The 72,089-nt window shown below is 37.8% G+C and overlaps 2 protein-coding genes across 2 annotated transcripts; one reads left to right on the forward strand and one right to left on the reverse strand.

Annotated features, from left to right (window-relative positions):
• Positions 1–13,228: 13,228 nt before the first annotated feature.
• ANKRD50 (ankyrin repeat domain containing 50) lies at positions 13,229–44,481 on the reverse strand. The gene is made up of 5 exons (XM_055317027.1): positions 44,264–44,481; positions 41,753–42,698; positions 24,287–24,516; positions 18,108–21,658; positions 13,229–16,315 (listed from the first exon to the last, which is right to left on the reverse strand). The coding sequence occupies exons 2-4, from the start codon at positions 42,262–42,264 to the stop codon at positions 18,111–18,113; spliced, it is 4,290 nt and encodes a 1,429-aa protein (XP_055173002.1). The 5' UTR covers positions 42,265–42,698; positions 44,264–44,481; the 3' UTR covers positions 13,229–16,315; positions 18,108–18,110.
• LOC129504374 (peptidyl-prolyl cis-trans isomerase NIMA-interacting 4-like) lies at positions 31,330–31,773 on the forward strand. Its single transcript, XM_055317028.1, has one exon. It carries the CDS (start codon positions 31,359–31,361, stop codon positions 31,752–31,754), a length of 396 nt encoding a protein of 131 aa, XP_055173003.1. The 5' UTR covers positions 31,330–31,358; the 3' UTR covers positions 31,755–31,773.
• Positions 44,482–72,089: the final 27,608 nt, after the last annotated feature.

The following is a 72,089-nucleotide window of genomic DNA, read 5'->3' on the forward strand; positions in this document are numbered from 1 at the left end:
GAAATGGGAATACATTTACTTGGTAGATAAATAAGAGGTATCCAGTGAGAAAGTCTCCCTCTAGCTTGGCTCTGAGGGCCCAGTTGGCATCCTCTTCCTCCTACATGGAAACTGTTGTTTATACAGAACTTATCATCATCACCCTTTTGCTCAAGGTGTTGTGCATCAAGCTTTTCTCGCATGACACAATGTTGTGGGGATCTCTTAGTGTTAGTACACGGGGAACATTCTCGCTTTTATGGTTTTTTTTTTTAAGATTTTATTTATTTATTCATGAGAGACCCAGAGAAAGAGGCAGAGACATAGGCAGAGGGAGAAGCAGGCTCCCTGTGGGGAGCTCTATACAGGACTCAATCCCAGGACCCTGCGATCACCACCTGAGCCAAAGGCAGATACTCAACCACTGAGCCACCCAGGCGTCCCTTGCTCTTACTTTTTAGCCATACTGTTCCACTGCATAAATAGGCCAAATAATGTATTGAATTAGTCTCCCATCGATGGACATGTCTTTCAGATGTCTCACCATTTCAGTTTTTGTTTCTTAATTGTACTCTCATTTTTTGTTGGGCTATTGTCTCTTTCAATGAATTAACTTGTGCCGTCTTCATTTCAAACATGTACAGGCCTATCTGTAAGTAAACTATCAAAGTGGAATTTCTGGATCGAAGAGAAAATTAATTTGCAATTTCATTATGTAGTAGGTAAATTGCTTTCCACAGAAATCGTAGCAGCCTGTACTCCCTTCTGCAGTGTAGTAACATGCCTGTTTTCTCACAGAGTTTCAAAAAGGGGGTTTTGAATGATTGAATTTTGGGACTTTTGTCATTCTGATAGACCCCAAAAAATGTCATTTTCATGTTTTTCTTCCACTGTATGTTGCACCTGGTTATTGAGTGTATATGTGAAAACTGCTGAAAATACATGTTAATGGTGTACCTCACTGCTTTATTGAAATCTTTAATGGCTTATGGTAGTTTTTCAGTTGATTCACTTGGGTTTTTCTAAGTATATGATGACAATGTTTGCACATAGTGATAATAACATCCCCTGCTTCTTTACAAACTCAACTCTTTTTTCTTCTTTTTCTAATTATGTTGGCTATGACATTAGAACAATATTGAATAAGAATAGGGATAGTGAATTTTCATGATTTATTCTTGACTTTATTTATTTATTTATTTATTTATTTATTTATTTTTAAAGGCTTTATTTATTCATGAGAGACACAGGGAAAGAGAGGGAGAGACATAGGCAGAAGGAGATGCAGGCTCCCTGCGAAGAGCCTGTTGCAGGACTCGATCCAGGGACTCCAGGATCCTGCCCTGAGCCAAAGGCAGATGCTCAACCACTGAGCCACCCAGGTGTCCCTTATTCTTGACTTTGGAGGGCTATATCTCTTATTTCTTCAGTAAGCCTAAAAATGAATTTTATGCTGAGAAATATATTTTATCCTATTTCTATAGTGTTTTTGCCAAAAACCTATTGTAATTCATCAAATGTCTTTTCAGAATCCATGAAGGTTGTGTGTGTATATATAATTAAAAGAACTACTATATGAATAGCTTTCCCAATATTGAACCATGCTTGAGTTTCTGGTTGCCAATATTTATTTAGTTTTTTTTTTTAACTAAATATTTTATTTATTTATTCATGAGACACATAGAGAGAGGCAGAGATGTAGGCAGAGGGAGAAGCAGGTTTGATGCGGGACTCAATCCCAGGACCCCAGGATCATGACTTGAGCCAAAGACAGAGACACTCAATGCCTGAGTTATACAGATGCCCCCACTCAAGTTTTTTTTTTTTTTTTTTAATCAAAAATCATAAGTAGGGTGCCTGAGTGGCTCAGTCAGTTAAGTCCTGGATGGTCCTAGGATGGAGCCCCACATCAGGCTCCCTGCTCAATGAGAAGACTACTCTTCCTTCTCCCTCAGACCCTCCCCCAGTTTGTGCTGTGATCCCTCTCACACACTTCCTCTCTCAAATAAATAAATAAATAAATAATAAATAAATAAATAAAATCTTTTTTTAAAAATTAAAGAAAAGAAAAAGAAAATCATAAGTAAGATCAGTCTATGGGTCCATTATTTTCTTTTTCATGTAAGTTGGTACCAATTACCAACTCATTTTGCACTGCAGTGTGAAAATGTAAAATTGACTCTGCACACTGAAATCATGCAAAGAGATCTTAATAACCTTTGAAATTGAGTGCACATTTCTCAGCAGCATCCAGGGTTGTGCTGACAGTTTCACCAGATGACACTAACCAATTCACACCAACTCCTGAGACAACGAAACCAACATTTATTGGCAGTAAAATAAAGGTCAGTCTTCTCATAACAGCTGTATATGGTTTCAACCACAGTGGTTTCCTGTCTTTAGCACATTTTAAACGAAAAGATGTTAAAACAAGTTCGGTTTGTTTTTTATGTTTATCAAACTTGGCTAACATGGTTTGTACTATAACTTCGTGGAGACCCAATCTCACCCCATCTTTGGTGTTAAATCTTCTTCTCACATCCAGTTTTACTCTGGCATCATCCATTTTCATGTCTTTGCTGTGCTTAAGTCTTTGTTGGCCAATTTCCTCTTTTAATGATCCATCCTTGTAAGATGATACAAGGGTTTGTCATTGGGAGACCAAGAAACAACACAATTTCATGTTTTGCTGTCTGTGCATAAAGTGAGTGATGGATCCTCAGTGACCCATCACAATAGACTTTGAAAGAGGTAACATGATGGACACTGGTCATAATGCATATCTGTTATGTACATAGTGATTTGTGGACTGAAAGCCAGCAGTGAAGTGTTTGCTTTATGCAATTACTGTTGGTTAATACATCATGGTTACTGAAATTTGAACCCCGTTGTTGAGGAACTAGTGTTATTAAACTAAACTATAATAAGTTCATGCATTATGAAGACTGCATACAAAGTATTTGAATTTTTTTCACAATGTTTTAGAACAGTTTTAAAGACATGAAAGTTTTCAGCTCTTTGTCACATAGAATTCTGTGAGGTGATCTATTCTTGCTTCTTTTTTTTTTTCTACTCTAAGATAGCTATATTTCTTTTATAGAAATAAGATATTTAGATTTTAAAAAATCTTGTCTGGGGTCAGTAGTGGTAAGTTAGATTTTTTTTTTTAAGATTTACTTATTTAAAAAAAAAAAAGATTTACTTATTTATTCGAGAGAAAGAGAGAGAGAGGCAGAGAGACACAGGCAGAGAGAGAAGCAGGCTCCATGGAGTGAGCCTGATGTGGGACTCGATCCCCGGACCCGGGATCATGCCCTGAGTCAAAGGCAGATGCTCAACTGCTGAGCCACCCAGGTGTCCCTAAGTTAGATTTTGTAGGAAAATTATCCATTTCAGATTTTCAAATGTATCTAACATTAAATAGATCTCAATGTATGCATCAAATATAGGTTGGTTTCTTCAGGTTGGTCTTTTACCTTAAGAAAGTGTATTTTTGCTGCATTCTTTTGTTTTTTGAGTTCTGCTGCCACTGGGCCATCTTGCTGTCACCTTTCCCTGAAACTATATTTGCTGATCTTCATCCTGAGAAGCTTAGGAGATGCTCTTACTACGCACAGCAGACCCTATCCTTTTATTTGTATCTGTGAATGATGGTTGTCTTCTGATTTCACTGAAAATAAACATACAGGTTTTGTTAATGTTCACCTTGCTACTTTTGTATAAAATACAGAAAGACAAAAGGGAAATTGATGTCTTGCATTTCATATTTTACTAGAAGTAATCACTGGCTTTCCAACACAAAGTTAAACAATTTTATTATTTAACATATACATGTATCGCAAAAAAGTGGGACTTTCATAACTAAATGACTTGTGAATACCTTTGTCACTGTAGCTGCCAGGGGCTTGGTTTGTGGGAAAAGCGTGATTATAAAGGGAGAATTTGAGGGAGTTTTGGGAGGATGATGGAACAATTCTGTATCCTGATATTTATATATCCAGAGATCATATAAATTCATGTGTGTGATCCAATTTCATAGAACTATTTAAAAAATGAAAAACAAAAACATGGGGAGTACAAATAAGGTGTTTTTTTTTTTTTTAAGGATTTTATTTATTTATTTATTTTGGAGAGAGAGAGTACAATCCGGGGAGGGGCAAAGGGAGAGGAAGAGAGAGAATCTGAAGCAGACTCCTCGCTGATCTCAGAGCCTGATGCAGGGCTCAAGTTCCCAACCCTGGGATCATGACCTGAGCTTAAACCAAGAGACAGAGGCTTAACTGACTGAGCCACCCAGGTTCCCCTATTTTTATTTTTATAGAAACTCAGACCTTTTAGATATTCAGGTATGCTTAGATGTAGTAAGAAACTCAGTAATATTGTTTAGTCTATGCTCATTCAGGGTTCATATGTGTTTCATTATGTCATGGTTGTATTTCCATATAGCATGGTTACCTTCACTTGAAAACTTGGATAAAAATTTTCTCAAAATTGGAATATATGCTACTGTTTCCTGTACTGATCTTTGACGGGAAAACAGGCATCTTTGTTCAGTAGTGTGAGGTTAGAGAAAGAAATATGATCCACTGTTCTTCAAAATAATCAAACTTGGGATGCCTGGGTGGCTCAACAGTAGCACCTGCCTTTGGCTCAGGGTGTGATCCCAGATCCGGGGATCGAGTCCCACATCAGGCTCCATGCGAGGAGCCAGCTTCTCCCTTTGTCTGTGTCTCTTTCTCTCTCCCTGTGTCTCTCATTAATAAATAAAAAAAATATTTTTTAAAAAATGGTTAAAAATAAAAGAAATAATAAAACCTCACTGTGGATTCCCTTCAATGGGGGAGGAAGAATGTCAGAATAATCGAGACAAAAAGTGAAAGGTAAAATCTTAGAGGTTGATGTGGGAAACCTGGGAATGGGAAATCACTCAGCTTGGATGAAGAAGGTCTGGCACATGATTGAGATTAAGTTTTCTGAGTCATTCCGTTAAAGGAGGAGGTTGAACCAGAAGACCCAGGGCAGTGCTTCACGAGCACGGCTGGTGTCCAGAAGATACTGAGAAGCTGCTAAAGTGGCCAGCTGCATTTGGAAACCCACAGATCCAAGATAAATTTTACATCAAAAATTACTGCTTTAGGGCACCTGGGTGGCTCAGTGGTTGAGCATCTGCCTTTGGCTCAGGTCGTGATCCCAGGGTCCTGGGATCGAGTCCTGCATGGAGCTCCCCTCCCTGCAAGGAGCCTGTTTCTTCCTCTGCCTGTGTCTCTGCTTCTCTCTGTGTCTCTCATGATAAATAAATAAAATCTTACAAAAAAATTTACTGCTTTAAGTAGGACTATAACAATATCCATTGCAGAAAGAAGTGATATTCCTATCTAACAACCAATTGATTGAAAAAGTGAGTGTTCTTAAACCAGTCTACATATGCATTTTCAGACCTTAGAGAAATATTCTTATTTATAAGAGCATATTATCCCTTGGAAATTCTAGATCACCTACAATCTTTATTCTTATGCATTCCCTTATGAGCATATTTGACTGAAATATATTGTAAATAGTAGTTTTAGTGTCATGAAGTCAAAATTTTCTTTGAGTTATTCTGAAGTACTTCATTATCATAAAGGAATTCATTATTTGAGCTTTGAATAGGATCACTACAAAAAAAAGGGAGGAAATACTTCAGATAAAGCCTCTGTTTGACTTTATAACTGATAAAACATTTCTTTAATGTACGTTCTATTTTATATTCTCTCTAGCTTTTCATTACTTAATTTTCAAAAATGACTGACCAGTTTTTCTTTCTCTTAAAAATATATATATTTTTGATTGTTTATCACCTCCATGGGGTAATCACTTGAAGTTCTTACTCTTGTTTTGGTCTGTATTAGCATATACTTCGGTTAAAAAGAAAAAAAAAGTGTTTTTTTTTTTCTTTAATGCGAGTTAAAGACTGTTTTTTTTTTTTTTTTTCCTTGTAACTCTTGATTTTTACCCTAAGCCACTGATATGTTTTTAAGACAGAGATATTCCTGTGAACATTCCTGTGAGGCCCATTGCAGGAGAAACTATCACATGTAGGATAACTAAGGTCATGGCCCCCTCTTGACCCTCTTGTCCTGTCAAGGTTAAGGGTGTCGCTCTTGGCTCAGGTCCCACGCTTACATTGCATCACTGCCCTGGGAGAAGGGTGGGAGCCCACAGTGACTGTCCTGGGGTTCTTTTCTTCAGGAAGTCTATGTGTTTGGATAGGGAAGGTGCCTTTATGATAGAGAGGAATGTTTGATGGGGAAAATATTTCAAAGCAAGGTGGCCACAGTCTTCTTCTCCCTTAAGACCCTATGGAGGGCCAGACACTCCTCTGGGAACACCAAATAACAGCTTCTGGAGGGAAGCACAGGTACTCTGACATGAAGGCAACAGCATAAAGCTGATCTCTTGATTGAATCCCAAACAGCTTTGCCTGATTTCCTCGTGTTCCTGCATCTTCTTCATAAATACATTTATATAATTCTCCAAGTTCCACCAAGCAGATGGAGCCGCAAACTGGCAAAAGATCCATCCTGTTCTTGGTGTCGTAGGGCTGCCTGACACATACCAGAAGCAAACGACAGGGTTTGAGGATACTACCCAACACCAGCCCCAGCACTGCTGCCCTGTTCCCTCTGAACCTACACAACCCAAATCCCTCAGCTGTATGTCCCTAACCATATATTATTCTCTAGTCCCTTTGAACTCCAGTTTTAATGGTTTGGACATTGGGTTTTTCTTCTTCTTTGGTTTGAATCAGACTTTCATCTATCAGTGTCTCCTTGTTCCTCTCAGCTCATTCTCTCATCTTGTTAGTAGACAATTCTCCATGAATCCCTCATGTTTCTGCCCATCTTGTGACATCATTTGTCTGGAATGTCTTTTCAAGGATGTCTGTGTTGCAAATAGCCTTGGAATATATAGCATTTCCTTTCAGTGCAGAGGGAAGATTTCTTTGCTGTCTGAGATGAAAACGATGGCTCTCTCTGGGACGAGAGCAGCCCTTTTAGAAGATTGAGAGTCCTAGGCTCACAGTTTCTTGGTTGTGCATGTGATGTCCTTCTGGGCCTGCTTCTGCATCATTCCCATTGAGCTCAGGGATAAGGAGAACCAACTCAAACATGAAACCCATGAGGCCTGCTGTTGTTATGAATAATAAAGTTCTGTCTCTGATCTAAAAGTCTTGTGTCTTCTGCTGGTATATCTCTGAAACTGTGGCACGCTGACTTGTGACTTTATAAGTGGGATAATCACAGTTCTTGGTGTTGACATAAGCACTCAGTTGACATAAGCACTATGGCTAGCATTTTCTAGCTGAGGTTCCCTAGCATTTATTTTCCTTTCCTAACAGCACCCCGATGCCCTCTTGAGAGTTCTGTATTCCCTATTGGACAGTATCTCGGGAAAATGATTTCATGTTCTGTCCTCTCCTAGCTAAGAGATGGGAGCATGACCCAAGTTGACCTCACTGAAACTTAAACAGAATGACAGACACAATGAAAAACAATTGGTATTCATTTATCCCAGCAACCTAAACAAGTATTTCCTGCTATTTCTGAACATCCTTTTTTTAGAATCTATAGATAACCTGAACTCTGCCTGTGTCCAGCCCAGTTTCTTCATGTTTCCCATGAATTTTGTGAGTTCCTAAAATTCCCCAAATGAATTTCCTTTGGCTTGAGTTGGTTTTTGTTTCCTTCAACCAAAGACTTCTAAATAATCACCTCAGTCTAGCACTTTGCAAGTCATAATGTGTTTTATGTGTGTTGTGGATTGTGTTTTCACATAACATGATTATCCTTCACTATGTAGAGTTTTTGGGTTAGAAACAAGACAGTTTTAGACACATAAATTTAAAAAAAACTAAATTTCTAGATTCTGTAGATCTTTTCTCTGCCTGCAAAGCTATTTAAAAGCATTCATTCATTAATTTAACCAATATTAACTGATCACCTTCTTTATATTAAGAACTGCTAGGACTATGAACAAAAGGGCAAATGTATTTTTTCATACAGTTTCTAATCTCATTCTATTATACATCCTAGTTTTACTATTTCTTTAAAAAGAGACTTTTAAGGGACGCCTGGGTGGCCCAGTGGTTGAGTGTCTGCCTTTGACCCAGGGCGTGGTCCTGGAGTCCCGGGATCGAGTCCCACATTGGGCTTCCAGCATGGGGCCTGCTTCTCCCTCTGCCTGTCTCTCCCCTCTCTCTCTCTCTCTGTGTGTCTCTCATTAATAAATAAATAAAATCTTATAAATAAAAAAGAGACAGAGAGACAGTTAAAATATAAATGCTTTGTGGGCAAAAACCTTGTTTTTCTTCTTTATCACTTTTATTGGTGACTGCTTATTAAGTATTTAATAAATATTTACTGACTAAAAAAATAAGTCTCACTTCTAAAGGGAAGTTGCTGGCACTGAAATGTCTGCATTATTGGTCACAAACAATTGTCCAAAACAGAAGATTAAAAGCAGTAGAACCCAAAGGGATGAGAGGATAAATAAAGTTATCTTTGTATTTAAGTCTTAAGTTAGTAATAGTATGACAAAGTCTCGATGTCCAAAGGACACTAGAAGTCATTCTTTATTAATAAGAATTTAACTGGAAAGTATGATTACCTTTAAAGAGAACAAGTAATAAATGTAAGAAATGCAAATAATAAAATAAATGTAAATAAAATTTAATTTACAGTTAATCAAAGTATTTTTTTGCACAAATCAAATGAAATATAATTCAGAACTTTAAGGCAAAACCATTGTCTTCGTTAATTAATTCATACAATCTCATCTTCCTTTCCCTTTCAGAGCCTCTGTGTTTCTTTTAAGATCATATTTTCTTTTGTTTTCCATCCTGGCACATATTTTTAAAATTTTATTTCACCAGTTTTATTTCATTTTTAATAAGCTATTTTTTTCCCACATGCCCAACTGTTCCCATTGCAGCTTCTATTAAAATCTACATCAAATGAATTATTATGGATCTCAAATCAAATGCCTATTATTATTATACTGGAAGAACTTACGATGGCTTCTTAGGGAAAAGGTCGGGGAGTGATGCATCTGTGACATGGAGCAGAGCCGTCAGCTTACACTTAACCTTGTTGTGTCCCTGAAACCCTCTGGCTTTCCATGTTTGCTGCATAATTAAGGGACAAATGGATACATTTTCTCAATTTTAGTGACAGTTACTAAGTTCTCCTTAAAAGAATAAACTGAATTCAACTTAATTGTTTCCAGTTACAAAGAGGTCAGGTCAGGTTATCAGCTGAAAGCAATCAGAGTCTGTCACATGTTCTAATAAATGATAAATAATTGGCTTGTTTTTCTGTGATATTCAATACAAGCTAAGTGAGTAGAACAGATGGGAAAGCAGTGATGGGAAAATATATACTATTTTTTATCGAGTTTGATCACTCTTGGAGGTTGGGTAAGTTCAGTATGTTTTGTCCAGTGGACCAAAAATAGCAGAATTTAAATATTTCTCCCACAGCTGTCTCTGAATGAGAAGAAAGTGCCATGAGAAGAATAGTAAATGAACACTTACTATGTTCGAGACAATCCAAAAGATACAAAGATGAGTTAAGACTCAATGCCTGTCAAGAAAGATTACAGTGGGAGAAAAGGGGACAATGTTTAGCATAATGCATAAGAAGGAGCACAAAAGGCAAGTGTAAAAATATAAGAGTAATTAAAAAGCCCTTCCCTCTGGTTGGGAGATGGGGAGAAAAATGAACATGGGCAGAGAAATATAGGTCAGAAGGAGCATGGAGTGTTCTAGCAATAGCTAATATGTCTGTGGGGGTTGGGGAGCAGAGGGTTTGGTGTGTGGCCAGTGGGGTGGAGTGGTAGAGGACAGGGAAGCAGGGGCAGCGGGCAGGAGGGGCAAGAGCTAATCTGTGGGGGGCTCTTGGTGACAGGCATGAACCGTGCTGGCAGATAGTGAAGGTTTCTGGGTAGGAGTAAACCGTAATCAGAGTGACGTTCTAAAAAGATAACTGGTGGCTACCTGAAGGACAGACTTCACAGGAGACAGAGTAGAGGCTGGCTGGAGCCTGTGACAAGAAGAGGGCCACGCTTTCAGAGATAGATGTGTTCAGTCTGTGGGGCAGAGGAGGCCCAGCGCAGGGGAGAGGAGTCCTGGTGAAGAGCGGGTTCTGGGGGAGCAGATGAGGCCCCAACACGAATATGGTGGGAGTGAGAACTCATGGGTGACAACTAACCTTGTGAACAGGGAAGAGAGGCAAGGCAACTCTGTGATGGATTTGTAGCCCATGTTTTATTTAACAGGCGTTATTTAAGACTATGGAGCAGGGAGTGCAATCATCAATTTTTTTTTTTTTTGGAAAAAAAAAACCACTAGTATATACAAAGTTAAATTAACTTATCTTTTCCTGAAGGACCTCTCAGAGATTTTATTTTATTTTAAAGACTTTATTGATTTATTCATGAGAGACACACAGAGACAGAGGCAGAGACATAGGCAGAGGGAGAAGCAGGGTCCCCTCGGGGAGCCCGATGTGGGGCTGGATCCCATCCTGGAATCCAGGGATCACGCCCTGAGTGAGCCACTCAGGTGTCCTGCCTTCAGAGATTTTGATATGATGATGTGCATTATGATTGGCCAAGAGAGAAGAATAGCATGCAGCACTTAGAAAACCTAGTATAACATAAACATCTATTTTAGACCTAGCAACACCTTTTGGAAACAAAGTACAGTAATGTTACTTTGGAGTTTTAAACCTACCTGCCTAGGAGAGTGATGTGGAAAGTAGAAACCCTCTTAGGAATTCAGCTAGGATGGGTATTTGGTTTTCTTTTTTTCTTTCTTTTTTTTTTTTTTTAATTGGAGTTCAATTTGCCAACAGGATATTTGGTTTTCTAATCAAACCATTAACTATTTAAAATTTTAATCACAACACATTGTATTTTAGCTAAAAATATATAGCAGTGCATCATCCCTTGGTTAATTTCTTGAGGAAGGACCAAAGCCTTGTCTACCAAGAAGGGCTCCCTGATGGGATTTCCCTGTCCTCTCCCATGCATAAGCCCCACATATAGAGCATCATCTACAATATCCGATTTCAGTTTCTTGAAGGTAAAATGAAAAACCATTCACAAAGGAGTTATGAGGACTGGTGTTTAGGTGAGAAAGTTGATGGCTTTAGGTTTGGATATACTGAATTTACGGTGTTTTTAAATGTGTTTGCAGGTTTTTTTTTTTTAGCAGGTTATTTGGGAATGCATAGCTTGCCTTTCCCTATGAGAATTAATCACAATTATAGCATTTCTTTTTTTTTTTTTTGCATGTATACAAGTGTTTATGTTTGTTCTATCTTTACCTACTGAAAGCTACTAATGGAGTTAAATCACCATCAAATCTCATAGGATCACGTTTTCTTTTAACCTCTACCTTCACAATAATCATTATTCTCAGATGCAGGAGGTTTATAAATATATGTTTTAGCCAATATCTTGGTCAGGATGATGGTTAAATAGGTATGTTCAATTTGTAAAAAATGATAGGACAGTGCCTTAATATTTGTATATTTTCGATACGTTACAGTTCAGCATAACTTTACAAACAAAATGGGAATAACTCTTCAAAAATGTAAATCAATTCTTTTGGGACCTATCATTACATCACTTTTCACCATGAAGATGGAAAACATGCAAAAGCTGTAAGTAAAAGCTTCTTCTTTTTCTTTTTTTTTTTTTTTTAAGATTTATTTATTCATGATAGACACAGAGAGAGAGAGAGAGAGAGAGAGAGAGAGAGAGAGAGGCAGAGACACAGGAGGAGGGACAAGCAGGCCCATGCCGGGAGCCCGACGTGGGACTCGATCCTGGGACTCCAGGATCGTGCCCTGGGCCAAAGGCAGATGCGAAACCGCTGAGCCACCCAGGGATCCCCAGTAAAAGCTTCTTCTAAACATTGCAAATATATCCTTCTACGAATATGTTTCATAATTTAAGTTTTGTCAATGTGAAAATGACTGTACATTTGAGTAGTACTCTAAACATGCAGTAAATTTCAAATGACTCCATTTTAATATTGGATAGTTTTAATTTTACTGTACTAGTAAGATAGGTCAGCAGAAACCCTATCTTGAAAGTAAGATTAGTGGATATATTTGCTTAATGGCAATTTCCCCCCAAATCCAGGAATCTAAGCCTTAATAATATCTAACACTACTATTAGTTGGAATCCTCCCAACTACTAGGGCAAGAGTTAAAACCTTAGTCATTGCCAAGTTCTCACAGTGTATTTCTTTGGATTACCAGCTAGAAAATTCCATAGAAGTTTGTTAACCAGTCTTCTTCAAAATTCTCCTAAGTACCTCACCATTTGTGTTTAAGCATTGTTATTAAAGTTTGAGGGATGCTTGGGTGGCTCAGCAGTTGAGTATCCACCTTGGGCCCAGGGTGTGATCCTCGGATCCTGGGATAAAGTCCCACATCAGGCTCCCTGCAGGGAGCCTGCTTCTCTCTCTGCCTATGTCTCTACCTCTCTCTTTTTGTGTCTATCATGTATAAATAAATAAAATCTTTAAAAATAAAAAGAAAAAAAAGTTTGAGTCAGATTTTTATTAATCCATTTATAAAGAATATATGGTAATTACTGTAGAACTCTATAATTATCATAAAATCACCTAACACAGAATTCCTTGCTGGTTTTTGCAGAAACTTCTTTAGAGTAATATATTGTATATATTCACACAAATGTAGATACATGCATATGATGTTGTGTTGTGGTGGGAGAGGCAGATCATGAAGTGACCCAACTTTACTAAGAATACATAGAAATTTATTTAGAAAAGGACCATATTTGCAATTAACTCCAAAATATCAAATGTGAGATGTCCATAATATTCTAATGACCAAGCAGCATGCATGTACACAACTGATTATTGCAATTTCAGAGCCATGAAATCTGACATGGTGACAACAGTAATAACAGTTATTAGGGGAAAAAAAAAAACAAACCACTAAGTCCTTATAGTAACTTTTGGAAGACATAAAGTCAAGATCTTTTTGTTTTTCCACCTTCCTTTGTGAAGTTTTTATATCTCATTTTTTTTTTGGTAAAATGTTTCCAAATTTGTCTTCTCAGTATTTATTTAAAATAAGTCAAAAACTTAAAACTGATACTTGTTTTTTTTTTTTTTCTGCAAATGTCATGCATGTTCTGTTGGGTCAAGGATTAAAATTAAAACAAGATATCCTCTGTAGAGCAAATATATTTATTATGCACTTTCATATACATAGGGATTTTTGCTTAATATAATACAAGGAATAAAATAAAACTTTTACAATGTGAAATTCAATGTACATTTTAGGCTATTTACATACCCCAAACCAAGGAAAAAATAAAAAAAGAAAGCATTTGTCTGCAACTACATTTGCTGAGAAGTGTAAATGGAGAACATTAAGCAAAACAAACATTTGCATAGCCAAACAATATTGAGCAAATTATTTACTCCTGTTTTTAAAGTAGTGAATTATTTTTGGTAAGGATTCCAGTAGGGGTGCGGAATGAGGAAGAGAGACACAAGATACTGACTGTAGCAGTACATGGGGGTTCCAGTCAATTTTCCTTCCAAAGCCTTTCCAACATATATTCAGATCTTAGTTTTTCTTTACTGTATTTTTTTTTTTTAAATCACTTCCCTTATTACCAGCTCATGACTTTTAGGGAATGGGCACAGATGGAATGTTAAAAAAAGTTATAAGCACATGGCATTATAGGTGTGTACTGACATCAGGTGATTTACAAAATTTAAACATTTTGATTTTTAAAATAGCTAATTTAGACATTTTAAATTGAGGGGGCTATTTTTTTTACTCTTAATGAAGCAAAAGCCACATTCATTCGTGTTATTCAATCCCCCACAAAAACAAATAGGCAAAGCAGGGCATCTTCAGCACCCTTATCGTCCTTATCCTAACTAAAAGCCATTTCTTTCCTATTCCAAAACACAATACAAAAAAATCCAGAGGAGTACTTACTTGTGAAAATCATATTTTTCCAACATATTCTCTTCCTACCAACTGTTTCAAGTGTACATAATATGGATATGAAAACATCCAGCTCTTTGAAAAACATAAATCCCTTATGTAATGAGTCATATCTTTGCCCTTTGGCCACAAGGTGCATTTTTGTAAAAAACAATAAAATTAAATAAATACAATTCCAATAATTCAGTTATAGAAAAACTGGCAGCTTTCAGGGTTCTCTTTCTAAAGAAAAATACACCTAATAAGAAATTAGAGCTTCATCTTCTACAGTAATGTAAATGTACTGTATTTGAGATACGAGTAAGATTGGTTCTAATAATAGTATGTATTCATATTTATCAATAGAATCATTAACACTTTTAAGGCTACTTTGCAAGAGTCCTATTAAGTGTATTTAATAAATGTCCCATGGGGACAAAAATTCAATACTTGAAACATTCACATTCGAGTTATCAATATTGCCATGTCACCTTATTATCGATTGAACTTCTCCCTATTCCTGATTATGACTTACCAATGACACAAACAAAATGTGTTCTGCTGACTTTAAAAAGTAAATTAGAAAATAAAAACCTTACACGAAGATTCAAGTGAAACACTTATCACAACCAATTACACGTTTCTATTTCTGTGAACAATGCATCACATATGTGTCCTTCATAGATGAGGATGACATTACTGACCTCTGTTACGAAGACCTTTGTTACTCAAGATTTTGCTCTAGTAGCAGTGTTTTTATGCTGAATCTCCAAATTCTCTTTCCTCATTCCTCTTTCTTATCAACAAATGCACATGGGAAAATAGAATTTCTGGGCTTTCTAAAATTCACGGGGCTTATCCAAAAATCAAACCCACAACAATGGCTTCTCAACAATAAATTCTAACCTTTCCAGACATCACACAACCCACCTAAGTCAGCTCTGCTGGTTTAGAGTCCATTCAGGAGGCCCAGGCTGTGGGTCCCCTGCTCATTTGGGCCAGTCACCTTGGTTTTCCTTGGTCATAGACTTCACCTTTAACCCTACCATCCAGTTATCCTGTGAGCAACTGGCCAAAGAAGAAAACAGGAAAGAGTATGTGGACAGAAAAGTGCAAATCTATCACTATCATTTACCAAAACTCAATTAAAAAAAAATACACATGTGCTGTGACAGGCAGGTTAGTGGTGTCACCTGTGAAAGACCCACATATTACTTTCATTAGAAATATTCACCCAGCTACCACTAAAACTGCTTCAATTGATTTTGAGTGGGGGCTATTTTGGTCATTCAATGATTTACAAGATAGAAACAACTGAGAGAGAAGCCAGCATGAAATTTACACTGGTCAATTCTATTTAACTGGACAGGAGATAAGTGTGGTGGATGAATTGTTCAGGGATCAAAAATCTACCCTCAGGTGCATCTCCTTCTACGGACACTCGCCCTGAGGCACAGCCTTGTCCCTGAGAATTTCCATGCCTCAGAAATGATGGTCTGTCTTCTTGGAGGTGGACTGACTAGTGAGTGGAAGGTGAAATTGCATCCCAGTGAATGAAACAGAACTTTGTTCTGCCTATAGTCTGTTTTGTTCTTTATTTCTTTCTTTTTTCTTTCTTTCTCTCTCTTTCTTTTTTTCATCCTTAGCCAGAGATTAGGAGGATTCTACCAGGAAATTCAAATTTAAACTACTTAGAGCAGCTCCCTAAAACACTAGAATTATTTTTTAAAACTGTCAACAAACCATTTTTCACCTCAATGTGGCATTAAATAGAAACACATGTTCAACCAATGCTGAAGGTGTACTGAACATAAAATAGTTGCATGATTTATTTTATTGAGCAACATTTTTTAAGATACAAGAAACAAGCCATACACTACAACAATGCAAATGTGACTGAAACAATATGCTTACGTTTCGTTTGCCACTAAAAAGAAAAAAAAATAAATACAAAGAACACTGCCTTTTTGTATATAATTGATCATGGCACATGCACATTTATCAAATCTTAACTTAAATTTTTTTCTCAGCTTTTATCAGGGAACTGCAGTATATACCTGCATTTAAAAACAAAAGTGCTTATTCTTGTGTAGTGAATACAAAGCACACAAAATGAAATTTTTTAAGCACAGAGGGTTACATTGAGAAGGCAGCCTTACTATTTAGGCACATTACAGTAATTAAGGTAACTGTACTGCAGATATCACATTCTTCATTTTTTTTTTTTCAGCAAATCAACAGGCATTTTATGTTTTCATCCAGTAGCTGAAGAACCACTCCAATCACAATGTCTTCTGTTTCACAGAATAGGAAACTAATGTAAAAGTTAAAAAAAAAAATTAATTTCTACATTATACTTACTATATAACTACATGTAGTTTTAAGACCATATATAATTATAAGTACATATAATTATATATAATAGTATATATATATATACATATATATATACTATGTGAAGCATAAAGTAGACACATCAATTAGAGATTCATTATTCAATTTAGAAATCACTTTTAAAGATTCCACACAACGTTTACCCTAATTCATGTGTTTTATTGTTTAATATAGATTTATACTTTGCCTTTACAAAAGATATCATTAGAGTTAGAGAGTTGTACCATCAGAACTAAATATTTTTTTTTTTTTTTTAAATTTTTTATTTATTTATGATAGGCACACAGTGAGAGAGAGAGAGGCAGAGACACAGGCAGAGGGAGAAGCAGGCTCCATGCACCGGGAGCCCGACGTGGGATTCGATCCCGGGTCTCCAGGATCGCGCCCTGGGCCAAAGGCAGGCGCCAAACCACTGCGCCACCCAGGGATCCCAGAACTAAATATTTTTAAAATAAATCACATTGCAGAATGAACTACTTTATACAAATTATTTTTGAGTGGGATTTGACCAGTCATCCGTCGATTCATATTGAAGGGTATTTACTATTAGAAAGCACAGGAAGTTTATAATTTATAATAATGCTTCACCTAAAATACCCCTAAAATATAGCTCCAAAGACAAAGAAGGGAAAGGAGGAAATATCAGTTTGCTAAAGTAAAGAGTACAATTCTGTTAGAGGATGAAAAATGATTAAGCAAAGTGGGATAAATATACTTGCAGTATAAATTAGCAAAGATTCCTAATGAAACCTTGGGATTTATCTCAATGGAGAGAAATGTGCTTCTGAAAAAGTATCTATTATATAAAATTACGTATATACTTTCTCATTAACTTCCCCTATGTAAGTAGTGAAGCATCCATTGTAGTGGAAAGAAGTAAAAGGTTTTATTTAATAAATATGACTTTATTTTGATCTTTAAACATATAATTCTTATGTCTAAGTATACTAGGCCCTAAATACCTTCTTACCAATACACCCAATTTATCATCTGCCCTCACCTATTCTTGGTGTGTGCAAATTTTACTCGGAAGATTCTTAAGAGATCTGTCATCATAAAAGCTACTTTGTGCTACGTCTTTGACTTCTTCCAGGGTGAGAAAGAAGGAAACTGACTACCCATCTACTAAGCACTACATACACTATTTTATTCAAATAAAAATGTGAATATTACAGAAATGGTCCTCTCCCCTCAAAGAACTTTAAAGAGGGGAAATGACTGTCTAGAAAGAAATTCTTAATCAGAGATCCGTAAGTAGTATATTCGTTCATTCATTTATTCATTCACTCATCCAGTCGTCCATTCACTGACTCAATATATTTTCACTGAGAAAGGACTATAGGTCAAACAGTATTCCAAGTACATGGACTATGGCAGAGAACAGATAAAAATCCCTTCTTTCACAGAGTTTACATTTTAGTTGGGAAGAGACAAATAATAAACATAAAATACATAATAATAAATAAAATACATAAAGTATGCTAAATAGTAAGTTCTTTGGATAACAAAAAGCAGGAAAGGAAAAGAATGTTGGTGGTGGGACAATTCAAATTCACAAGGAAGCTAAAGGCAGGTTTTGCTGAGAAAGAGGATGGCATCTGAATAGAGATTAGGTGAGGGAATTAGCCATGTGACTAGGAGGGAAAAAGAGTATCCTCAGTAAAGGGAACCATACTTTGGATAGTTTATTCTTTAGGTTGATGAAAAGTTACCTTTTATAACGGTGTTTCCTTTTTATAGTTGAAGCTAGGGTCAGAACCCTCAATCTGAAGCTTCAGGGCTTGCTTAAGGCTTAATTCCGTCTCTGAGGAAGGATATCCTTCTAACACTTCCTGATGCCCTCTGTCTTGTATTGTCCTTGGGACTGAAACTCTACCAAGAAAAACCTGGTTGCTCTGAAGATGATAATTTGGATTTGTCATTATTCCATTTCTCTTCTTCTGCTCCCCACTTTGTTGATGAATAAGAAACTGCTGCTGAGATCGACCAATTTCTTGCTGAGTCGAAGGTACCATAATTTTGCACTGAGATTCTGCTGGCATTTGTTTAGGTGGTGCACTAGTCCCAGATTTGGCTGGAGGCCCTCTTTTATCAAACTGAGTCATTTCATATTCTAAAACCTTTGGCTGTGAAGAATTATTTTGTTTAGCTTTTTTCCCAGGTGCTCCAGATTTGCTGGAATTTTCTGATTTCCCTCCTTTATTTGTTTTCGTCGACTTCAAACTGGGTTTTACCTGACTCCACTCAAATTCACTACTCGGTGAATTATGGCTCTGTCCCAAGGATTGTGTTGTGGAGGACGGAGAAACAATGGACTGTCGACTTCTACTGCGCGGCAATGAATGCTGCTGAATTTGTTCTGTAAAGGACAGGCTATGAAAGCTGTCGATTGGTACTGTTTGAGCTGTTGCTGTAGAGGAAGTAGTTCTCAAAGATGAATTTTTTGAGCTTTTCAGGGAATTATTTGACAATGACGACTTCTGACGATCGACTGTAGAATCTGGAGATTCTGAAGGAGAACTGAATGCGTGAGCTGGCCCATTGGGTAAACCACGCAGTGAAGGCTGCATGTCCCCTCCACCAGTACTGCCAGAGCTATTTGATTTGATGGTTAACGACTGCATTTTTGAAGATACTGATTGCAGAGGTTTTTGCTCCATTGTATGAACGGGAGAGGGGGAACAGCCATTCAAACTAGACGCACCGTATTTTTCTAATAATTTGATTATTTGAGAATGTCCGTTTTTGGCTGCAACACGCATAGCAGTGCGTCCGAATTGATCAGCATGGTTTGGATCAGCACCGTGCTCTAATAAAACCTGCACAACATCAATGTGCCCTTCCTGGGCTGCAATACAGAGTGCAGTCGCACCCTGATTACAAGTGTGGTCAACTATGGCACCATGCTCGATCAGAAGCTGGACCACTTTTACATGGCCCTGCCAAGCTGCAGACTGCAAAGCAGATCTCTTTTCGTTGTCCGCAGCATTGATGTCAGCATGGTAGGTTATCAGAACCTGCACCATTTCCAAATGGCCTTGCCAGCAGGAAACATGAAGTGCTGTCCTTCCTTCGGCATCACTTGCTTCTACATTTGCACCATTTTCTAGAAAATACTCAGCCATTGTAAGTTGGTTTTCTAGGGCCAAAATATAAAGCGTAGGCCTCCCATCAGCATCCTTGTAGTTAACGTCGGCTCCATGGCTAAAAAGTAATTCAACAATGTCCCTATGCCCTTCTAATGCAGCAACCCGCAGTGCATTTCTTCCATCGTAACCTCTTTGATCAATGTTGGATTTATTTTCCAATAATATTTGAACACAATCATAATGACCCTCTTGTGAAGCTAATATGAAAGGTATTCGTCCATCATTATCAATCTCATTTGTTCTAGCACCTTGTTCAATAAGTGCTTCACATATTAATCTGTGACCTTCAAAAGCTGCCATATGCAAAGGTGTCCACCCGGCATCATCTCTGTGATTTTCATCTAACCCTCTATCCAATAGAGTACGTACTACCTCAACATTTCCTTGGGCTGAAGCTATGCTGAGGACTGTCCTACCTTCACTATCGATGCTATCCACGGCTGCACCCCAAAACAAAAGCGTGTTTACAACTGAGGCATGGCCCATAGAAGCTGCCGCTAAAAGGGGTGTACGACCATTGTTATCTGTGTGGTCCACATCTGCTCCCCCTTCTAGAAGCAAGTCAACCACATCAACATGTCCTTCATAGGCAGCTACCAGCAGTGGAGTCATGCCATCTTTATCACAATGATCTACTTCAGCACCTCGATCAATTAAAAGACTAACAACCGATGCATGTCCTTTACTTGCAGGCACACAGAGTGCAGCTACAGAGAGTGCAGTCCTGCCATCAACATCCTCATGATTCACTTCTGCTCCGTGGTCCAGCAGGTGTTCCACAATTTCTCTATGTCCCATGTATGCTGCTGCTATCAAGGCAGTTCTACCTTCATTATCAGCTTTGTTGACTTCAGCACCATGTTGTAGCAAATTCAGTACAATATCCTCATGTCCTCCCCAAGCTGCTGCTCTCAAAGCTGTTCGGCTATCAGCATCTGCACAATCCACTTTTACGCCAGCATAAAGTAGTGCAGAAACTACCTCAGTATGGCCACCCCAAGCAGCAGATCTTAATGCTGTCCAACCATCTTGATCAGTATGATTAATATTTGCACCACACCCAATCAAACAATTAACCACCTTGGTATGTCCTTGTCTAGCAGCTAGGGTAAGTGGTGTATGTCCATGCGCATCTTCTATCTCTAAATCTGCTCCCCTGGAGACCAGTAAATTCACTACATCAAGATTGCCACTGTATGCAGCATTAGCCAATAATGTTCTTCCATTTGAATCACACTGATTTACTGAAGCTCCATTATCTAATAATGTCCGAATGGAATCCTCTCGTTCTAAGGCTTGTCGGACTATGCACGATGTGCGATCGTCTTCACTGTTGACGTGAGCACCAGCTTTAACCAACAGCTGTAGCACTTCTTGTTCCTTGGGAATTAGAGTAGACAGGGAATCTCTGACAGGTGTACCATTCCATATCATCCAGAGAGCTAACTCAGCTGTCTCCAACTGTAAGTTTGAGTTAATTAAATGCAATGCAAATTCTTGTGCTTCCAATGGTGTTAAATTCTTGGCTTGACAGGTATAACTCATGGCCAACATTCTGTGTCCCTCTGCTGCATTACATAAATACTTCTGAGTGCAGTGTTTCACATCCAGAAGCCACTCTGCAAAACTATAGTGAAACAGTATTTTAGTATTTCCTAGTCCATCAACAAGAAGTTTGGAGAGGACATCTAACTTACGTTGGAAGTCTTCCAAGGTTAATGACATATTTTTAGTCCATACTGCATGATATAATTCCGTGATGGTCAATGGCCGGCAGGCTGCAAGAATCACATTCAAAATGGGCTGAACTTTTGCAAACTGTTTCCTTACGAAAAGTCGCTGACACAGCCAGAGATATAGACCATTTAGAGTTCCTGGGATGTCACGAATCTCTCTTAACATAATAAAATTTTCTACAACTCCATCTAGAACTCGTTCTAGATAAAGAAAGCATCCGCTGCTTTTAATGTGCAGTTGATTTAACATCTCTGCGGTTTCTTTTGTGAGGTGTTGTCGCAAAGCTTCTTCTTGATCTAAACGATGAAGGATGTACTGCTGAACATCCTTAACAATGTATGCCTTCCGAAGGTCATCTAAGCTTATTTTTCGAAAACCTAGAGAGACAAAAAAGTGATGTCATCAGTTGAAAGTGATTACAGAAGTTGCCATATATTTGAAGAGGATGTCCTCAATATATAATAAACTAATAAGCAAATAAATCAACAACAAATCAATTAATATTAATAAACATCTGTGAGCATGTATATACATATATATATTTTAAAGATTTTATTTATTTATTCATGAGAGACACAGAGAGAAGGCAGAGACATAGGCAGAGGGAGATGCAGGCTCCTTGCAGGGAGCCCAATGTGGGACTCGATCCCGGAACTCCGGGATCACGTCCTGAGCCGAAGGCAGATGCTCAACCGCTGAGCCACCCAGGCGTCCATATATATATAGATAGAGAGATTTTAAGGATTATTTTAAAGATTAATTTTAGAGAGAGAAAATGAGAGAGCCCTCATGCATGAGTGGGGGAAGGGGCAGAAGGAGAGAATCCCTGATTCAAGCAGACTCCCTGATGAGCACAGATCCTACCCCAGGGCTTTGACCTCATGACCCATGAGATCATGACCGGAACTGAAACCAAGAGTCAGCCACTTAACCTGACTGAGCCGCCCAGGTACCACAATATCTATGAATATATAAATCAGTTTTCCTTTCCTCCTGTAAAAACGCATTAGTGGCAGATAAACTATTTCATTTTCTGATGTACAAATGGAAATATTTCTTATCCTATTAGTGGCTCAGGGCGCCTCTCCACTCTTATGACAACAGATAGTAATCTTAACACTAAAAAGTCATACATACATACTCATGAAAGCATCTTGGTAAGATTTTCTGTACCCCCAAATGACTAAGGACAAAAAGTTGCCAGAAATAACAACACTTGCTTATTTTTGCAAGCTGATCTTTTTCACATGAAAAATTTATGTATTTCCATCCACATAACTGAATGTACACTAGCCAGCCTTAATTATGGGACATTCAAACAGAGTATCACCTGTCACTACCTTTATATTACTACTATAAATACACTTTCATAAAGAATACAAAGTGCTTACAGTTTAAAAAACAAAGCTCTTCCAAATCTAAATGCTTAGTAATATTAATAATTCATATGTTCATCATTAATGATAGTTATCTATTCGGTAAAACAGAACTGAGAATACCTGTTAATAATTTGAGTATCTTGAGTGAAAGCTACTGAAAATATAACTGCTTTTTAAAAGTTGCAACTCCTAATCATTATATATGTGATTCTCTTTTATTATGAATATGCACAATTTAATACATTGCCATCGAAGCACTTTAACAAATTTTTATAAGGCTGAAAAGTGCTCAAAATTTTTAGAGGAATAAAAAACTGATTTACTGAAATGCTGGACCATTTCCCTGTTGAACCACTTTGTATTCTTACTGGAAATATTTCCCAGGGTATGAAACTTCTCAATGCTACTGATAATAGAATGATACAGTGATACGATGTGTTCCAACCTTTATAACCTGATGCTCACTGAAATTATTTGTTATCCTCAAGAATCTGGGAGGGGAGGGTCTAGGAAAATAAAACCTAAAAGTACAACAATAAGAAAGTCAAATAAATTCTGGCATACTGATATATTAATAAACTATGTAGCCATTAAAATAGTTATTAAAAAGACAATATAGTGACAGTAAAAGGCTTACAAATGTCAAAAAGCAGGAAATCAAATTGATATAAGGAGGATCTCAATTAGGCAGGATAACATACACAGCATTTAACACATAATGTTAAGGAGTGGTTACTTATTACTTTATCCCTGAAGGATGTTAATATTTGACTATGTTGTCATTTAAAACATTTTCCATATGGAGGATGTATTATTTAATAACCAGATAAAACAAATATGAAAATCTTCAAAAATACTAGAGGATTAATTTCTTTGTGCACAAAACAGTTTCAAATAGGCTATTTCCTTCAGTCCCATAACAAGTCCAATGCTGTTACCCCACAGTTATACCCTCATAGGCCGATTCTGATTAAGGGCCAAAGTAATTTTCATTAAATTAACTCTCACCTGAAGCCATTAATAACAATGCTGCTGGTAAGTGCAGTGAATACATCAGGAAGAGAATCTCATTCCAAAAATGTTAAATTCTCAGATATGAGTGGATGAAACTTATTTAGACCCAGTAAAAATCTTAATGTTCCTTCTCTCTGGTGATACATCTGCAAATTTTAATTCTGAATACACTCATTTCAATTCAAAACCCATATATTTCAACTTAAAACAGCGAAAAGCAGAAAGAAATATGTAGGACATAAGCAAGGAGAACTGAGAAAAATCTAGGAAAAAAGTTAAATAAATGGAATATACTATGTTCGAGGATGGAAAGAAAGCGCTTTGTATATTTCAAATTTCTCCTATATTAAAAGTTTTAACCAAATTTAATATTTTTTATTTCATTAACAGAATTCTTAAAAGTATGCTATTAAAGCCAATCTGGAGGAATAGAAGTAAAACTATAAAATTTAGAATAAAATATTGGTGACAAAGAGGGCTAGGAAGTAACTGTACAAAAAAAAAAAATTAAATATTAAACCAATGTGGGATTCCCCCAAAATGCCAACAGATGGTTCAGAAGACAGATAATTTAGAAATATGTCAGTAACACATCAACAAACATACACTTACCGGTAAACATTTTAGTAACAGCCTTACTCTGTTTTCGGGCAGAACACAGAAGCAATAGCCATGGTGGAAAGAACTCATGGTGACCAGCTAAAAGTTCTGCAACAGTTCCAGATAAGCTGGTAGACGTCTGTTCACCTTCAGTAATGTTACACCCTTCATCAACAGAATCAACAAGTAGATATAGGCTTTGCTGAGGAGGCTTCATTCCCAAAAGAGGGAGAAGAACACATCTGTAAAACACACCCGTATGAACATTTTGAGTATTATTGGCTATGATGTTTAGTTTATCACTCAAACATTAGTAACATAGGTTATAAATATGTTTTAAGAATAAACTAAATTTTAGAATACAAATATTGTACAAGCTTTAGTTCCTCACTTTATGAATACTCATCCTAAATAGTTCACATTTTCAGTAACACTTTCCACCTTAAAGTATGTGAGAGAGTGTGTGTGTATCAGTAATTCAGCATAAAAATAAGGAGGACAGTAGGAATATCAGGAAACTAGCTTTCAATGTTCCCTTCCTGATTTTTTCAGTCACCAGTAAAAAGCTTGAATTGCTTATAACCAAGTTAAAATGTGTTGCAAAGGATAAAGAAAAAAAGAAAACAACTTTGGGGACTGCTTTAATAAAAAGAAAGTATCGGGCAGCCCGGGTGGCTCAGCAGTTGAGTGCTGCCTTCAGGCCAGGGCATGATCCTGGAGACCGGGGGTCGAGTCCCACGTCGGGCTCCCTGCATGGAACCTGCTTCTCCCTCTGCCTGTGTCTCTGCCTCTCTCTTTCTCTCTCTCTCTCTCTCTCTCTCTCTCTCTGTGTGTGTGTGTGTGTCTCTCATGAACAAATAAATAAAATCTTTAAAAAAAAAAAAAAGAAAGAAAGAAAATATCAAGTATCCTACAGAATTTAGAAATGTTTTATCATTATTTCTCTTGCAAAATGAATGCAGGCTATACTGGCGTGTCACACACAAATTTTACTTGAAAAGATAGTACAAAGATAAATTACTATAATCTAGATCCCATTTGGGACCATTTGGTGTATGTTCAAATTTCAATGTAAAGGACAACTTATTAGGTTTAATTCAACAAACAAAGCATTTCCTACTCATAATTTATACTGCAAATCAATGTGACATTTTCATAACTGAAACAATGCTCATTCATTTTCAACAAATATTTACTTAAGCATGTCATGTACTGAATAAGGCACTGAAAGGGACATAATCCATTTAGTTATGAATACCAAATATTTATAGATAATCCTTCCTACAACTCTCTTAAACTTGAAATCTAATTTATCAGTATGTCCTATCAATATTTCTTTACAAAAATCTCTCAAACCCACCTCAGTCTGTAACATTAACCCCCTACTCCACACCACCATCATCTCTCTCTCACCTGGACTATCAAAATCTCCTGTATGTTCTGTATGTTACTTGTCTCCAGCCACTCCCCAGAGTTCCTACTGCAGCCAGAGCAACTTTTTACAATACTACTCCAGCCACACTAGCCTTCTTTCAATGACTTTTATTATATACAATCACATGAGGACCTTTTCATTTACAGTTTTCTCTACCTGAAATGTGCTTTTTTCTCTTTATGTACTTAATTCATCCTTAATCTTCAACTGTAAACCTGAGAGTCACTTTCCCAAGACTGAATCCCTATAATACACTTTCACAGTGTTAAATATACCTTTCATAACACTATCCAATTTGCAATGTTAGACTTACTAATTCAATGTCATTAATCCTTGTTTCTTCCTTTACACTGTAAGCATCAAGAAAACAGGGACTATGTCAGTTTTGCCCATGATAGTGTACCCCAAGACTTAGCATAGTGCTGTGCCCATAATAGATCCTAAATAAAGACTTGACATTGTTGCAGTCTAGAATGGAAAACAGGAAACTTCAAAGCAGTGTTCCCAGTGCTATGGTAAACAGCAGTAACATTACTAATGTGGTAAATAAGAAATGACCAACCCAAGGGAAGTAGAGAGGAAAGGCAGAGGATGTCAGGAAATATCCAAATATTAGGTGCTCAAGATGAATTAAGTTTTGAAGAACCAATTATAACTTTCCAGGAATTGTAATAAATTTACAATAAATTTACAATAAAATACAATGAAGGGGAAGCCAGGCAACCCTGACAGAAGGAATATGATAAATTTGGGAAAATTTACTTTCCTGTATCTTATGTATATATTTCCTGTATTAGGAGAACAAAGAAGGTTGATGAAAAACCAATACTATAGTTAATATGTATATTATAGTATTTAACATATTATATAGTAAGTACTATCATCACTGCCAGTTGAGAAATAACACAGTACTGTGAGAGTACACAGAAGGCCAACCTAACTTACATTTGATAGGGACAGGGAGGGGAGAGAGCTTGGGAAGCCAAAAAAAAAAAGGAGCTTCATAAGGAGAAAGAGCTAGGGTAGGGATAACACACAGAACCCCCATTTCCTCCCCCAAAAATCTAGTTGAGGCAACCTCACCTGCAAAGTCTTGAAAAGAGAAAGACCATTGAACAAAGTATGGGAGAGAAGAGTTAGGACAATGCCTAAATACTGGATTTTATAAACTTTATTATGAAATTTGGAGTATGACCTAAGGGTATTAGGGTATTAATGAGCCACTGAAGTATTTTAAGCAGGAAATTGATATGTTTATATCTGTGTTTATAAAGATAACTGGCTATATTTGAAGAAGAGTCTGAAGCAGGGTTAAGTCTACAAGGGAAGAGTGACATGGAAGGCCACTGCTTATAAAAAAGGGGAGGGCACCACTGCTAACTTTCATTCACTGTTCTATATGCTTTAAGTAGTTTACATATCCATTAACTCATCAGATTCTCACATTAACTCTTTAAGATGGTACTATTATAATACCCATTTCCAGATGAGGAAATCAAAACAACATGAGGATAAATCATTTGTCCTAAGTTAAAGGAAGGGATTCAAGTCTAAGGACTGACTCCAGAAACTACACAAGGTGCCAATTCATCCGGTTTGCCTGGGACTTTCTAAGTTTTAAGCACGGAGTCTAGAAACTAGCTGCCCTTCCTCCCCCCACGCCCCCACCTCCTGGGCAAACCAGGTGGTCAGTCACCCTAATCTATACTCTTAACCATTAGGGTCTACTAATTATAGCGCATATTGTAAGGATTTGAGGGAAATCTGGCAGGTGAAATTGATGGGATATGATTATTTCATGCTTTTGCTCACTCTAGGTTGTTGGCTCTTTTCCTAGTTTCTTATAATAGCAACTGAAATAATTGTTTCATACTTTTCTTCTAATATGATCCTTTAATACTGTGTATTCCTTTCTAAGTATTTTCAATATCATCTAGCTCAAAATAATTTCCCTTTGATTCCTTCTTTCAATTATAGGTTATTTAGAAGTGAGCTCTATAGCTTTCAAATATTTGGGGATTTCCCAGGGTTTTTTATGTTGTTGTGTTATTATCATCATTTATTTCAACTGTGATCAGATAACATACTTTGTATAACAGGCATGCCCTTAAATTTATTAAGATTTGTTTTGTGGCCCAGAATATATCTATCTTAGTAAAAGTTGTATGGGCACTTGAAAAGAATGTGTACTCCGCTTGTTGGGTAGACTGTTCCACAAATGTCAATTAGGTCAATTTGGTGATAGTATTATTCAATTGTTCTTACTGATCTGCTGTTTATTTGCTCTATCAATTTACTGAAAGGAGAGGTTAAAAGATCAGAATGTAAATGCAGATTTATCCATTTCTTCTTGCAATTGTATTAATTTTTGATATTTTGAAGTTGTGTTATTAGGAATAAACAGTTAGGATTGTTACATCCTTTAGGAATTGATCACTGTATCATTATGAAATGCTCCCCTCTTATGCCTGGTAATATTCTTTTCTTCAAAGTTTACATCCCTTGATATTAATGTAAGCTTTTCCTTTTGTAGGGTTGGCAGGGTATATACTTCCTCATTCTTTTTCATGTAGACTATATGTGTCTTTCTATACAAAGTATACTGTAGGCAACATATAATTAGATCTTACATGTTTTATGCAATCGAACTGCCATTTAGTTAGGATATTTACAATTTATATTTAATATGATTACTGATATACTTCAGTTTAAGTCTACCATGTTTCTGTATCACTTTGCAATATAAAGGTACATCTGTTAAATATATTACTTAGGATTACAGTTGCTAGGTTAATGGTCATACCTGTGTATACTTTGGTAGTAACTGACAAAATATTCTCCTCAAAAATTACATATATATTCACAAAGCTATGTAAGAGTGTCTGTTTAATTTTTCCACAGATGCATAGAAAATGGCATCATTATAGTCTTAGTTTACATTTGCCTATCATGAGGCCAATCACATTCACATATGCCTAGGAGTCATAGTTTTTTGTTTTTTTTTTTTTTCTTTAAATTGTGTCTTCATATTCCTTTACCCATTTTACAAAAGACTGTCAATTTTTCTTTTAGGGATGCCTTAGTATTAAAGAAGTACATTTGTTGCTAATTTTCCCCCACTATTTGTTATTTTTCTTTTTGGTTTTTAAAGGTATTTTTTAACATGCAGTTTCTTTCTTTGTTTTTATGTAGATAATATAACAGAGCTTTTTTTTTAATGATTCCTGAGTTTTATGTCACTTTTCTGAGGGTACTTCCCAACTTTATGCTTAAAAAACATTTCCTCATGTCTTCTTCAAAAGCTTTGAATATTTTATTTTTACTTTTTAATCAAATTAATTTTGACATAAAGATGTGACCTAGGGTTCCAATTTATTTTTCCATATGGCTCCACAGATATTCCAAAACTATTTATGAAATTATCTTTCTCCTATTGATTTGAAATATCTCCCTTTTCACAGAGTAAGTCCTAATATATATTTTGGATATATTTCATTTCATTCTGTTGTCTTACCATCTCTTTTCCAAGCACTTTAATTTCTGCTTCATGTAATAGTTTAACTCCAGCAATTGCTTATTAATTACATTTTCAATTAAGGCTATATGATGTTTGGCCATGCATTTCTTTTGTTCCATGGCAACATTTTTCCGGTGAGAGTTTTCTGTGCTCGGTTTCTCAGATTCCTTCCTCTTTTGTTCCTGAGATATATTTTTAAATATCTGTGACAGCTCTTCTTCAGTAAGATAAGTTCCCTCTGGACCAGCAATTGCAGGTTAGTGTATCCAGTGTCCAGGCTTGTAAGAATTCTCCTTATGACTCAGAGTTACAGGCATGAAAAAGGCCTTTGAGCTTCTACTTCTCCCCAGCCAATTAAGACCAGAAGCTGTGGGGATACACACATGAGGCATGGTTTCTCACCACAAACCTCTCCTGAACTACCCCCAAATGTCTGACTCACTCTTCTCTGCCCTCTTTGTTCTTCCTTTCTGCCTCACTGGGTCCAGGGGAGCTTTTAGTACCTAAGTCTTTAACCTGTCTCCATGGTTCCAAATAAGAGCTTTTATACTCTTGATGATATTCAGGGTTTGGACTTATTTTAAAGAATAAATGTTCTGCTAGTTTTGTCTGCATCTCAATTTGATGTTAACTTCCATATTATATTGAGGTTTGGGCTTATAGCTCTTTTATCGTTTTACTTTCTTGCTTTTGTACTATTTTCCATGTCTTACTCAATCATATTACAACCAGAAGCCAGTTTATGGCTTTAAAAATGTTAAGCTATTTTTTCTAGTCTTGACCTCACCTAAATCTCAAAAGTAAAAATCCCCCAAACTATCTATCCCTGTGGATACCCCATATGCATCTCAAATTTAAATGTTTAAAGAAGTATCCTCTCAATTTTTCCTCCCAAATACATTCTTCTCCACCTGCCTTCTCCATATCACTTAATGTATCTTATCATCCCCTAATTTCTTTTTTTAAGATTTTATTTATTTGAAAGGGGGGGGAGAGAGAGAGAGAGCACTTGTGCAGACAAATATGGGGGTGGGCGGGAGAAACAGGCTCCCTGCTGGGCAGAGAGCCCAACACAGGGCTCCATCTCAGGACCTTGGAATCATGACCAAAGCCAAAGGCAGATGCTTAACTGACTGAGCTACCCAGGTGCCCGATCATCCCCTAGTTTCTTAAGTCAAAAATCATAGGTTTCATTCCTGAGTTCTCCCTTTTGCTCCAGCCACAATGCTCTCCTTTCAGTTCTAACATCAAACATGTCTTTTACTCCTGAAGGACACCTTCCCTAATCACCATATCTTAAGAAGACTTTGTCATCACTTCCTACTGCTACTCTAAACACTGCATCTCGACTGTCTTCTTTGTAGTAGTTATATTCTCAAATTAATTTATTGCATTATTTGTGTAAGTTGTAAGGCTAAGTGAAGCTCTTTCCACCTCCGTATCCCCTCCTCTAGGATTTGGCTTTCTTCTCCTACCACACTAAGCTACTCTTCTTCATATCTTCTCAACGTTTCAATTTTGAAATATATCAATATCCAGATCTTGGATCTTCTCTTTACCTATTTATATTCACTTTTTACATAAGTTTATTAATGCCCTTAAGTACCATCTATATGCCACTGAAAACCAAATTTATATACACAGCCAGGAACTTTTTTTCTGAATCTAGACTTGTGAATCTAACTACTTACTCAACTTCTCTGCTTAGATATCTAATGTTGAATATATATTAAAACCCAACTTCAGACCTCTAAACCTCATCTTGTGTTTCCCTTAGTCTTCTCCATTTCAGTAAAGGGCAATTCTTCCAGTTTCTCAGAACCATTCTTCCAGTTTCTCAGAACCATAATTTTACTTCTCTTTGTTCTCTTCATACTCCACATCCAATGTGCTTTCAGATCAATCTTAAAAATAATCAAAACACAGTAATTCTCACTACCTCCACCACTCTACCCAAGTCCAAGCACCACTGCCTCTTACTTCCATTACTGCACTAATCAGGTACTTACTGCCTTGCTTCCACCTTCACCAAACTAGTTCTCAACTAAGTAGCCAACATGATACTTTAAATCTTAAGCTAGGACTTTGTGCGGCAAAGGAAGCAATTGAGGGTTCGGTCGCAGTTTTCGGAGATGCCGCCCAAGGGAAAGGGCGGTTCCAGGAAAGGGGGGAAAGGGGGAGCCGCCTCCGGGAGTGACAGTTCTGACAAGAAGGCCCAGGGTCCCAAAGGTGGTGGTAATACAATAAAGGTTAGACACATTCTGTGTGAAAAACATGGGAAAATCATGGAAGCCATGGAAAAGTTAAAGTCTGGAATGAGATTCAATGAAGTGGCCACACAGTATAGTGAAGATAAAGCCAGGCAAGGGGGCGACTTGGGTTGGATGACCAGAGGTTCCATGGTGGGACCATTTCAAGAAGCAGCATTTGCCTTGCCTGTAAGTGGGCCAGATAAGCCTGTGTTTACCGACCCTCCAATTAGGACAAAATTTGGATATCATATTATTATGGTTGAAGGGAGAAAATAAAATGGTATGAAAGACTGAAAAAAAATAAAATAAAATCTTAAGCTAGATGTTACTATGCTGTTTAAAAGACCTGATGTCTTCCAAACTACTAATAGTGAAAATAAATGTACATGTTGTACTTACAACAGCCTCGAAGTCCACACATTGTATGGATTCTATTTCTCTACTTGACTCCTTTTTTTTTTTTTTTAATTTATTCATGAGAGACACAGAAAGATAAAGAGAGAGGCACAGGCAGAGGGAGAAGCAGGCTCCATGCAGGGAGCCCGATGTGGGACTCGATCCCAGGTTTCCAGGATCAGACCCTGGGCTGAAGGCAGTGCTGAACCGCTGAGCCACCGGGCTGCCCCCCAAATTCCTAATGTTTTAAATTAAAATATATTATTCCTCAGTCAAGAAATAGTTACTGAGTCTCTACTATATTCTATGCCCTGGAGATATAAAGGGAACAAGACAGGTAAATAGTCTGCTCATTCCAGTAGGTAGGCATAAAGTCAAAGTAAACAAATGGCACAAGATAATTTCAGATCATGATAGACACTGAAAACTAAGGAATGAAGAAAACAAAAGTGTGATGATCTGATTTAAGAAACTGACTGGGTAGGAGACTTCTTAAAGATGTGATGTAAAGGAAAGGCTCTCTGAGGAGGTAATATTAAAGCGGGCATCTAAGTGATATCAGAGCAAGTAAGTAGTCACATAAAACTACTGGCTGGAATTTGACCTATTTCAGAACATAACAAGGGTAATGATGTGGATACAGAGCAACGAATAAGGATGAAAGTGGTACAAGCTGAGGTCAAACGCTAGGCAAGACTGGATCATGTAAGTTTATATTTTACTCTAAAGGTAGTGAGAAGCCATTGGCAGATTTTAAGCAGGTAATGAATATGATCTGATACTCCAACTGGTTTGTGAAGGTAAGAGGGACAACAACACCAACAGGAAGACCATATTGGGAGGCCAGTGCAGGAGTCTATGCAAGAAAGAACAGAAGTAGTAGAAATGGGGCTGCATAGAGGTGAAGACATTTGTTTTATCACTGAAATAAAACAAAAATAGTTAATGGATTGAATGTAGGGGATAAGTCAAATTGAGGAATCAATGATTTCTAAATTTTTGATGAAAATTATGGATTTTGTACGTGAAGTATTATTTCCTTAGCTTTTTTACTGTTAGCTATTTTTACAATAGTGGTATAGTATTGGTTCCACACCTCTAGCATTCTCCTTGAACCGAGAAGCTAGCCACAACATGTCCTTCTCATGGTGATAGTACAATCAAAGAGGATAAACCCAACTACTCATGCACATTTTAAGCCTCTGTTTGAATCATGTCTACTGACATCGCACTGGCCAAAGCAAATCACATGGTTGAACAAACGGAAAAAGTCAGAGAAGTATATTTCTCCTCTGGTAGAAGGACCTGCAATATCATATAGGAAAGACCAAGAGTACATGGAGAGATGAAGAACAAAAACAAATCAATCTATCACAGTTTCTATGTATTCAAATCATGAGTCATAATTGTAAAAGGTCTGTAACTTCTGGAAAGCTCCAAATCTTTCTTCTAGATAACCGCAAGATATAATTAGTTCTCCTAATTAATACTTATTTATTAAGCAATTATATGAGCACTTAAAATTCTATTTTATTACCAATGGCTATATTTAACTATGCATGTACACAGTAAGAAAACAATAACAGTAGAATATTTCTCAGATTAGAATAACAAGAAAGACAAAAAAACTGACTGAAAAAAAGTAAGACAATTATATATAGTATGGTCAAAGACATAATGAGAACAACGGTAGGGTAAATAGGCAACCAATCAGAATATACTTAAAAATGTATTTTTTAAAATGTTAGCTCTATGCCCAACATGGGACTTGAACTCACAACCTTGGAAATCAAGAGTCAAATGCTTTACTGATCGAGCCAGTCAGATACCCCTTAGGGATATTTTTAAGGGCAGAAAAGCATTTACTTCATAAATTCAAGCCTCTACCATATGGAAACCATTTTATTTCATAACATTTTTTAAAAACTGCAAACATGCTAAAAACAAAGTAAAAACAAAACAGAACCACCTAAGAAGAAAATAATCTACAACATATATAATAAAAAATCCATACCTTTATTATACGTACATGAAGTTCTCACTAAACACTGAGAAAAGTAAGAATATTCTTACTTTTCACATCTCCTACTAGCTTTAACACTCCTACATGCTTAAAATGTTTCTTGAAACAACAAATGACCTTATGTGCTCTGATGAGGCTTCTGAAACAGGATACTACTTTAGATGGAACAGAATGAAATTATCAAGAGCTATAAAGATATGCAGAGAAATCTGAATTTGTTGTATAGGTTATCACAGTCTCAGAAGAATGACCCAAAGAAAGCACTGTTTTACTATGGTTAATTGGCAAACTATGAACAAAATGAATTGGGATATAGAGGCTAAAATTAAGTAGATCAACTAGGAGTAGATGAATAAATACTCTAGATTAGAGTAAAAGATTCAAGAAACATTCTAAGAAAAAGATTAAATGCCTTACAATAAACTAATAGGAAAAGGAAAAACACCTCTAGAAACAAGCTCAGGGCAGTGCTTCTTAAACTTCAATGTGTACAAGATTCACTTAGGAAATGGGTTTAAAGGCATATTCAGATTCAACAGACCTGAGATTCTGCATTTCTACTAACCTCCAAGTGATGCTAATAATGTTGATCTTAAGATCACACTTTTAAGTAGAGAGAGTCTAGGAAATAAGAATTAAGAAACAACTTAGATAAAAAAGTCAGTTTTCCCAGAATTTCTGATAATGATCAAGTTTCATATTATATGCTTTCCATGTATCCTTCCATCTTGGCACCTGTTAAAGTTGCGTTTTTACATTTATTTTTGTGATTATTTGTTCCCAGTATTTCCCCACACACACTTAACCCGGTGAGTGTCCTGTTTGGGTCACAACTTTAGCCCTGACACTGAGTGTATTTCAGGCACCCAGCAGGTGCAGAATATTCATTTCAGAAATAAAGGAATGAGCCAATGAATAGAAATGTTAAGAGAGATGATGATTTGAAAAACACAGAAAGGGCAGCCCTGGTGGCTCAGCGGTTTAGCGTCACCTTCAGCCTGGGGTGTGATCCTGCATGGGGCCTGCTTCTCCCTCTGCCTGTGTCTCTGCCTCTATCTCTCTCTCTGTGTCTCTCGTGAATAAACAAATAAAATCTTAAAAAAAAAAAAAAAGAAAAACACAGAAAGTGAAAAGATACATGTTGATCAGAGTGAGGATAAAAGCTGATGATACAGATTTCATTGCTATCATATTAGACATGAGCATTGGTAGCCATGTAAATAAAATTACTGAAGTGTGTTTAAAGAGAGAAGGAAGACCTAAGTATGCTTTGTTGAACAAATACTTAGAACCTAGAGGGTTCTCTAGGGAGGGTAACCAAAGAATAGTCATGGGATTTGGAAAGGAAGAAATTGAAATAATGAAACAAATTCTAAGGCTAAGATAGAGTGAGCAATGAGTTCAAAATCTACTATGCATAAATATCTTTCTGTGATTATGGATACATAGAAGTCTGACTTCAATAAGTTAAAAAATGAGGTGAAAGTAGTATTTGCATACAAAAATTCAAGATATGAAGATTTAGTGGGAAATTTGAAAAAATCTATTTTTTTTTCAGAGGAATAGGTAACATGTTTCTGTATGAAAATGCCAGTAGGAGCCAGGCTGGATTTATAGACAAATGAAGTGGTCTTGGAATAGAGTAATAGAGTTGGGGAAACTCAATCAAATGAGGGCATGTAGGCCCCATCTAAAGACAGCAGCTAACTCAGTTCCACCAGATTACTGATTCAAAAGAATGAGAACCTAATATTGTCAAAATTTCCGTTTCTTTCCAAGAACAAATAAAAATCTGGATGTGTGTGTGTATGGAATTTCCTGAATTGGGTAAAAAATATTCTATTTGTAGGGCATAACTTTTACTCTCTCTGGTCTAAAAAAAAAAAAAAAAAATTCTGAGCTAAGAAGTAAATGAAAGAATGACCAAGCAGAACTAAAAACGTGGCTGAAATCAAACAGCATAAATATGGACCAATAGGTTATGTCATTTTTCTTTTCTTTTCTTTTTTTTTTTTTTTTTTAGGTTATGTCATTACAGCAGAAGTGACTAAAGGTTAAGGAATCATTCGTAAAAATGATAAGGTGTACCAGGAATGGGAATCAATGGAAGGCTCTTAGATATAATGTATAAAAGAGAAAGAATCCATCAGGGGTAGAAAGAAGAGGTTTTAGGAAGGGAACATGGGTGGGTTTGAATAAATGGAAGTCCATCTTAAAGTAAAAATAACATGGTTAAAAGTTGGAAACAACAGACAATTCAATGAAAAATGACTATCTTAGACTAAAAAGAAATATAGAATTTTGATTATGAAAATATTCATTTATTTAAAATATGAACAGTAAAGATACTTTACAAGATCTTTTAATCTGATAATCGCTAGGAATAGATAATGACAATTATTTTAAATAGTATTAGTTATACAAGACAGATCATGGAAAGGGAATATTTTGCCTTGAAAATACCCCAAAACCAAAAGTAAGAGGGAAGCACACATTCCAGTCTCATTCTGTTCTTGTCCCTTTGTTGAGTATGCCAAAAATACTTGGAGCCAGTTAAGGCAGAAGATAGACATCTGACCACTTAAAACTATCAGGACTAATGCCATATTCATACATGCTAAAGAGCAGACACAGCAGGTTAATAAATTAATAATCACTATACCAGACTGGTCTGCATGGAAAACTGACCTAAATGATATAACAGTTCAATTCTTTCTTTTGCAAGAGCTTCAGCTGTCCTTCAATTAGGTTCAAACATATTCTAGATAGGTAAGTAGCATTATTCACTCATTCAAATGATAATCATTTATCACTTACTATATGCAAAGTGCTGTTCAAAGCACTATGGTAAACATAAAAAATTAATCAGTCATGAATAATGTCATGAAGAAGCATATGCCTAATAGAGGAGATAACAGAAGATGCATGCATAAAGAAGCTAAAAATCTAAAGAGATACAAGTGAAAAATTATAAATGTTCAAGAAGGAAATAAAAAGATTAGAAGATTTAACCATTTGAGGATTCCCATCTGACATAAACAAATGTCATTTGGTCTTCAATTCCTTTCTAACAAGCATTTCACTACTAACACATTTTTTTTCTGCTAAACTCTCAAAGTTAGAGTCAGTCATCCTAATTCCTCATCACAATTTTATTTCATTTGCACATAGCACAGAACAAAATTCTTTTACTCCGGAAAATTGATACAACACATAGAAAACTCATACCCGGTCCTGTAGATTGTTAATTAGAAATAAAAATTACAGAATGAGATCTATCAGGAAAAAAAATTTGTATTTCCTAGCACCACATCCATCTAAATTGCCAAGAACACCCTTGGGTTCAAGGACCATGACAGGAAGGTTCAGAAAGGAGTTTCTGGTTGAATGAAATAACCACATTCATTCATTTCTGCCTCTAAACCAGTCACAAGATCTGAAACTACCACACTCCTTCTCACATTCCCTAACTTAGATATCTTGATACTTCTGTCAAAAATAACTGAGATTTGTTTTACAGTTTTATGACTGCCAGGGAACTGTAACACTAAATCTAGAAAATACACAAAATATACAAAGTTTTCCAAAAAGAGCCTGAAAAGGCAAAACTGGCAAAGGGAAAAAGGCAAAGAAAAAAAGAAAAAGAAATCAGTCTCTAATTCTCAAATAAAAATGTAATTGTCATTAACTTAGTTTCATCAACAGAAATGAGAAAAAAAAATCTAAATATAGCAACAATAGCTTTGTTAATTCTTAATACCTTAACCAATTAAAAGAGAAACAGGGAAAAGGGAAAGAAAATAAATTAAGGGGTCTTCATCCATCATTCCCTTTAGCAGATCATATAACTCTTTGCAACTAGTGTTAAAACATTCAAGTGTATCATGAACACTCGAACAAGTATTTACCCCAAATATTATTTCCCTTTATACAAATAAATTTTATTGTAAGAACTTAAGCTCCATGAAGGCAGGGCAAATGTCTGTTCTATTCACTGATTTATGTACAGCTGAATTCGACCTAACACACAGAAGGTTCTCAAGAAGTATCTCCAGCTGAACTGTGCTTAAAACACAAAAGACTCAAATATTTGCTATAAAAATCAGTGAATATCAGAAGAAATTTTTGACAACTAAATCTAAAAATCAAGATACTATATTATGACAGAAAGGAAAGAAAGCAGCATTTAACTAGAGTAAAATAACGTTCTTTTTTTTTTTTTAAGATTTTATTTATTTACTCAGGAGAGACACAAATAGAGAGGCAGAGACACAGAGGAGAGCAGGCTCCATGCAGGGAGCCTGATGTGGGACTCGATCCCGGGACTCCAGGACCATGCCCTGGGCCAAAGGCCGGCGCAAACCGCTGCGCCACTCAGGGATCCCCCATCTTATTTTTATTATCACATAGGAAAAAGGATTTCAATAGACCAGTAATTAACAAGTTACCATGTAGGTGTATGACTTCATGTAAGAAGTTTTTTTTTGTGGTATTACATATTCTATCTAGTATTATTGAAGATAAAAACTAGGGAAAATTTTAGGAAGTAAATTGAAGAAAGTGTATAAAAATGTATTCAATAATAAATCGCTTCTCTGCAATTCCCCCAACTTTGTGAATCTGTGAAGAACTAAGATTTTTATCAATTTTCTATTACTATTAAATTGTTTCATACGTGAATATATTAAACTATCAATATTATTAAGTGTTAGATGTTTAAAAAGTAACAGTACAAAACTGGTTTTTATTTTTTTCTTTTAAAGATTATATTTATTTATTAGAGACACAGAATGGGGGGGGGGGCAGAGACACAGGCAGAGGGAGAACAGGCTCCATGCAGGGAGCCTGACATGGGACTCGATCCCGGGTCTCCAGGATCACACACCATGGGCTGAAGGCGGCGCTAAACCACTAAGCCACCGGGGCTACCCTTAATTTTTTTCAAAAGCATATTATAATATGCTTTGATCTCTGTCTCGCTTAAAATATTATAACTTCTTGAAAACAGTGATTGTTTACCTGTTAAATTACATTTCTCCCTGCCTAAATAAAATCAATTCCTATTAAAATGCTCTAAAGGACTTATTTAACCAATCACCAATAAACTTAAAATAAAATCTTGACTCTGTCCAAAAAGATCATCCAATGCAAAAATATTTCTCTTTAACTATGAACTGCATTGTCATATTTGCAATTGACTACGGTTATATTAGAGCTTCAGTCTTAAAGGAAATGTACTCTATAAATCACCATAAACAGTTGTTACAATACCAGAGTCATCTAATTTATTTGATTAATTACTTTAATGATGAAGAAAGAAAGCGACCCAGGTTTTTGAAAAATCTAGGAAGAGATTAAGAGCACCAAAATGGTCCAAATAAAAGGCTATGCTTCCTCTATCAAAATACAGATTAGGAATACAAAGTGATTAGTTCCTTCTGTCAATCAGAAAATCAGGACTGGTGTGGTTTTTACATATAGCTCTAATTGCTTATTTCCCTTCAATTAGTTAAAAGTCACACAGGGAAAAAAATAGGGGGACCATCTGAGTAGAAGGACCTTTTTCAGAAAAATCTATGCTACCATACAGAATGATATGCTCAAAATCAAAATAAAGCAAAAATATAGAGTTATCAGACATGATTTAAAAATTTTTAAAGACATTAGAAATTTCCATATGAATTCTAAGAGAATAAACTGTATAAACTGTATAACTGCTTAATTTAGTTGGACTAATAAATTCAACTTAGCTAAGTTCTTTGAAACACTAATATGTTAAATCCACATAACTTACAAGAAATCACATTATAAAAAATGAAAATTCAGCTCTTCAACTAGTGTTAGGATCATCAGAGATAGTAGAAAGTCCATAGGAAAAGAGCTGTTGATATACAGAGATTTTAAGTATCTTACAGAGTTTTATATATTAAGGACTACACTACTGGTTCCATTCACAGTGATTCCATTTTTAAAACTGTCCACTGAACCTGGTATTTCATATTTGTGCACCAGTATCACCTATCAGATTTACTTGTTACTTAAAAATGATCTAATAGTTTTAACCCTGATGTTGGTGGCTAACAGGAAAAGATAACAGATTTGCCCTGAGTTTTATTGAACTATAATTATACATTAAAAACTGCAATAATATCACACCTCACCTCTCAAAGATACCTCCCTTTGGGTGACTTTAATATACCTGTCATGTTTGAATTCATATACCACTATCCATAAAGATCATTCCAGATTACTACTACACATCACTTATATGAGTAATCTGAAACCTACACTCCAAATCACAACTGTGACACACACCCCTGTCCTCCACAAACTTCCAATCTACTCTCCCCCTGGAGTCCTTCAAAGAGTTTCTATGACTACAAACCTGTGCACATACACACATGCTTCAAATCCTAGCTCTGCCACTGACTAGCCTGTAACCTTAAACAAGCTACTTAAGCTTCCTGTGCCTTGGCTTCCTCATTCATGAAGTGGGAGTAATCACAGCACCTATCTCACAGGACTGCTATGAAAATTATGTAACAATATTTGTAAATCATTTAGAACAATGACACAGTGTTTGCTATATTATTAGTATTTTCAATTATCACTTAAAATTAATAGATTTAAAAAAATAAAAAAAATTAATAGATTTATAATGCCATTACATTTGAGGACATCATAAAAACAGGAATCACTCCTTTCATAGCGATTCAAATCCTGTTTCAATGACTCTAAGGGACACACAGAGAAACAGACGGACATATGGTCACACACAGACAGACAGACACACACACACACACACACACACACACACACACACACACACAGGTATGCCTATCTCCACCACACAGTATACCTGCCGCTTTAGGGAACAAACTTTTGCCTGCTAAGAACTATTTACCGTGCAGGGATAAAAGTCTATGGAAAATGGGTAATGCAAGTAGCAGGGAGGCAATAGCAAGCACAAAAATAACAATTTGCCTGCTTCTTTTGCAATGAGCAGAGACGGGTGATATGCAAAGAATTATTCTCAAGGAATCACATTTTCTTGAATACACTTTGGATCTACAACAACTCTAAAAAGCAACTTGCTCACTTCTTAGACCAGTTGATTTACCTATGGGAAAATGCTTAATTGAGGTTAGGGAAAAGTTGTTTTTCACATTGACCACTAAAAATACTAAAATTATGCCAGATTTTCATTATTTTATAAATATCACATATTTAAAAGTACCACTTAACTTTTTGTTTACTTGATAGGGGAATAAATCCCAAAAACACAGATTTTCTGCAGATTCTCAATGGTCAATGATCTCTTTCAAAGAGAACTTGTCTTAGAGAAATAATGATACTATAAGCAAAAAAGATAATAGATTCTATGCTGAAAGTTCCTTTAAATTCAGCATGATATTCAGTTCGCTCTCCCCGAAAACGTAGCCCACTTTCAGGCAGCTAAATGGTTTTCTCTACCAAAGGAAAATATATCCCTCACCAGTTATAGATAACAGTAGAAAAGTAAATAAATAATTATCATAAGTTTAAAAAAATTAAATTTCAACAGTGCTTCACATTCTGTTATTAAACAAGTAACATAAAAGACATACTTTTAATCCATATCCCATGCAACACAAAGCTTAAATTCTGTTTCTTTCAATAGTCAAAGTGGACATGTGTATTTCAACTACAGATTACCCCCAAATACACAGAGGTAGTACAGGTACCCCAGAAAATTAAAAAAATAAATAAATAAACAACTAAAAAAACAAAAAAAAAAAGAGAGAGAGAGAGAGAGAATCTAGAAAACGTGAATTTTTGCTTAGAAACCACAACATCAGGGCATTCTTATTGTTACCTTTTAAATGCTTCAGCTGGGTTCCTTTCACATTCTCCAGGCTGTAAGAGGCTTTGGACTGCTGGATCCCTTAGTTTATCCTCATATCCTTGGAGTAGTCCACTGCGGCAGATCTGGGCAACTAGACCTCTAATAAACCCTCCAACACACAAAGTATCAGAGTCTTGGGCTTTGCAGAAATGAAAGGCCAAAGCCTGTCGATGTAAACCTCTCTGCAAGCTTGTAGGTGAACTTGGCCACAACAGCTCAGTGCATAGGGCTGTCTTGCCACTGCCAGGCCCTCCTACCAACAACACACCCCAGGCAGCTCCTTTTCCAGAGACAACACTAGCATTATTCCCAGAATTCATTACAAGGGATGGTGTGTTGACAGCACTATTGCAGCAGTTAGTTTTCTCCTGGAGGCAATGCTGAAGCTTGTGGAAAACCCACTCCCTACAGTAAAACTGCTTCCCCTGCAGTAAACTCGTTTGAGCCATTTTGCAGACTTTCTCTTCCCAAGGATTAGTCATAATAGGTTCCTTATCTTCAACATCTGCTAGATCCTGGATACATCAACACGGGTCTTTACATCCATTAGGACATAACTTGCATATTAAGTTGACTTTGAATGATACATAACGAGTTACAGTAAAACTCAATAGCCACAGATGCCACTTGCCAACTGAATGTGCATGACTTTATTTGGCTCTTTACTCTTGATTATCAGCAGAGAATATATTAGTTTAACTGTTGAACTGGTAGAAAATTGCCTGGTTCCAAAGCATGGCAATACTTTCCCTAAATCTTGATGGGTCACATAACTCCATGGTTATGTCTGGAGTTTATGTGATTGTGGATGTTTCAAGTGTACAGATGAGACAATACATCTGGAAAACTAAAGAGAATGCCCAATCTTTCAATTTGTACAAAATGCTTCTCCAGATTCGAAGTGTTAACTCTGTATCTGAAAATTAGATGCAGAAAATATGTCCGTTATAGTAAATGCCATCAAATAGTAGATTACGCGTATACAGCAGATAGGTAGCTCTATATTTCTTGTGGAAGGACAGTGGCTCAAACTATTAGACCTTGCCAGTTTCAGGCCTCTGGGCAACTGCCAGCGAGGAAACTGTTTCAGATTATGGCCTTTTATGTGGCAGAAATGACAGGCCTTCATAATCCAAAGCACTCCTCAAATGCACTTTTCAAGAGGGTAGATTCTTAACGAACCTGTTCACAGGTTTCCTAGGTTCAAGATGCCTGGGAAAATCAACATTTCCACAAGTAACCAAAATAAGTCTTAGGGCAAAATATCATAATGTTAAGAGCTTATTTACTTAGAAGCTTACAAAGGATACAATCTGCCACTTAAAATAATCCCAAAGATCCATATATTTCCAAAAAAAAAAAAAAAAAAACAAACCATGTACTTAATCTTTGGCACTTTCAAAAAGTTGGACAATTATCCCCCCCCCCCCCAGAATCAGAATTACGTTTTCCTTCCTCTACGGTTATGCTTCCCAAACAGCTTACATTTCAATCGTTACCCTAGATTTTTGTTGTTGTTGTTGTTGTTTGTAAACTTACTGTAGGAAGAACAAAAAAAAGGGGGGGGGGCTCTATGCACACACAGTAACATCCTTAACTCTTGGCCCAAAAGGTCCTTCCGACTAGCTTGGTGGAACAGCGCCCGTGAAAGGAAGCTCCGTTACACTGCACAGTCCAGCCAGTCCCGGACTCTGTCTACTCGCCTAAGTCCCACTTCTTTTGTTGATAGTTCGCAAAATCTAGGGGATCGTTACCCCGACTGCGGCTGGAGGGGAATGGGGAAGGGAGGGAGGGAGGGGAAAAAAAAAGAATTCTTTTTTTTTTTTTTAGGGGAGGCTGGGGATGATCTTCCATGAATGACACCTCTAGCTACGAGGGTGACGCGAGTCCGTCCGTCCTTCCCCCGCGCTGAGGACGAAGGGTTCGGATGGGCGCGAGGGACGCAAGCTACGGCAGGGGCCCGAGAAAAGGCTGCCGCGGGGGAGCGGGGCGCTTCAGGGCTGGGGGGCGGGAGGGGGGTGCCGACAGCTCCGGCCTCTGCTTCCAGCTGACGGACAAAAGGAACTCCGGGATTCCCAGGGACGGGAACCACCTCGGATGGCGCGGCCGCCAGGAGCCGCAGGGGGGCCACCTCGGGAGGCCACGCACCTCTTCCCTTCAGAGCGCTGGGAACGCCCCAACACCCCGCCCCGCCCCGAGATTTTGGGGTGTGTCTCGGGGGGGAGGGGTGCCCGACGTCCTCGCGGATCCCAGTGGCGGGGTCGCCGCCCCGAGGGTCCCCAGCCCCGCGCCGCCCCCGCCCGACCCCCCGGGGCAGATCCAGGGGGAGAAGTGGGGTCTGCGGCCCAAGGGCTGCAAAGGCGCGGGCGGGGGAGTCAGGTTCGAGCCCAGCCACAGCCCGAGCCCCCGAGCCCCCGAGCCCCCGAGCCCCCGAGCCGAGGAGGGGCCTGGCTCGTGCCGCCGCTGCCGCCCCTCGGTTACCTCGGCCGCCGCCGCCGCCGAGCCCCGGACACTTGCTCCTCCGAGAATCCGCGGCCGCCAGCGCTCCCCGGGCTCCAGCTGCAGCCGCGTCCTCCGCCCGGCCCGGGGCTCGCTCTCGGCTCCAGATCCCCCGCTTGGCCCCCGGCGACGGCCAGTCCCAGCTGCCCCGGCAGCCTCGGTCGAGCTCCTCCCAGCCCCCACCGGCCAACCGCCGCCGCCGCCGCCGCCGCCGCCGCCGCCAGGGCAATGACTGTCTCAGGCAGCCCGGGACGCGGCCGGCTCCGCCCCGCCCAGGCCCCGCCCAGGCCCCGCCCCGCCCCGGCCACGCCCACCCGCGGCCCCGCCCCCGCGCAGGCCCCGCCCCGCCCCCGCCGCCCGCGCGGCCTTTCTTCGCCCGCCGGCTCCTCCCCGCCGCGCCGCCGCCGCCGCCGCCGCCGCCTGTGCCCGGGCGTGTGCGGGCGCCCGGACCCCGCTGCCGGCGTCGCAGGACAACCCTTCTCGGGGGTGGCCTTGGGGCCCCGCCTCTCGGGGGGCGGGGAAGGGGCGGGGGCTGCGTTCTCACGTCCCCGAGCTCACGCGAGTCGCCGCTCCCACCCACCGCGCACCGCTCGGCCCCGAGCCTTCCTTTGTCTTCCAGGCCGGAGGGGCTCGCGGGCTCGGCTCGGGGCGGGGGGCGCCCTGGCCGCCCCCGGGTGGGAGCGAGCTGGGGGGCTTGCCCCTGGCTGCTCCTCACACCCCTTGTTCCAAAGGCCGCCTCCCCGCCCCGACCGCCCGGCTCCCGTGCAATCCCTTAGATTCCCGGGGTGCCTTTTCCTTTCTCAGTCCGGGACGCAAGGGAGCCGGGCAAGGACCAAGGACCAAGGACCGGGAGGGCTGTTGTGCGACTGAAAAGTATAGCCGGGGTGCAGGGCGGCTCCCCCGCTTCTGGAGGGACGCGGCCGCCGCCGGGTGGAGGTGGCAGGAGTCGGGGTCCGCTGTCGGGCTCCCCCCCCCCCCGGGACGGGCGCCGCGGCGGGGGGAGTCCACGGTCGCGGTCAGCCCGGCTGGGGCAGTCCCCGGGGGGCCGCTCGGGCCGGTTGCTCGCGCTCGCGGGGACCCCGCCGCCTTAGATGCCGCCTCTCTGCTGGGAACGTGGGTGTGCGGCAGCCGACCGAGCAGAAAACGCGCTGTCTTCACTGTTTTATTATTGACGCTGAAGCCGCGAGCTCTCCTTCTCCCATTCTCCGTTAATTCGAATACTTATTTCCCGAATACTAACCCAGCCTGCCATCTGTTTCTTCTTTCTTTCTTTTTTTTTTTTTTTCCCCCTGGAATTTCAAAGTGCAGCTATCCCAGTTAACTAGAAAGACGTATGACCAGATAGATTGCGCTTCGGCTTAGCCGTGCGCTCTGTTTATTCCTGGCTAGGAATACCCATTTGCAGCTTGCTGATCTTAGCATTTGTTTATTCTTATTTAAGATTCATTTATTCATGATAGAGAGAGAGAGAGAGAGGCAGAAACAGGGAGAAGCAGGCTGAGCCTAACGCAGGACTCGATCCCGGGACTCCAGGGTCGCGCGTCCTGGGCCAAAGGCAGGCGCCAAACCGCTGAGCCACCCAGGGATCCCCTGCTCTTACTATCTATCATCTATCTATCTATCTATCTATCTATCTATCTATCTATCTATCTTTATTTTAAATTTATTTTTTATTTTTATTTATTTTTTTTCTGATCTTACTATTTAATTCATTGTGTGTGTGTGTGTGTGTGTGTGTGTGTGAATCCCGAGGTTCTGTTCCAAAGCACAAGCAAAAAAGGCAGAAGATCTAAATTCTCCAGAATTCGAGAGCTGAAACTTGATTTAAAAAAAAAAAAAATACAATTTTGATTTGCATTTGCTTAATAAGCCATTTTAATTACCGCTTAGCTTGTTCGCCACGAAGCTTTATAGCCTTCGACTCCTTCAATTTCATGGCTGTAATATATGTTTAGAGAAAAAAAATCATAAATATGTGCATCGTACTAGCATTTCCATCAAACTACTTGCTAATATAATAATTGAAATAATTTCTGCCCCGTACAGAGAGAAGTTACGGAAACTTGGTTTAGTGGGCCCATTTTTCTTTTTTAAGATTTTATTTATTTACTCATGAGAGACATAGAGAGAGAGGCAGAGACACAGGCAGAGGGAAAAACAGGCTCCATCATACAGGGAGCCCAATGTAAGACTCGATCCTTGGACTCTAGGATCACACCCTGGGCTAAATAAAGGCAGGCGCTAAACTGCTGAGCCACCCAGGGATTCCCATATATATATATATATATATATATATATTTATGATAACTATCGCAGAACACTACTTGAAATGCGTCAGCAATAACTGAGCTGTAATTAATTTTCAGATTGTTTGGAATTTTTTGGCTTTAAAGTTTATTTCACATTTCACTTTTATGGCTTTTTTGCTTTCCCGAATAGAAACATTTCTGAAGAGGAGGGACTATGCCCTACACAGCTTTGCATTCCCAACACTTTGCAAGGTTCCCTGCTTGTAAAGCCCGTCTGTTCTTTCCTTCCATAATTACTTACTTGAAGCTTCCAACGTACCTGGCATTGTGCTGAGCTTAGTGATGGGTCATACACGACTGTGGCTGGATGAAGACAGTTTCTTAAAATCTGGGGAACTGTTGCAGGGCAAAGGAAACAGGATTATTTTAGCCTACTTTTCTTTTGAAATATCCATCCAAAAATGATGTTTTTTGTTTTTTCCACCTCCTCTAAACCATATTGCTGCCTTTAAATCTCTCTCACCAAAAGCTGAGATCTCCATTGTTGGGGAGGAAAAAAAAAAAAATATATATATATATATATATACACATATATATTAGACATGTGCACATGTATATATCTAACATGTATGTGTGTGTTCATGTGTTTACACTTAGTGGGCCTATTTACCGATCTAACCAGGACATTTTTTGAGAACAAAAAAGAGAAACAATTAAAATTGTTTAATTCTTAGATATATTTATTTATTGAATGGAAGTTTGATTATATTTGGTGGAGATATCGAATAGTTCTATTGAAATATTATTTTCCAATAATATAAGTTACATATATAAACACATAAATATATATTTATACACTAAATTTTATGGCTTTTTTATCAATTACATGAATGCTAAAAATGGCATAAGCAGCAAACTCAGTACATAGTCACATAGATTAATCAATTTCTTAGTGTATTTTTTTTCTAGCACTACATACTGGTATTTTTCCAGAGAATGCACTTTTTTAAAATGTAGTTTTCCTTATTTTTAATCTGTTCATAAAAATTGCCTCAAATCTTTCTCAGATTTGAATAAATTTGAAATTATTGACACCATTAATGCTTCTCTGTATACCATGGTCTATATTTTTTAAAGGTTTTATTTATTCATGAAAGACACAAAGAGAGAGGCAGAGACATAGACAGAGGGAGAAGCAGGCTCCATGCAGGGAGCCTGATGTGGGACTCGATCCCGGGACCACGTCCTGAGCCACAGGCAGGCGCTCAACCGCTGAGCCACCCAGGCATCCTTACCATGATGTTTTCAATTGAAAATTTCTCTGTAAGTGCTGAGGTATCTAGTAAGTTCAAAGCAAACTCTAATAAATAAAATATATTCTCAATTTAAATGTCTTTATATTGAAGTGCACAGTTTTCAGCCCAAATCTTCCCATAGGAGTGTTCTTTTTTCAACCTCACTCAGAGTAACATCATTCAGCAAATACTTTTACAAGACAAAGCTCATCATATATATTTTCTTTATGTTTATTTTGATAGTTGCAACCAAATTTAGATACTGCAAAATTATGGGTCTTCTCATTTTTAATCCAGTTAGATACGAAATATAATTTTATTCACTGAAAAACAGAAGCTCTATGAAAAGATTCTCCTCACAAGTTTAAGTGCTCCAAAGCACCAAAGCACCATCACAAATTTTTTTTTTACAATTACAAATTTGAAAACTAAGTCTTTTATAATGTCTGTGCCCTATCGCGAAGTACATTCAGTTCCTTTCTTTTTTTTTTAAAAGATTTATTTATTTATTTATGAGAGAGAGAGAGAGAGAGAGACAGAGACACAGGCAAAGGGAAAAGCAGGCTCCATGCCGGGATCCCTGGACTCCAGGATCGTGCCCTGGGCCAAAGGCAGGCGCTATTCCGCTGAGCCACCCAGGGATCCCCCATTCAGTTCCTTTCTTGATTGGTAGAGGTATACTTCAACATTTTCCTGTTTGCAACTTTTGCTTTCAATAATTACAATACCTAAAAACTGCAAAAGTCTACTATTTTAATTTTAGGGTTAACGATTTTAAGTGAAAATTCAAAGGATTCCTTTTAATCCTCTAGTGTAAGTAGTGTCCATCACTCAGATTTGTTTACACAGTAATTTTTAAGATAAATATCAATGGCAGGCAGTCTTCCATATTATGCCACAAGTTTAAAGAACTCTGTTTACCTCACAAAGCATTCAGCCTCCTTGCTCTATGTTCTCCTACAGGGTAGGTAACTCAGTCTCTATTTCAGCTACACCTTACCTGCAGCATTCCATATTTACTCCTGATTCTCTGAAGTGGCAGCCTGGTGAGTTCATGCATGTCAAAGGCTGCAGCAACAGTAACAGCAGTAGGCCACAGCACACCTGACTGGTATACCAAATGCCTGGTAGGATCAACAAACTTGAAATTTTCTCTATTACAAACACCAGGAGTTGGCTGTACCTAGCCTCCCATAGTCGTACTGTATTTTTTTCCCCAGCTGCTATCCTTCACACTACCCTTGAAAGGAAGGAGTTAGTTACTTTGCATCTGGAAAGAGTCCGGAAAAGAGTTATTGCTGGCAGTCTTTCAAATTTCCCCACAAATTTAAAGAACTCTGTTCACTGCTAATGCATCTCACACGCTATTAATATTAAACAAGACCATAGCAGAAGCTGCAAATAACTATGAAGGTCTACCAAACCCCTTCCAGATTATTGTAATACTACTGCTCATAACAATGCTTTGTTTACACCAACATACACAAGTTATGTTAGTTAATTGGCCCTGATGTGGCCCTAGACTACAGAAGTCTTTGACATAGTAAGCATTATGATGGGAACATCCGGCTGTGGCTGTCTGCTTCTATGCTCCTTTTAAAAGAAAGCTTATTTAAGCTTTACATTTTAAAAGTACGGTTGCCAGCTTTATTTGTTACTGTTCTTAAAAACAAGCCTAAAAATAGTTTTTGCTTATAAAATGTGTAAGGTGTAGTCTCCTTTCCTTCAAACGATTAAACAAACTCCAAAATAAGATGTATTTTGCAGAGTTACCAGCTAACCGGAATAAAGACTCCCTAGCTGTGGTTACTGAGTAGCTGCTACAGTGCTCTCTGTGTCCTACAGGCTCCTAGATGGAGCAAAAACTCTCAGTAGACCCTAAAATTAAACCTATAGTACACGTGAATCTGAAACTCGTATCTTTGCCCAGCTACCAAAGACAGCAAGGCATTTAAAGTAGCAAAATAGAATCTGCTAACATATGTCCTTCCATTGGATTCTCATACTGCATTTCCCTACCTTTTTTTTTTTTTTTAAGATTTTATTTATTTATGAGAGACACACACACAGAGAGAGAGACACACACAGGCAGAGGGAGAAGCAGGCTCCATGCAGGGAGCCCGATGTGGGTGGGACTCGATCCCGGGACACCAGGATCACGCCCTGGGCTGAAGGTGGCGCTAAACTGCTGAACCACCTGGGCTGCCCTTCCCTACCTTTTCTAATATAGACTTATATATAGTTTAAATGCCCGTTTCCAACTATGATGTCACTATCAGCCTTTTATCAAATCTCTTATCCGGATAAAGGTCATTTGTGTATTCTCTAAATCACATTTTAAATATCTAGAACAGCTGAAACTGACTTAGTAATAAATTATATTCTTAACTCCTGTGTCATATGGTCATATGTAAAAACAACAATAATTACATATAATTATAGTAATTTAAAATAATGCAAAATGTCATTTGTCAAGGTGGATTTCTCTAACTTTATTATGTCTATGTACTACGCATTCTTTGATAAAATTTCAGTGAAATATGAGACAGAATTAACCTCTTGATTTGCAGCACATAATTTGTTAACTTGATAGGCCCAAGGTAAATGACAGATATTTATTTATTGTCCTCAGTCTCTCTGCTTTTCTAGACACCATTCTTTTTTTTTTTTCTCCAAGCCTCTTGTTTGCTACACCAGTACACTGTGGCATCAGCAACCTCTGAGAGGTAGGTTGTGTTAATTTGGAAGATTAATATAACATACTAGAAAGCATAAAAATAAACTGACCAAAGAATGTGTGGGAGTAGTTCATCTTAGAAAACATTTTCCTAAGGTCACAAAGGCTCCTGTGAATCCCACGCTTCCCATCCCACACATGTTGCCAGGGAACTCATTTATATTTCACTGTGGTGATGGTGGAGTCAGGAACAGTCATAATGTAGCACTGCCAAGAGACCTATGGAAGAATGGTTAACTTCTCAGAAAGTTTGTTTTGTTTTCTCTCCATTAGGCTAGATATTAAATGACCTCCATGGAGTAATTTGAAGTCTCCTTCCTAATCAGTTTTATCTAGGTGCCTGTGCTCTTCAGATAGCCTAATACATGATCATTCGTTTAGAGCATTCCTTTTATTTTCATTTCATTTTGATTAAGCCCCCTCTATTTTTTTTGAAAATTCCTCTGATGGAAAAATGTAACTGAAATCCCAAGTCTAGAACCAAATTGGTTGAGGAGTACCATAGGCTGAGTCTCTTGACTATGAAACACAGCATTCTATCAGAGATAATTGGTACACTAGAAACATAATGAAAATACCACCCAAAAGTTATTTTTTAAAAGGCACATCTAGGGATCCCTGGGTGGCGCAGCGGTTTGGCGCCTGCCTTTGGCCCAGGGCGCGATCCTGGAGACCCGGGATCGAATCCCACATCGGGCTCCCGGTGCATGGAGCCTGCTTCTCCCTCTGCCTGTGTCTCTGCCTCTCTCTCTCTCACTGTGTGCCTGTCATAAATAAAATTTAAAAATAAATAAATAAATAAATAAATAAAAGGCACATCTATAGATTCCCACACTAGAAAAAGGAAGCACTGTTTTTATGCCTTTCTTTTAGCTATTAAGGATACCTGTCCTAGGTAGACTCCAAAGATACCCGCAATGAACCATGCTTACTGGAGTCTACACCCCTAAGCGTTGCCTCACATTGTATCTAGTCTGACCTGTACTTTCATTAACCAATAGAATGAGGCAGAGTGACACTATCCTGTCTCCTAACCTTGATTTGAAGAGAACTGGCAGCTTCTGTGTCATGTCTTCGAATGGTCACCTTTGGAAACCACCATTAAAGAAGTCTGGCTACTTTGCTGATATGGAGAGACCACACCAGGAGGCCACGTGGAGAGGCCCTGAGACCACCTGGAGGAGTGGAGAGACCCACTCAGCCCATCATCCCAGTTGGGCCTTCTGATGACTCCACCCCCAGCCACCATTTACTACAACTTCATGAAGAACCCCAAGTAGGCCCATTGCAAGATTTGTCTAGCTGAGCCCAGTGGGACTACAAACTATAAGTGATGTCAACAGGATTTCTATTTAAGCATCTAAGTTGCAAAATGGTTTGTCATATTGTAATAAATAACTAAAACATTATATGATAGAAATAAATCTAGTATTTCACAAATACTACATATAATTTCTCCTGTCCCTCTTTTCACCCAGTGTCTTGGGCTATTTAAATAGCTCTGGGGATCTGAAACAATATACCTTTATTTATACCATCCTACTTTTCTGTAGTATATGCACAATCCATTTGGGAAATAAATAGGAAAAATGAGACAGAAGTGAACTTTTTAAGATCATATAGACTGAATGAGGACTTATATTTATTTCCAAGTGTTTTTTCTCTCCACTGCATATTTCTTACTACATTAGAAACCTTTATTCAACAAAGATGTTTCTGACTTTAGCCTACCGGATACCCACATGATATTTCCAGATATACAAAAACATCAGGTTCTAGCAAACTCCTTACTAATAAATGAAAACCTGAAGCAGGTTTACTCAATTTACTACCAAAGTTTTATATATAACTAGGATGATATGTTGAGGAAAGCAGGGGGATATATAAATCAGAAGTAAATTTTTTCAACAATGTTGATTTAAGTTCTGAATGTTTGTAGCTACTTCAAAATTAAAAAAAAATAGTTAAGCATTAACCTTAAGTAGGAAGTTTTGATTTTTTTCCATAGAAGATTTTGTATATTTGGTCTTAATATACAATTAAGAAACTTAACAAATAAAAGATAAATCTAAATTTCGGATGATTTAGGTGAGCAAGCTCATTAATAACTTATTCAAAATCTCATTTTTTTGCTAGAATATTTAACATGGAGGTAAACTAGTTTACCCTAGGATCATATCATTATATAAATTCCATCAAATTTATTGTTACAATCTCAAAAAGAGAAAACTAGACATTTTTCAATCAAATCAGATAAATTAAGACCCCAGGTAAGATGGAAAAGGAAGTAATCAACTTCATACTTGGAGAGATACACTTTGAAAAAGAGAACTAATTTCTTTTTTTCTAAAAAAAACACATGAAGAACAAAAAGGGGATACAGTTTGAGGAGATTTCGCGAGGGAAGATATCTAAGAAACAATGAGCATTACCTGCAGGAAATCACCATTGTTGGAACCGTAGGAGGTTTGTAGCTTTAAGAAAGTATAGCTTTGGTCTGCATAGGCTGTGTGCTGTACAAGTGCAGATGACACCATTCAGATGGACTCTCATGTGTTTCACATAAATCAGAGTGCTTGAAGATAGTGAGTGCAGTTAGAGATCATATCTGAGCATCTATGACAAACCCACATCCAATGGTTTGATACATAGGACTTATTTCTTTTAGTAATAAAAAGCCGGAATGGCATGGCTCATACAGTACCTCTAGAGTGCCATCAGGAATCACCCTTCTAGCCTCTTCTTTCTCCTCCACCATCCTAAGTATATATCTTTCATTTTCATTGTCACATCATGCTGGGATGACCAACTTATCCCAGCTTTAAAACTGAAAGTCACATATCTAAGAAACCTCCTTAGTCCTAGTAAACCAGGACAGCTAGTCACCTTACATGGTGCCAACATGGCATTCTACCTCTAGTTTCTCATGTTCTTTCCTCATATCCTTCTCATATCTTGGAGACAAGAAGATGAGGGTAAGTAGAGAATGAGGGGTGCATAGAACCTATGTCAGGAGAGTAAGACTTTTCTAATAATTCTCTGCACACATCTAAGTTACCAGAACTACCAAGATAAGCTGGGAAATGGATTATATTAGCTAGACACATTGCTACCCTGAAAAAATCAGGTTTCCATTTGTAAGGAGAAACAGAGAAACCTAGGAAGACAGTTAGCAGTATGTGCATAATTTTGCCACTTTCTCTAGAAATAGTCATCATCTCTAGGATAAGAATAGAGAAGGCAAACAAGGGGGCAAACCCTAGCTGGAGATTGTCAAAGAAAGAATTTCAGAAGGATAAGGAAACACATTATTTGGGGGTATGTATATCATTATTGAAATGGCTCATCATGCAATGCATACTGAGGGAAAAGTTCAATAAAACTAGGAAGGGTATCACCCACAGAGAAAAATGATAGAGGATTTAGAAACTTAGAATGAAATATTAAGATTCCTTTTCAATCCTGGGGGAGATACCTTGTGTGAGAAAGTCAATTATTTCTTTCATTTTATTGGTGTTAGATTGTTTACCTTCAACTTAATATTCACCAAGTAGTTCCGTTTTATTTATTTTAACACTCTAAACTTTAGGGAGAAAATTTTATTTAGATTTGCCTTAAAATTTTAACATTTTTGTTAACATCGATAATAAGCCAATAAACTCATTGACAATGAAAACCTAATAGAAAAATAGGTAGTGAATTAACGAAGGATTTAGAAAAATATATTTTAATGAAAATGTGTGTGCAAAGTTAAGTATTTTAATGTCACATAACAACTGAATAAATCATTGATTGAAGAGCACACCAGGGGTGTCTGGGTGGTGCAGTTGGTGGAGCACCCAACTCTTGATTTTGGCTCATGATCTCTGAGTCGTGAGACTGAGCTCCCTTTGTGATCCGTGCACAGTCTGCTTAAGACTCTCTTTCCCTAAGGGAAAACTTTTCCCTAAGGGAAAAGTTCCCTAAGGGGAACTCCCTTACACTGTTGGTAGGAATGCAAGCTGGTGCAGCCACTCTGGAAAACAGTATGGAGGTTTCTCAAGGAGTCAAAAATAGAGTTATCCTATGACCCAGCGATTGCACTACAAGGTATTTATCCAAAAGATATATATGTACATATATGTGTGTATATATATGTTTATATATATAAATACATACACACATGCGTGTGTGTGCTTGCACACAATGGAATATTACTCAGTCATCAAAAATGAAATCTTGCCATTTGCAAGGACGTGGATAGAACTAGAGTGTATTATGCTAAGCAAAATAAGTCAACTAGAGAAAGATAATTATCATATGATTTCCCTCATATGTGGAATTTAAGAAAAAAAACAGAGGATCATAGGGGAAGGGAGGAAAAAATAAAATAAGAAGAAGTCAGAGGAGAGAAAAACCATAAAAGACCCTTTTTTAAATAGATTTTATTTATTTATTAGAGACAGAGACAGAGATGGAGAGAGGGAGAGAGAGGCAGGCTCTATGCAGGGAGCCTGAGTGGGACTCGATCCTGGATCTCCAGGATCACGCCCTGGGCTGAAGGCGGTGCTAAACCACTAAACCACTGGGTTGCCTGAAGACTCTTTAACTATAGGTAACAAATCAAGGTCTCTGGAGGGGAGGTAGACTGGGGAAGGGGTAACTGGATGATGGACATTAAGAAGGGCACATGCTATAAAGAGCATGGGGTGTAATATACAACCAATGAATCATTGAACTCTATCTGAAACTAATGATACCCTATATGTTAATTCATTGAATTTAAATTTAAAAAAAGGGTCTTTCTACCCCTTCCCCAGCTAGTGCTCTCTCTCTCTCTCTCTCAAATAAATAAATAAATCTTTTTTAAAAAGAAAAGCAACACCATTTATTTTAAATCATAAACAGCCACTGAATTGAGATCACTTTCTGTTTAAATTAAACCACGTTAAAATTCATATCCTATGCATTTATTCAGATGGGAAATACATAGGGCAAAGAAGATTTAGAATAGGTGATAGAGATAAGTAACTACTTTTAAGGCAAGACACAGTGAACATAAAATGATCAATTTCTTAGAGGCAGACTCCTCCTCCATGACAGCTTTTAAAAGTTCCAATTGGAGATTCCATATATTTGCATAGAGGAGGTCGAGAAATTCCACTGACACTATTGTAAGAATTGGGAATGAAGAAACTAAGATGATAAGCTTATGAGGCAGCGAAAGAAAGCAGTTGCCGATCAATGTGCAGTAGCTGTGCCCTGCTTGACAATCTCCTGAGGCACGCAATTCTTGTACTTCTTCTAGAGCACAAGACTTCCCAGACTTGCGCTCTATTTCCTATAATGGCATAGGTCAATTTTACCCCAAAGTCTTTCTCACTTCATTTAAGTTAAGGAGGAAAAATCAAGAAAAAGGAAAAATCAGACAGTAAAAGAACAGAGCAAATATAACCTGCAAAAGTGGCTGCCTAACTGAGAAACTGAATATGGATTTAGGCCTGTGAGCTCTTGTACTGATAAAAAGATCTGGAAATTTTGACTACCTCACAGTAAACTTTTATTTATTTTACTTATTTTTTTTATTTTTTAAAAAGATTTTATTTATTCACTCATGAGTGACATACACACTCACAGAGAGAGAGAGAGAGAGAGAGAGAGAGAGGAGAGAGGCAGAGACACAGGCAGAGGGAGAAGCAGGCTCCATGCAGGGAGCCTGATGTGGGACTCGATCTCGTGTCTCCAGGATCACGCCCTGGACTGAGGATGGCACTAAACTGCTGAGCCGCCGGGGATGCCCTAAACATTTATATTTAATAAAATTATTTCAAAAGTATTTTCTAAAATTACAAAAACATTGTAAAATAATACATTTTTCTGAAATCAGTATGGTCTCCTTTTGACTTAGAAAGTAGAAGAAAAGTAGCATCAAAATGCTGATAAAGAGGCTCCAGGGGCACCTGGGTGGCTCAGTGGTTGAACGTCTGCCTTTGGCTCAGGGTGTGATCCTGAGGTCCTGGAATCGAGTCCCACATCGGGCTCCCCACAAGGAGCCTGCTCTCCCTCTGCCTCTCTCTCTGTGTCTCTCATGAATAAATAAATAAAATCTTAAAAAAAAAGTCTCAATTTTTGGCACATTTGTCAAGATGGCTCTGTAGTAAAGGAAACAGTATATGAAGGAAAACTTGCTGTTTGCCTCTAATCCAGCTTTTGGAGGCATGTTAGATTTTTGGTGGATCAGTTATCTATTGCTACATCACATATTATAACCTAAAGCTTGGTGGCTTAGGACAATACTTTAAATATTTCACATTCTTTGTGGATTGACTGGGTAGTTCTGCTGGTCTTACCCAGGATCTCTAATGTAGTTGTATTCAGCTGGTTTCACTCCCATGTTTGGGTCACCAGCTGGGTCAGCTGCAAAGAATGAGGTGGCTGGGCTTTGTTCCCACGGCTTTTTCACAGCGAGGTGGTCTCAGAGTTCCATGTGAGCTAAGGCAGAACCTGGGAAGTCTCTTGAGGCTGTGGTCTGGAACTCACACTATGTCCCTTCCACCATGTTTTATAGGTCAAAGCAATTTAGGAGGGCAGATCAGATTCAAAGGGTGGAAAAATAGACATGCAGAATATTAGTGTTAGCATTTTTAGGTATTACAAATAGGAAAGTTTGAGAATTTGACAAATAATTCAAACTCTCCACCAGGGGAAAAAAAAAAGGCAAATGTGCACAAAGTCTGCGTTAATTTTAAAGCAAAAATAGCCTTTCACATCATGGGACTCCAGGTTGAATCCCCGATTTAAACAGCTCTTCCTAACTTCACTGTGCAACGTAACATGAATAAACAGGAATACAGTTAAAAAGATTTGCAAAAGATTAAAAAAATATATGGCCATCTGCACTGACATTTTTCTCAGAGTTAGGTTCTATATTCTATATTAAAATTTATGTTTTTACTTAACAGGACTTTGAAGAGTTAAGGCACAGAATGCTTACATCATAGTTGAACAGAGACTCATAATTTCCTTGACTATGGATGAAATGATTACTAATATAAATTAATACATAACAAAAGATAATTTCTTCTTTCTAGTTCTTTAAAAATCTTTTGACTTTAATCAACGTGTCACTCTGTCTCTGATTAAATTCTTTTAATTTAAGAAGGTTAAAAGCACCCTATTTTTATCTTCTTTAGTTACTGGTGGTTGAAAGATCTCTCAAACAGGAAAGTGAAGTAAAGTTTTTGCATAATTTTGATTAATAATGAAAAAATTATATAAGTGTATGTTGGAACACACATCAACATAACATTTTTCAAAAATAATTTCATTTTTAATAACTGACATTAGAAATGCCTTCTGAAGACATAGTTCTTATGTAACATAATCTTTGTGATATAAGCAAATATTATGACACATGGTGGTTTAAGTTGACTAAATCCCAATTAAAATAAAGACTATTTTATTTTAGTACTTTAATTTATTTATATACATTTATTATTTGCTCCCGGAAGAATTTAAAAATGTCACATAAGTAAGTGCCTGGCGTTTCAGTCTATAATCTTCAATTGATAAGATAAAAGCAAGACTCTCAGATATGTACACAGGTTACATAAAGGAAACCCTTACATGGTTCCTGAAATTTGAGAGGGGACAAGGTACTGCCATTTGATAACAAGAGGTAGAGGCTGGAAAGAGGAAAATACCTTCATCAAGATATGCTCTCAGACCAAGGCAGAAAAAATTATTGAAGACTTCATTGTGGGGAGTTTACATTAAAACCAAAGTCCACAAAGTATATACATTAAATGAAAAATCTACAGTTCAAACCTCACAATTGGAGTAAACCCAACTATAAGTGATGATTTTTAGATTTTTTTAAATTTTATTTTTATTTTATTTTTTTATACACAGAGATTCAAGGCTCTAGAAGGATTTGATATACCACTGGTGACTTTGAAGATGGAAGAGGGGCTATGTGCAGGACAGGATAGTCCCGCAAGGAGCTCGGAGTAACCCTGACTAACTGCCAACTAAGAAATGGCGATCTTAGGTCTACAGCTGCAAGGAACAAAATTCTACCCATAGTGAGAATAAGCCTGGAAGAAAAAGTTGAACTCCAGATGAAAATGCAGCTAGTTGACTCCTTTAGTTAAGCCTTGAATACTTGGAACCCATGCAAGCCTGCCCGGACTTCTGATGTACAGAAACTGTGAGATATTAAGTGTGTGTTGTTTTAAGCTCCCAAATTTGTGATCATTTATTCTCTAGCAATAGAAAATTAATGCTGATTTTGGTGTCCATGATGCTACCAGAGCAAATGCCCACAAATGTAGAAGTGGTTTTGGAATTGGGGGCGGGGGGGGGGGGAGACTGAGATTGAGAAACATGATAGGAAAAGTCTTGATTGCTTTGAGAAGACCGTTAGTAGAAATATGGACACTCACCATGCTGCTGTTGGGGGCACCTGGGTGGCTCAGTTGATTAAGTGTCTGCCTTCTGCTCAGGTCATGATCCTGGGGTCCTGGGATCCAGCCCAAGCCCTGAGGTGGGTAGAGCTCTCTGCTCAGAGGAGGATCTGCTTCTCCCTTTCCCTCTGCCCTTCCCCCCTGCTTGTGTGTGCACACCCACTCTCTCTCTCTAAAATAAATAAATGAAATCTTTAAATAAAATGCTGCTGCAGATTCAGCAGGAGGTGAGGAACTTGCTACTGAACCCTGGAGAAAGGTAGATCCTTGCTGTGTAGTAGCAGAAAATTCAGAAAAGTGGTTTCCTGCTGTTACAAAGAAAGCAGAACTTGTAAATAATAAACTTGGATATTAAATTGAGGAGATCGCTAAGCAAAGTGTTTAAGGTGAGGCCTGGTTCCTTCTTTCCGCTTATAATAAAACAGAAGAGGAAAGAAAGAAATTGAAGGAAGGACTGTTAACCAAAAAGGAAGCAGGACATGCAGATTTGGGAAATTCTCAGCCTATATAGATGGCAAAAGATGCTAAAATTAAGAGATTACTCCTGAAGGTGTGGCACAGAGTAAAAGGTGCGGGTGTGTCTATACAACATTTTGCTGTCACTCTGGAAAGATCAAAAGGTCAGAGTGTTCAATCACCAGAGATTAAAGGTGTGCCCCAGAGATCTCAATCAGACCTGAAGGCCTCTCTGAGAAGTTTATTGGCAATGTCTCTTAGCCATCTCAGCTCAAGCCAAAAATAGAAAAGGAATTATCTCAGAAAAAAATCTATGAGTGAGCCCTTTGTCTGATGGAGTGAACCCCCCAGAAATCCACGTAAAGCCACAAGGTACTTGGGAATATTTTACTAGCAGGAGCCCTGCCAGCTGGGACTGAAAGGGCAGAAAGAATATGAAATAAAAGGAGACTCTCCGCATACCCAAATTCTCCAGGTAGATAGCAGGGTCTGATAATCCTAGTCAGCTACAAACAGGATCTCCCTTTCATGAGAAAGGAGGGATGACTCAGAGCAGAGATCCCAGAAGGCAGAGGTGAAAGCCGCAGAGAATATCCTTAAACCTTGAAACCTAATGGGGCCTTACCAGCTGGATTTAGAACTAACTCCCATTTTCCTTGCTTGGGAGCCAGACTGTTTAAAACTGTATTCATTTTCTATTGCGGTGTAACAAATCACCACAAACGGAGTGACTTAAAACAACACAAATTGATTGTCCCTCAGTTCTCCAGGTCAGAGTTTACTATGGCTCACCCAGCTTCTCAGCATCTCACAAGGACAAAATCAATATGTCAGCCAGGCTGGACTCCTGTGTTGGGGTTCAGAGGAAGAATCCGTCTTTAAGTTCATTCAGGTTGAAAAAAAAAAAAAAAAAGTTCATTCAGGTTGTTGGCTGAGTTCAGTTCCTTGTAGTTCCCAGTTTCCTTGCTGGCTATTGTCTGGGGCCCAGGCTTATCTCCTGCGGACCACCTACCTACCTTTGCATCTGCCCCCCAACTCCACTTTCTTCAAAGCCAGCAAAGGCACATTGAATCCTCCTTCTGCTTTGAACACCTCTGACTTTCTCTTCTCAGTTTCAAACTTTGCTCTGGTATTTGAGTGTATGAACCCATTTTAATTGTAAGCAGTAAGAAGCCCACAGTATCTCAGCAATACACATAAAATGGGTGTCCTTGGTTAAAGGCAGAAACACAGGTCAGTGTCTCTGCGGGAACCACCCTTTGATTTTCTAAGTGTCCATTTCTACAGCCACACCCTCTCCATGCTGCCAATACTGAATGTTAACTGAAGAATATTGATTAAATAAAATGACAAATAGTAAGTAGCACTCTATTTTAATGGCCATTGGGATAAAACTCTATCGGATTCTCTGAGAAAGCAAACCGATCAGAACAGTAAACTTAGAAACCCAGGTATCAGGTTTCTGATTCTACTCTTCAGTGCATAAATCAAGTTATTGGGTTCATTTTTCACCATGGGATTTTTTTTTCATAATAAAAGTTTTAAAAATACTACTAAACAAATGGAAAGCCACGTATTATTATTATTCATTCTGTGGCACTGCTACTACTGCTGTGGTTGTCTCTGATAAAATAGTTGTTTCCACGTATTTTAGAGAAAGAGAGATCTGGCTCTTGCATCTTTCTTATGATTCCTTTACTACACATATCAAATATACACTACGTGTAATTCCCCAGACATACTGTTTGTTCTTTTGTGCCTCCTGACCTTGATACTCTAAACTGACTTGCAATTTTGTCATTTTTTTTTTCATCTGCACTTTTCATCCTTTAGAAATCAGATCACTAAACCTTTAATACTTCACTTAATATTTGGTGCTCTTCCATGTGCCTTTTGCAGATAGAAGTGTTCCCTCCAAAATTCATGTATTGAAGTCTTCATCCTCTATGTCACTCTACCTGGAGGCAGGGCCTTCAAGGAAACAATTAAAATTAAATGAGGTCAGAAGGGTGAGGTTTTTTTTTTTTTTTTTTTAAGGTTTTATTTATTCATTCATGAGAGACACAGAGAGAGGGAAAGGCAGAGACACAGGCAGAGGGAGAAGCAGGCTCCATGCAGGGAGCCTGACGTGGGACTTGATCCCTGGTCTCCAGGATCACGCCCTGGGCTGAAGGCAGTGCTAAACCGCTAAGCCACTCAGGCTGCCTGAAGGGTGGGGTCTTAATCCAAGAGAATCGGTGTCTTACAAGGAGAGGAAGAGACACCAGAGATGTATACAAACAGAAGAAAGGCTATGTAAAGAAACAACGAAGAGGTAGTCATCTGCAAGTCGAGGAAAGTGAGCTCACCTGAAACCAACCCTGCCAGCACCCTGACCTTGGATTTCCAGCCTCTAGAACTGTGAGGACATAAAATTCTATTGTTTAAGCCTCCCAGGCTATGGTGTTCTGTTAAAGTTGCCCATGCATAGCTCTTAAGGTGTTGTTGCTTTTTTTTCCAATAGTAAAACCCAAACTGAACACTAACAGTAATATCCACCTATAAGCACAACTAGAAATATGAAGGTTGATTGCTGGCTTCCATCCTTAACTTCCAACTTCCAGAAACATTGGGCCAAGTTTAACGTTTCCAATGTCTTAACTGCCGTTTTCTCTGAAACTTCTTATCATTTGACTTTTACCTTTACAACCCTGCCAAAATAGTTTTCAGTTATGTCATCAATGACCTTCTAAGGAGCCACTCCTCCTCATTTAATCTATCTTACTGTGTCAAAACAACACTGTTGAGCATGCCGTTGTTTCCAAGTCACAGTTCTGTTGTTTTTCTCATAAACCTTTGACTATCTCTTCCTGACTTCTTTTGTGCATTTCTTTTCATCCATGTTTCCCTTAAATAAGGATATTCCACATGGTTCTAGTCACTGTCCTCTTTTTTCTTTCCAAATTCTCATTCCGGACTTCAACTTCTGCTATTGTCTGTATTTGAAGGGATCTCCCAAATAGACCTGCCTGGTCCAGCTACTCTGTACTGTGCTCACTACTGCATATTTCCATTTGGATTTCACACAGGATTTTAAACTCATTATGCTCAAAATTGAATGCCAATGATAATTTTAAAATAAAGGAAATTGTGCACTGAGAAAATAAAAGGGAGATAATGTAAATCTTGGAGTTGGAGTAAATATTTTTCCAGTGCAAACTTGCTAGAGATAAGAAAGCTAATGCAAAATACAGCAAAGCTTCAAGTCTATATTTCTGAAAGAAAAGCAGAAGGGTTGGATGATTATCAGTTAAGGTGGCCTCTAGATTTTTGTATGCTCTTGTTTTCAAGGGCAGAACTAAAACTATAAAAACCTGCATTATGCAGAGAGATCACAGAAACATCTTTAGATGTTCTGAAGTAAATAAAATATAAGCTGTTAATATCAGTTGCTATGTCAGTCGTATATTTTTTCCTTCTAAAACATTTATGTCAGTTCTTAATTTTTTTGTCTCAAGATACCTTCACATTTTAACAATTTTTGAAGAAGCTACAGAACTGTGTTTATGTAGATTGTATCTATTGAGGTTTACTATATTTGAAATTAAAGCAAAACTATAAATATATTTAAATAACCATAAGCCTATTTCATACTAATATACATACATTTATAAAAAATAATTATATCCCCCAAAACAAAAAAGATTATGTGAGAAAAGATCAATGTTCTACATTTAGCAAATGTCTTTAATGTCTGGCTTAATAAAAGATAGCTGGAATCTCCTGTCTCCCTGTGCATGTACTCTGTTTTGATATGCAATTTTGATTGAAGTATGTAAAAAAAAATCTAGACTCCCACAAATAGATAATTGGAAAAATAGTATTTTAATAGCCTTTCAGAAAATGTATAATATTCTCTTTTATATTATACCAAAACTTGGCAAGTGGTGATGTCTTAAAGCTTTAAAGCTTTAGCTTCAGTAGGGAATCTGAATCCATACCAATGAACTTTTCATACTCTATTACAAAAGATTTAATTGGTCTCTTAGTCTGCTGGGCTGCTTTAACCATAGCATAGAATGCCATAGTCTGAGTTGCTTCAACAGAAGTTTAGGGTATTTATAGTGTTTCTGAACTCTGTCCTACAAGTTTTTCTGGGTCTATTTGAATAGAGAAAATGTGGGGAGAAGGGTGCACAATGTGTGGCACAATGCCAATGCCCCTACTGCACCCCAGCTTCCCTCGGGGCCAGAAATTGCAGTGGTAGCAAGTAGGGGAATAAGGATTACCCCTGGTAATGATGGTGCCTAGCCAGGACTGGCCATCACCATTGCTGTGTTCCTTTGTTTTCTCCTGCTAGTCATCTCCAGCCTCTCATTGTACATTCAATTTTTGTTTCTGTGGTTTTTATTTTTAATAAAATGAAATAAAATCTAAATAGTGTTTTAAAAAAAAACCACTACAAATACCTTGAAGAACAACAGAAATTTATCTCTTATATTTCTGAAGTCTGGGAAGTCCAAGTTTCAAAATACTGGCAGATTTGGTGTCTGGTGAAAGCCCAGTTTCTGGTTCATAGACAGCAATCTCTTCGGTATCCTCACATGGCGTAAGTGGTATATAAGTCCCATAGAGATGACCTAAGCATCTTACAAGGGCTCCAGTCCAATTACCAACACATTAAAGTTCCAACATATGAATTTAGAGGGACACAAACTTTCAGTCTATAATAACTAGTCTATCTTGAACTTTCCTTTTTTATCTTGAACCTTCAATTTACTTTTACCCATGCATGAATTTGTAACACCATACATTGGTCATTTGAAAAATATTAGTTCACAGTTATGCAAATGCAAATACAGTTCATTATACAATGTCAAAAAATTCCACATTTGTTCATATCACCACAAATTGTATCAGAAAAAAGTTAATTAAGTTCACAGAGATGCAAGCTAATATTTCACAATTTTAATTTCAGTTCAAAAGCATAAATTTGGTCATTGGCCATAAAAACTATCACTGGTATTTTATTTTATTTTATTTTTTTATTAATTTTTTTTTGGTAAAGATTTTATTTATTTAGTCATGAGAGACACAGAGAGAGAAAAAGAGGCAGAGACACAGGCAGAGGGAGAAGCAGGCTCCATGCAGGGAGCCCAACGTGGGACTTGATCCCGGGTCTCCAGGATCAGGCCCTGGGCTGAAGCCTGCACTAAACCCGGGCTGCCGTGTCAGTTCTTTCAATTAAAAATAATGTTTTGTGAAAAAAAAAGTGGCCAGTTTAACTCAGAATTCACATCACACACAAGTGCTTTTCATCAAAAATGCAACAACTGCTAGCATTCCCCATTTGAATCATATCAAGGTGCCAGCAGTTTTACTCACTATTGCGTTTGTACCTGTCAATACAAATGTCAACACAGTGAAAAAGGTAAAAGATTTAAAAAAAATATTTTTATTTATTCATGAGAGACACAGACAGAGTCAGAAATATAGGCAGAGGGAGAGGCAGGCTCCCTGCAAGGAGCCCGATGTGGGACTTGATTCTGGTTCCCAGGATCACTCCCTGAGCCAAAGGCAGATGCTCAACCGTTGAGCTACCCTGGTATCCCAAAGGTAAAGGATTTTTAGCATTTTTATGAAAGGAATTTTGACCTCGAGTATCCCCTGAAAGGGCTTTAGGGACCCTTAGTGGTCTAAAGATCACATTTGAGAAGATCTGATTTACATCACTCTAAAGACCGGATTATAGTAGAAAATAGGAAGAGAGATCACATTTATTATGTTTTTCTTTAAACTGGCTTCTCTGTCCATATTCTCTGTCTTGTTTAGTGGCACCTCTTTCAGTGAAGGTCCTGGCAAGCAAAAGGATGGCATCCTCACATTGAGTGTTCTGAAGATCATCTTAAATATGCTAAATAGAAATGTGTAAGGAAGGTTTGTAAAAACAAAGAAAGGACAGTGCCATGCTCTGAGGTTAGCCACAGCAGAAAGTGTTACAACCCAAGGCCTGACGGGACAAGTGGGGAGAGCAATTACTGAAAACTGGGGGGAGTGGCACAGAAAGAGGGCTGCCTGAAGCTGGCCTTCAGTTAGAGGGCAGGGCCAACCTGTGGTGAACCCTCAAGAGAAGAATGGGAAGAACATCTTGACCTCCCACCCCTGCCTTCTTCCACCTTCTGCCTAACTCAAAGTGAAACCAGAGGGCCAGAGTGGAATCCACACAGTTTAGCCTCTGGGCACAAGTCTAGTGACTCGTGGAAAGTAGCTTTCAAAGGGGAGAAGGAAGACATCCAGGGACCTAAATGGATCTTGATTTGGCATTTTGCACCTCCTTCATTAAACCTATAATTTGAGCGTTCACTGGACCTGCTATTTGGACATGGCTGCTGTGAACATTGGGTGACAGGTGTCCTGTCATTTCACTACATCTGTATCCTTGGGTAAATCCCCAGCAGTGCAATTGCTGGGTTGTAGGGTAGCTCTATTCTTAACTCTTTGAGGAACCTCCACACTTTTCCAGAGTGCCTATATCAGCTTGCATCCCCATCAAAGGGCAAGAGGGTTCCCCTTTTTCCACATCCTCTCCAACATTTGTTGTTTCCTGTCTTAACTTTAGCCATTCTCACTGAGGTAAAGTGGTATCTTATTGTGGTTTTGATCTCCAGAGTTTTCTTGTACCCAGTGTGGTGTGAGCAAAAATCAATTGTTTCTTATATACCTCCAAAGAGCTCATAAGTACCTTAGAGAACTGGTTTTCTAGATTAGGGTTTAAGTATGATTAAAAACGAAAAAGCAGAGGCTTGTGTGGACTAATAACTAGAGATCAAGGGGAATATGAGCATTGTAACAGAGACCAGTGCGACTGGAGGAGAACAACCATTAACCAGACTGTCTACTTTCTACTCCCCACTGCTTCTTCCTTCACTGTATCTGAGTGCTGAGAGATCTCTTAGAACACTGAGATAATTCCAAGGATCAGAGGAAGAGTGAACTATGAATAGACGGAGGAAACCCTGAATTGACTAAGGGAATTCCAAAGTTTTAGCGAGGCTATTCTAAATTGACTGATTCTCACATTAAATTTCTGTTATCAAGCAGAATGGGAGTCACAGTAGAAATAGGTTCAATTATAGGAAAAGGAAAATCACATGCACATTGTATTGAAGACTAAGATTTTTTTATATGCTGAAAATGCCCTATATATGCCCTACTAACATGGGACTTATAATACTTTGGTTCATTTATTTGTTTGCAAATATGTCCTTCTCACCTGAATTGTAATCATTTGAAAGAAAGGAAAACATTTTTGTTCATTTTACTATTACCAGTGCCTGCACATTATCTGCCCACAGTGGTTCTTCAAGGTGTGTAGAAATATCAGAAAATCATTGATTCTTTCATAAATACAAGTATCAAAGTATTAAAATAGTTTAAAAATATATTTATTTCCTTTATTTATTCATCTCTCTCTTCCTTTTTGATTGTACCATGAAGAAAGAGAAAGTGAAAGAATAGAAGGAAGCAATTATATCTTAATAATACAAAAACTGGATTACAATCTTCAGTATCCACATATACATATTGAAAGTAGACAGTGAAACTTTGGCTATCTTTATGAGTGGCTATCTTTAAAGTGGGCTATTAGCCTTTGAGGGTTAATTAACAGAAACATAAATTGACTCCACATGAATGAAAAAGAAAAAAGATAATTACAAGTGTAGTTAGATCCTTTCATGCTATTACGAGTGAGTCAGCAGAAAAGCACCTTGCTCTCATTTCCATTATTTATATATCTTAACATTTTTGAGTACAAAAATAGAATAAATGCCAAATAGTATGAGATAGGAAAGAGCGATTACATATATGCACTTAATTATGAAGTTTCCCTACAGCATTTTACTTATCTTTTATGTGGACTGAGAAGTAAAAGACATAAGTTATAATGTACAGGCACTTAGTAATGTGTATTTGCGTGTGTGGGCGTGCACAGGAGTAGAAGCGAATATGTGCACATGTGCATGCCTGTCTACATATACAAATAACAAATCTCTTAAAGTTTAAATTTCAAACTTTTTAAACTTTAAATTCAAAACTATGAATTTATAGAACCTGAAATCAATCAGTTATCCGACAACATTCCTTTGTCTACTCTTAATTCTATTAAATTTTGTGGGAGAATAAAATATTAATTGAAAACATACTGTTTAACTTAAAACAGATTTATCCTGTAACTGGAAAAAGAAAACACATACTGATAAAATAATAAAAGAATATTGATAGAACATGTCATGAAATAATGTCACCCTCGTATTGAAGACTGTTCTATGAGTTGCAGCTTAAAATCAAACAAAATGCCTTACCACCAGTTGCATTCAATTTAACCTTATACATTTAATATGATCATAGCAGGTTATTAAGAGTAAACATTAGATCAATCTCTGAAATATTTCAAATGTACACAATGAAGGACTTTTTTACTTTAATAAATACACTTATTTTTCATGGCATTTAATAGAATTATAGTCCTTCTACATTGCTTTCAGTGTAATGATATTTATAAGATAAATCATTTTGAATTAAACCTATGTGCTATTAACAAATCACATCAAATGGGAAAAATTGTGTTTATACTAAACACCTCAATGACACACAGAGCTTACTATAAAAAGGTAGCACTGGATGGCTGTATCTTCTATCATGTACCCCCCACCATCCACCCATAAGACTTCAGGTGACTGGACCAGGAATGAGCAGCTAACCCAAGTAAGGAAATTTATAGATTGGCCAGAAAGCCTAAAGGTATACTAGACTGAAAAGCTCCACAAAAACTGGGTGAATTGGGCCAAGAGTACTGTATATCCTGGAGCAGATATAAAAATCTACAGAGAGGGCACCTGGGTAGCTCAGTGGTTGAACATCTGCCTTTGGCTCTGTCATGATCCTGGGGTCCTGGGATCCAGTCCCGCATTAGGCTCCCCCTGAGAAGCCTGCTTCTCCCTCTGCCTATGTCTCTGCCTCTCTCTCTCTCTCTCTCTGTGTGTCTCTCATGAGTAAATAAATAAAATCTTAAAAAAAAAAAAAAGATCTACAGAGAGAATCGGCAGGTACAGCAGGAGCTATACATGAAAGGATACAGAGAGACAGAGAGACCATGAATTCCAATAAGAATCATGATGAGTCAAGTTAAAGCAGAAATATAAAAACACAGAAACTATCAATAATCTTGAAATATAAGGTAGAGAAAAAAAGAATTATAACATCAGTTTGTAGTCAAAACAAGAGAACAGATACAAATAGGAGGAAAGCGAAAGTAGTGGGATTATATTCTTTGCCTGTCTCTGAAGGGAAGAACCATAAATTCTCACTTCTGAGGTCCCTATCGGTGCCTTGACCCTAGTTCCAACCCCTATCTGTACTGATTCTATTTTGGGTCTTTTTCATATATTTCTATGTAAGCCTCATCTCTCTTACTGAGTCTTATATTAAACATCCATTACTGGAGCTTATTTAAGTGACTTTGCTCCTTGCAACCAAAAAAGCCTGAACAAACATTCAACGATGAGTCCAAATTATGTTCTAGGTGCTTGGTATGCAGAGATACCTCGGCACCTACAGAGTTCAGTCACCAGAAGTAGGACAAGCATTATAAATAGATGACTCAGAATACATCAAAACGGCTGAATCTTCATTTTTTACAATGAAGATCCTTTATTACTGATTTTTATCAGCCTGCAAATCTATAAATCCAGGCCTAACCTCTTTTTTGACTTTTAGTTTTTTATTTGCAAAAGGCTGCCAGGCAACACCATTTGAATGCCTCGTGGCATTCATGCACAACCTTTCATTATTTTCTCCTAAAATAAGAATCTGTCTTCCCAATTTTAATGTCACTGATACATCCATTAACATTGGTTTAAAACTTCAGTGCCATTATTGATTTCATTTCTATCAATTCTGAAAATTCGATAAATCCCATGGATTGGTTTTCCTATTGTCTTCTTTCCCTCCATACCAGCTGATCTTTTCCTAGGTAAGCCCTGATTAACCCTTTAAATGGTTTCCCCACTAGACCAGCTTGAAAATTAATCTCAGAATAGCTTTTGTAGGTCATTCCTTTTCCTCCTCAGAAACTCTCAGTAGATTCCCATTACTACTAAGTCAAGTCATGATTTTCTGGCTTCTTTTGAGGTCAAATGATAGTTTTACATTACTGCTCTTTTCTATTTTAAATAAATTGCCAAGCCGGTCAAGCTAGGTAACCACATGGTGTTTCTATATGGTTTGCCCTCTCTGCCCACTCTCTTCTCTCCTCTTGGAATGCCCTCCCCACGTTTTCCATCAAAATCCTTTTCTTTCTTTCAGATATATAACTTAAATTCTGTTTTTTAAAAAGAAGTATACTTACTAAGACTTGCTACTACATGGGATTGCTGTCTTATCTGAGCGCTCATGGTAATACTTTTTGATACAAACTATTTGTGTAATTTACTGCCACTCTGCTGCTCAATTATAAGTTCCTGAAGGTCAGGGACGATGCACATCCATTACTAGTCATTACCGTCCACCCTCACCCATTACCCTCCCTTGGCATTGTTATTCTTCAACAAGAATGTTGAATAAATAAATGTACTATGACTAATTCAGAGCCACAGAGCCACTTTTATAAAAAGCAACTTCACTTAATATACCCACGACATGATATTTTCATTTTAATTCGAAAGAACATATCTTCCAATCCCACACAAATCTGTTCCTCCTCCTGGATTCCCTCTTACTGTTTGGCTACATTATCCAGTTGGTTGCCCAAGTCAAAAACCTAGGAACCACCTCACACTTCTTCCTTTGCTTCACTCTTTATATTTCATTTTATTTTTTCCTAAATATTTCCTGTATCTGCTTTCTCCTTTTCAACCTCCAGTCTCAGCCTGCTGTCTGCTGTAATTCATCTTCTTTACAGTTGTAGAAGAGGTATTTTGAATGCAAAACCCCCCTGATCATCATGCTCCTTTGTTTATTTTCCCCCATCGGCTGCTCTGAACCTATCTAGGCAGGAGCTAAGCTCTTTTGTATAGTAGCCCTTGATGATATGGCACCTACCTAGCAATCTAAATTATCTCTTGACTTTTCCCTGCATATACACTTTGTACATACTGAATTGTTTGAGCTCTTTATACTTCCATACTTTTGGAAGCATTCTATTTAGAATACTTCCTTCTCACAACTTCCGATCACCAGAAAAACTCCTACATAAACTTTAGCTTTAATTTTCTTCATGGAACCTTTCTTGATTTCCTCCAACTATTTTAGCTATTTCTTCTTCTGTCTCCACATTATCTGTGTTATGCATATTCCCTTAAAGTAGTGCATTATGTTTGTCTACTTTATCATTAGATTCTTTGGGGATATAGATTTTAAAAAATATGTCCTTTTAGAACCTAGTGGAAGGATACCTGGGTGGCTCAGTGGTTTAGCGCCGCCTTCCGCCCAGGGCATGATCCTGGAGTCCCGGGATCGAGTCCCACATCGGGCTCCCTGCACGGAGCCTGCTTCTCCCTCTGCCTGTGTCTCTGCCTCTCTTTCTCTCTCTCATTTTGTCGCTCATGAATAAATAAATAAAATCTTAAAAAAAAAAAAAGAACTTAGTGGAACATATTTCACAAAGTCATTCAATAGGCACATGATAAATTCTTGTGAAAAAAATGAAGAATAAATTAATTTGCATCATAGGACAGGAAACCACCGATTTCTTAAATTTTAAGTCATATACTCCATTGTTGGTAATTATTAAATCATCCCTTGAAGTGTAAAAAAGAGCACTAAATAGTATCTTTGTTCATTACAAATGAATAGTCAGGAATAAAAAGTATGACATGAATTAATAAGAATATAGCTAGACTTTTTATTTCCTTAGTAAGAAAAAGCCAAATTAGTAATCAACACTAAATACAGAACGTTAGATTAAGCCTAAATTTATTGTTTTGTGAAAATAAAAAAGCACACCCACACATTTTGTACTTTCTTTTTTTCACACTCTCTAGTTTCTAAATGTGACACTTTAAAAGATGTTTTTGTCCATTTTCAATGATGAGGATAATTGAATTGGCTTTTTAAATAATGATTATCATAATTTTCATTATCCCAATAACCTTAAAATTTATATCTACTAAAGAGAAAGATGAAAGGGTGTGTGCCCCTGGAATGATAAGTACATTTTAATGCACTTAACAAAAATGACATCATAGTAGTAAAAATTATTATACTTCAATTAAAGGTAAATATATTTTATGCCACAAGTCGAATTAGACAACATTGTATCTGTGGATTCTACCTTATAGACCAGAAATAGTCTTAAGTAATTTTACATGGTTCATATACTCTATAAATCTTGATATGCTCACGTGATAAACTTTATTTCTCCATGATAGTTAAATTTATATTTATTTCCCATTCTATTTTGGAGTCATAAGTCAGAATTTTAAATACAATTAATGCAATTAACTTTTAAGGATATATTAAGGTTATTAAATATCCAAAGTTAAGGCAGATTCTCTGGCAACCAAATATATCCTAGAGTCAACTTTTTTTGGCAGAGACTAGAATAAAAATATAAACTATATATACATATATATATGTATATCTATATAT

This window comes from Nyctereutes procyonoides, unplaced genomic scaffold (genome assembly GCF_905146905.1).
Source record: "Nyctereutes procyonoides isolate TBG_1078 unplaced genomic scaffold, NYPRO_anot_genome, whole genome shotgun sequence".
Classification (NCBI taxonomy): Eukaryota; Metazoa; Chordata; class Mammalia; order Carnivora; family Canidae; genus Nyctereutes; species Nyctereutes procyonoides.

Bases quoted from the DNA above. Each gene is read 5' to 3' on its own strand.
- LOC129504374 (XM_055317028.1), top strand. From the start codon at position 31,359: ATGCCGCCCAAGGGAAAGGGCGGTTCCAGGAAAGGGGGGAAAGGGGGA.
- ANKRD50 (XM_055317027.1), bottom strand. From the start codon at position 42,264: ATGACTAATCCTTGGGAAGAGAAAGTCTGCAAAATGGCTCAAACGAGT. The intron at 24,517-41,752 runs GTAACAATAAGA...TGTGTTTTACAG, and splicing joins CCAGCTGAAGCATTTAAAAG to ATGTGTTCTTCTCCCTCTTT. The intron at 21,659-24,286 runs GTAAGTGTATGT...TTGTCTCTCTAG, and splicing joins TGTTACTAAAATGTTTACCG to GTTTTCGAAAAATAAGCTTA.